Genomic DNA, 68,372 nt, shown 5'->3' on the forward strand with positions numbered 1-68,372 from the left:
GACAAAAATGGAATTTCCACATTTATATTTTTTGCACTTAAGTTTGCAAACGGTTTAGTGATTTTTTTTTTTCCTTCCAGTTTTTTCCAGAGCGGGCCTGTTGAGTGTCTCTCTTTTAATGAGGACAGCATCAGGAATGGGCTGTTCAGAAGTGCTTTTAAATAGCCCATCCCCAGCTTCTAGCCCAGTTACTGCAGAGCTGGTTGCACTTTGGTCCAGGTTGTAAAACATCCCCTGAGAACCCTTCACAGTGTGAGTCCTTCAGCTTCAGTAATGGTCAGGGGTCGAAGGGCAAGGCCCGACAGAAGGATCGGCGTGTCACGCCGGTCTGCAGACATTCTGCGAGCGTAAACCTGCCTGGCTCGGTGCTGTGTTTTATGGTGCAGTGACACTGTTTTGGGATCTTGTAACACAAATCAATCTGGCTTTTTGACCTCTCTTTAACTACACAGAAGGCCCATGGCTGTTAAAATTATAACGTTGTATTATGGTTGTCATCAAAGCCAATTATATCACGTTAATATCTGCAAAGGAATAAGAGTCTGCAACCAGCAACTGATTAGTTATTGTCACAAAGATTAGAAGAGGGGAAGGAGCCTAGAACTCATTCCAGGGGGAATAAGATGTTCTGTAAAAACCTTTAAAACACACACACACAATCCTCTGGTGACAGCACTTAGTGACGAGCTTTACAAAAGGTGTCTAGAGGAGGTGGAAGGAGGTCACAGCTTCAAAGCAAAAAGCTGCAGTTTGAGGCGATATTTGGAAGGCATTTCTTTGTTTTCACTTGTTACTGTGTGCTTTAAGGTTTATGCATTTTCGTGCCCACTGTTAGTTTAGGTTTAGGAACTGGTTTAAAATGCACAGAAAATTTGCACGTCAGATCATGAACCTTTGTATCTCATTAAATCAATCACATCATGTTAGGAAACATGTTGCTCCGGTGTTTGAATATATAGAATGCTGAAAAACACATTATTATAATTTTTGATTTGTATGACTGATAATTAGCCCTGAGGTCCTGAGTCCAACAATTTGCAAATCCTATTGAGCTAGATCCCGATTAAGTTGGATGTAACGTATCTTTCAGATCTGACTTCCAAGGTCAATGAAACAGCGTAGGAGCTAACAGAGTCAAATTGATTCTTTCCTTGTTTCTTGTTTTTTTATGCTAAGCTAAGATAACAAGCAGGAAGTAAAAGTAAGTACATTTAATTACCCTGACCCAACTATTATTTGGCCTACAGTCATTTCATTTCAAACTTCATATATATCCTCTTGTAGCTTTCAAGTCGCTGCCCTATTTTCTGCACACATTTCTTCTAGTACGAGTTCATAGTTATAACGAAGTCATGTCTGCAGCACACAGCTTCTCTGAGACCTCATGCTGCTTACATCAGGCCTAAACAAAAGGAGCATCAATTATGCCAAGCGAGCACAACCTATAGCTTCTGACTGCAGAACTAATGAGATTAATTCCTCTTGAATGGGATAAACTTCATGAAATGTCAGTGTCGAATGGTGGGATTGAGCTTAACAAGCTCATTAGTGCACTTCAGGAACAATGTTCAGAGCTGATTCCCAGCTGGGAGTCCAGGGGCTGAAAAAAATAAGAAAATGCTAGTGGATCTTTTTTTTTTCTTCATGATTATTGCTTTCCAGCATTCTCAGAACATTGAGCCCTCCACTCATTTTCTTGACTTGAAGAAATAAACTATGTAGAAAGCATAAGTGCACGGATCAGTACGGTATAATGTTAGGGTTAAACAACTGCAAGGAAAGTTTTATCACAATAAAATACATATTAACCAGTATGAGTGGCTCATTCAAGTGGTTTTAGTTGTAGGACAGACACCAAAGTGCATTTGGCTACAAAGACAATTATCAATTTGTTGGCTGATTTTTTTAAAATAAAAACATTGAAATTATTACTCAGTCTACAGACGAAGCCTCTTCACTGCAGCTTGAGCTTTTTCCTATTGGTGTACAATATTCTGGGATTTTATTTGACAAAGATAGCTGTGGGGCTTCCTATGAAAACGGAGAAGGAAATGGGTGGAGCGCCGCTCTGGGAAGAGCAACAGGAGCGAAGGGTTACCGGGCCACAGATGGACCGGCCGGGTCTCATTTTCACACAGATTTCTAATGAGAACCTGCTGAGGGGGGAGGGGGGGGGGATGTTAAGCGCAGACCTGAGATCAGTTTACTTCTTTCCCTAACCTCTGACCTTAACTGTCTGTGACACTGTATTGATTTCAGAGTTAGAGAAAGAAAAAAAAAGAGCCATGAAAACATATTGACTCAGCGTTGCTGTAATTGTCCCTCTTTGAAGTTGTTGCCTTTAAATACGGCCTTTAAAATCAACAAAACACAAAATAATGCACCTTTTACAGCTAACTGTATTACAGTTCTGATGTACCGTTGGGAACACCAGAATAACTTGCATGTAGACCAAATACAGCTTGACGTAAAGTGCAGTAGAAGACCAAATGGTCCCTTTTTGTCTTTAAATGTTTGTGAAAGAACAGAACGATAATGAAAAACTAGCATTTCCCGAAGGGATGAACATCGCCTCGCATGCCAAAGGTCTCGCGTGATCTGTTAGTGCTCAGAGCATGCCGTAGGGATGATTCTCAGCTACTACCACGCCATATTTTAGCTTGGTATCTGCAAAACTGGCTGAAGCTGGTTTGAAACTGCAACAGAATTAAACTATGTTTCTCCAAAGTGAGGAAATTCGGAGAACTATCAACAAGATCCAAGATATAAACTGTTCGTAGCTGTAAGGGTAGGGTAGGCAAAAGGGTCAGAAGGTGAACAGAAAATCGTCATCAGTCATCCATTTCAGTTCTTGTCATTCCTTTTATTTGTTCATCAGACAGACCTTCCTTCCCCAGCTTCCAAAACATACTGTTTTTATAGCTAATTGGCAACACACCTGTGCGTGAGTGGACTAAGCCACAATGAAACAGATCAGGCAACAAACATCTAAACAGAAAACAAGAATAAAATTATTAATCTAATTTACAAACTCCTCAACATAATAAAATGGTCTGCAAAATAAACTATATAATACAAGATAATCCAGAAAATTACTTTAAAGAAAAACAAAGCATTACTCAAAAGAAAACCCTCTAATTGGTAGAACCCAGCCAGGTAATCAATGACATCATCCAGCCATTAAAGCAGGAAATACTGGGCCGGCCCCTCCCATACTCCTGCCCTGCTGCAGATCTACAAAGACAAACAATGGTGAGTAAAATGGAAAACAAAAACCATAAATATACTTTGAAACAAATTTAACCAATGGTAAAGTAAGTGACGCCTAAATAAGAATAAGGGACAAGTGATAAACACAAAATGAACCACTTTGTCACAGTAGCTGTCCTGCAGAACCCCATTGCAAAAGAGTCGAACTGTCCATTTAATGATTGCTCATCTTGGCTTTTCTTCTGCTTTCTTGTGCCAGCATATAGTGGACTGGCTAAACACCACTCATCCAAAACAAGCTGCTAAAAACAAAGGTATCTGCTACTGCTGATGATGGGGTGGGGGTTAGGTGGGAAAATACCTGTGTGTAATTTGGGTGAACTGACCCTTTTAGCAAGAAATTCACCCTTTCAGGCCTGTGGCATCGGAGCCTGAGAAGAGCCAGCGTGGTGTTCTGCAGCTCGTGGGGGTCTGAGAGGCGGAGAGGAGCCAGAGCTGCTATACCCGGAGGTGGGAGGCAGATTTGGTTTCACCCCCACCCCCCTACACACACACACACCCCACGGGCGAGCTGAGTGGAGGTCTGCTTCTCACACCAGGCCGAAGCCATATTTCACCATGTGGTATGAACCTGCAGACCTGCCCAGAGGATTTCAGCACTCTTAATGATGGAAAATTAACGCTCCACTGAACGGAGCTAAATGCCCCTACTGACATCACCCCCCCCCCCACACACACACACACACACACACACACACCACACACACACACCAACCCACCCTCAGCTATTTACAGTGCGCCAAAAAGGATCCCTCAGGGTGCAGTTCTGCTGATTTGGGGCGTAATGAGGAAAACCTGTCAGACAGATTCTGTTATGATTCCATGCGGGGTTAGGGTTAGGAATAAATGGAGGAAAGCTGTCAAGAAACCGGCTGGTGATTTAAAAAAAAAAAAAAAAAAAAATTGAGCCACAATTAAACATCATTACATCTCCCGGGCGCAGAGGAGAAAGTCTGAGAGCCTGAGAAGACAAATTTGTCTCCCATGTCCACTTGACACCAGGAAACCAAGCTTGCTGGATGGGAAAAAAAAGAAAAAGCTCTTTACGCACCGAGCTGCAGACTCCTCCCATGATGTCTGCAAGAAAAGGTCTAGTTCCCAGCAGGACGCGGTCATCCTCACTGATGCCCAGCGGAGCCTGAAGATGTATTTCCAGGTTTCGCCGTTTTTACGCACGGACAAGATGAGAGCCTTCATTCCCGCTGTGGCCGTCTTGTGCGCGATGTCCATCCCCCGCCTGGAGGCCGTCCACGGACTGTACGGCTTCGACCAGCACGACCTGTTCTACAAAAAGAACAACTGCAAGCAGATCCCCACCAACCTGCTGCTCTGCCACGACATAGAGTACGCGCAGATGCGCCTGCCCAACCTGCTCGGCCACGAGACCATGGACGAGGTCCTGCAGCAGGCCTCCTCCTGGATCCCGCTGGTCCAGAAGCAGTGTCACCCGGACACGAGGAAGTTCCTCTGCTCGCTCTTCGCCCCCGTCTGCCTGCCCGACCTGGACGAGCCCATCCAGCCGTGCAGGTCGCTGTGCGAGAGCGTCAAGCGAGGCTGCGCGCCCGTCATGTACGCGTTCGGCTTTCCGTGGCCGGAGATGTTGGACTGCGAGCGTTTCCCGCTGGACAACGACCTGTGCATACCGCCCGCGAGCGCGGAGAACGTCGTGCCCGCCACCATAGAGGGTGAGGTTCTACTGAAACTCTCTGGAGCTCTGGTAGCGGCTCTGGTCCCCCCTTTAGGATCCCGCGCGTAAAAGGGACGGGCAGCGCGCCGAATCCGAGGGTCCGAGCGCGCCGCGCGGAAACGAAAGGCTGTCCGTGTTCGCGCGAAAGTCACCTGGTCCTGTTTTTTTGTCTTTCAGTGCCCAGCGTGTGCGACGCTTGCAAAGAGACGGAACAGAATGACAACGAAATCGTTGACAACCTGTGCAAGAATGATTTTGGTGAGTGGCTCTGTGTAGTCCTAAAGATTAAGGGTTCCAGAGGCCCCCAAGAGACATTATTACCTGTATTAGAATGTGTGTTTGACCACAACTGTCCCTGTAGTCTTTGTCTCTCTAAATACATGCATTAAAGTATCAAATCACATAAGTTTAGATTCAGATGGCACACAGGTGGGAGCATTTCATAAAAGGCCCCAGACACTGATGGTTGAAGACTTTCTTGGGTTCAGTTTAATGAGATTATACGCCCGCCCAAAAAACTGTAGTTATGCACCAAAACCCCTTTTAGGAATCGATTATCGTTAGGCTTAAACATACAAGCTCCCAGATTCCTGGCAAGATGTCAGTCAAGCCAGTTCAACAAGGCCAGGGTTCTCAAAGTCGGGGTCACGACCCCAGTGTGGGAACACTGAGTGTTCAAGGGGGGTGGGGTGGGGGTTTAAAATGATATTTACAGGCAAACTTAAATGTACAACTGGTTGCAGATAATGTATTTTTGACATTGTTGTTACAAAACTAAAAAAATACTCGTAATCAGTTATTCTTTTCAATGTGAAATGGTTGTTTGTAATATTATACTCGTGTTTATTTGGCTTCTCAGTAGCAGTTTTGTACTTAGTCAAGCAGTAGCTGGGGTCACAAGCTTCTGAAACTCCTATTTTTGTGGACAGGATGGGGGAACTATCTGCAGCAGGATGTTGGGGGTGAGGGAGAGTGGACTCTCAGGGAGTAAACATTTCCAAAAGTTTAAAATATCCATCTTTTGACACTGGTGACTGTGGAAACCGAGGGAGGACATGCTTTGAAATGTACTTTTAGGACATTAACTTGAGTTAACACGTATGCCATTGTCCCAAGCATAAACCAAACGCTGTGAAAGCTCTGAAGCTGCGGGCTCGAGTCCAGGATGCGTCAGGAAGGGCATCCGGCGTAAAACAGTTGCCAAATCTTTTGCGGCGACCCCTGCAGAAGGGAGCAGCCAAAAGAAGGAGAACGTCTCAAACATGAAACAACGAGAGGAACAAAGCTGAATCACTTTTTTTGCACCATAATCAAATTGTTTTCTCAAACTAAGAAGACAAAAGTAGTTGGTTAATTCAAGATAACTAATTAAAAAGTAACAACAGCAGTTATGGTAGTGGACTGTGCTGATTACTCACTCTTTATCTCTCTCGTTCACGTCAAGCTCTGAAAATCAAAGTGAAGGAGGTCTCGTACGTCAACGGCGACACCAGAATCGTGCCAGAGGCCAAAAGCAAGACCATCTACATGATGAACGGCGTGACGGAGCGCGACCTGAAGAAGACGGTGCTGTGGCTGAGGGACGGGCTGCGGTGCGTCTGCGAGGAGATGACCGACATCAACGCCGCCTACCTGGTCATGGGCCAGAAGCTGGACGGCCACCTGGTCATCACCTCTGTGAAGCGCTGGCAGAAGGGCCAGCGCGAGTTCAAGAGAATTTCACGCAGCATTCGGAAGATCCAGTGCTAGGACGGAGGGAGGAAGAGACCGCGCGAAGATCGGGTCCAGCTGAGCCCTTCCTCTGTGTCCTTCTCTCGTTGGCACACGTGGTGCAGCTTTGGGTCACACGTTCTGCTCTGGAGCGCAGCCGACACCCCAGGCCTCCAAAAAACCCATTTTCCTGTTTCCTCTGTTGATTTATTATTGACAAACATATATAATTATGAGGAAAGTGTGGGATTACATATATAAAGGACATAATCTAGACAAAAAACACATTTCACGTTGTAACCATAATCCATGTGCACTTGTAGATGTTAACAGTGCATCAAAAAGACTCGTTTTCTCATTTGACTCAGTCATTTTTGCATTGAACTACCGCCCCCTAGTGGACAGGTTGTGTCTCTCCATGCAGAGTGGTGATTTCTGTCTCCATGGTTGGTGTGAAACACACTCTGCTGGTGTTTAAAGTGGAGAACAATGACACCTTACATGAAGAGAAAACTGAAACAGTTCAGCATTAAAAGTAATTGACTCTAATAATTCTTGGCAAATGTCGCCACATCCTGAAAGATGGTAATCAGACGTCTCATTATCCTCCGAGGGGGTTAGATCCCTGTACGTACATTTTTAAATCACAATTAAAATGAAAAATTACAATAAATTAACCTCATTGAAAGCAATCAGAGCTTCATGTAGGTGCGCAGTGAACAAATGTGTGATTCTTGTGTGTAGGTTGAAGTTCATATAGTGTATTTTTTTGTATTATTCCCTCGGTTTATTCATGCAAAAACGAGAGATAGCTGGCTATATTCTCTTTCTGTTCATCGCTTTTTTATGTGAGGTATTGCATCCCTTTCTTTGATCTTAAAAACAAACATTTTCTTTCTACTTCTGTGTTCATATTTCATGTTTTAAACTTGTTTGCATCCACTTTATGTGCTTGACCAATACAAATTGTTTTTTTATATGTATATCTCCTTTTTTTAACATTTTGATGAACAGTAATTTGATAAGTATGAGTTTGTGTGTGTAATATAAAGGTATTTTTTTAGAAATATTACAGTGTAAATATGGAATACTGTCATTTAAACTGGTATAAAGTGTTCAGTAATTAAAAGCTGCCGACTATATGTCTGAGATGAGTCACTTTGTTGTGTGTTTTTTTGTGCATTTAAAATAAATGAGTCATTTTTATTCAGTTCTAATGTTTACTTTATTGTCAAACAGGAAGAAATTACAGATGTGGCGGAGAAATTTTTCAATGTTCATTTTATTTTAATTTTTTATACCAAAACACACTTTCTGTCACTGCATCTGATTTTGTTAGGTTCTAATCAACCGATATTTAAACATTATTTAGTTTTACTGTATTTATTTTAAACAAAAAGGCACCTTAAATATTTTGACAAATGTTTTGTCTTATTAAATATAAATTTATTTTTTTCATTGCTCATACTTTTTAGCTTTTAGATGCAAGTTTTTACCATTTTTTAAAAATTAAATCTGATAACTTGTTTTCTACAATGTAGACATTAAAGGTTTGCAAATGGCCGACTGTGGTCCGGATTTGGACCCAAATGAAGTCTTTTATGTCCCCAAGTTGGTTGTTAGATTTCAGCAGAATGAAACCGCGTCTTGCACAGAGACCGCTGAAGATTTGTACCAGGAAGGGGAAAGCAGGTAAAGAAAGTGGATGGATGACTGTATTTTCGGTAAATAAATTTAGGGAGCAAAGTTTTTCCCGTATTTGCGGTAATGTGTTTCAGGAGGCGCAGCTTTTCCAGCATTTACAGTAATTCCCACGTCTGGCTCGCGGGCTTATTTCTGCTTTTCTCTGCAGAGAGAAGCTGACGAGAGGCATGATGGTGAGTGAAGAAACTAACATGACGTCACAGAAAGAGATTTTAATATACTGGTCTTTTGCTAGAGACAAATTTCTTTAGTGACTTTAAATTGAAGACCGCTGCATTAACATCTTTAACTCTGACACAAAATAACAAAAGACAACCAGGTCAATAAGAGAAAATCCCAGAAGAAGTCAAGTAAAAGTATTTTAGGAAACATGTTTCTGCTTTTACCCATCCATTTTCTTTACCCGCTTCTCCTTTCCGGGTCACCGGGGGGAGCTGGTGTCTGTCTCCAGCAGTCACTGAGTGAGAGGCGGGGGACACCCTGGACAGGTCGCAAGTCCATCACAGGGACACATGGAGACAAACAAGACAAACAACCATTCATGCTCTCACGCACACCAAGGGACAATTTTACAGTTACCAATTAACCTAACATGCATGTTTTTGGTCAGTAAGAAGAACCCCGGAGTAAACCCACATGATCTCAGGGAGAAAATGTAAACTCCACCCAGAAAGGCCCCAGGTCAGGAGGTTATCTTGCTGGGGGTGGGGGGTGACAGTTCTAACCACTGTGCCACTGTGGAGATGTTTTGCCACGTATCCTCGAGGCTTCGGTCTCTGACCTTTGAAAAACCTGGCTTCATCGAACTGTCAGAGGAGCCTCTGAGGCGCGTGAACGTCAACACCTAAAAGGCGCCAGGAGGGGGTGACAGAAGGACTAAAATATTTATCCCACGTTGTTCCGACAGCCCAACATGAAAGTGCTCTCAGCGAAGCATGTCACCGTGTTCAGAATGATTCCGTTCATCAAATCAGATACTCCTTCCTTCCTGCGTGGTTTCTTCAAACTTGACACTTTTTTTTCTGCCCTGACAGCTGTCACATGAGCGCCATGAGACCGAGTGAGTCACCTCCGCAGCCTCTGGCAGGCTCCGTTTGACCTTGAAGTCAGTGGGACTCTCCATTGGCCAATAAAGGTCTGTTGAACCTGTTGGATGAATGTCAGAAAAGTATTCAGCACTCCTACAGTCTAGACACTGGTTTCATTCTGATCTGATACGTTCGCTGGTTTTGTAGTCCAGTAGCGACGCTGAAGGGAATGAAATTTTACAAATGCAGCTGTGGGGGACATTAAAAAACTTCTCCACGATGTCAGAACTTATGCTCATTTGTACAGTATGAACACCCAAAACAAGTAAATGATTGACAAAATATATACAGTTTTGATCATTTCGAAATGGAGCTCTGTGTAAAGGTTATAAATAATTCTCGTATTGCTTGTCGTTCTCTTTGAACGACCGTAGCAGTTCACGTAAACGCTATTTTACCAACTTTTTACAGCACTGTAAACTTTATATTACCTGGATATTCCAACAGAAATGCTATGAAGTGTCCCGGGATGAGCCAGGAGTGCTACAGCTAGCTGCTGCAGTTAATTGCACTTGCAAATAATCATAGAACTCGATGTAAATAACCATGTAACTCGGGTTTGTATTAACTGTGATAAGATTGGAGCCGTTTTTAATATGGGAGTAATAAACCTTGGTCTTACTGTAAGCTTGGAATTACAGCTTTAAATGAAAAAACTGCACAAATAAACAAAAAAAACAATATATATTATATTGTTCTTGCTTCTATTTTATTCTTCTACATATCTGCATGTCTAAACGGTGTTTTTACTCACAAAACATAAAAGTATTATCAAATTTAAAAAAAGAAACTTTTAAATGTAAATGTTTAAAATGACTCAAATTTACTGGTGTCACTGTCTTTATTGTTTACTGGCTGTACTTTTACATAAGTTCAAAATTAACCTTTTATTTTTTACTTTATTGTGGCGTCACAAAGTCTTAATTTACATTTTATGTTACTCACTGTTGCAAAGGGCGACAATTTTTAAATGTCTCATTTTAATTGTTTGTTTTTGTTTATATATATATATATATATATATATATATATATATATACTTAACCCAAACGTGGTACTTCTGCTTTTTTATTTCAACTTAACCAACGGCCAATAAAAAGGAAGTTAAAGAGTAAAAGCTTCAGCAAAAGTAGGGTCAAAAGAATGTCACTCTGGTTGTGGACTAATTCCAACTGCGTCACCTCCCGCCCGCTTATTGGCATTGATTTGATTGATTTTTCCCGGAAGGTAAAAGTGGAAAACATGAAGTTTCTGTGTTTTGTAGAATTACCATATTGCAAAATGTCGTGATGTCAGCATATTTAAAGGCTAACGTTAAAAAAGATCGCTTTTAAAACTTGAAATTATGTTTGTGTTCACAGATAATTTCTCTACATAATAAGCTTATATTATTATGGTATATGGGCTAAAGAAGAGAGAGTGTGTTGTTTTCTCTCTTTCAGTTGTGTTATTTCTGTTGGATCTAACTCTACATCGATCATGTCAGCGCACCACCAACATTACAGGGCACAGTGATAAGTGTCGGACTAAATTATCACACTGGCAATGCAGCGTGAAGGTACACGGTATCACAAGGTCACAATCAGTGCAGATAAGCTGGTTACTATGTCAGACTACGGCTTAATCTAGAGCAGAGGTGCCCAATCCTGCATGTTTTAGTTGTTTCAGGAGGTTTTCGAGTTCTGCAGAAAGTTGTGAATCCCTCATTTATTCAGCTCAGGCGTGTCGAAGCACGGCAACAACTAAAACATGCAGATTAGTGGCCCTTCAGGACCAGGACCGGGCACCACTGACCCGGAGGAACAAATGTGATGCCAAAGTTTTAGCGCTCGGAGCATGTGTTGGAGATGACGCTCAGCAACTACCACGCCAAATTTGAGCTTAGTATCTGTACAACTGACTGATTTATATCCATTTTTTTGTGGTTGCTATGGTTGATTAGCTGCGGTGGTCGTCTTGAATTCGACTGAAAAGTTATTGCCAAGATTTTAAACAGAAACTAGGCCATGGCTGCCAAACTCAGCTACATGAGACGGACAAAATTAAAACTTGGTTCTAGATATAAAAGATATAAATTACTCTTGGTTTTTAGTTAGAATATGTCCAATTATTCATATAGAAGTGACATTTGATATTTTCTTTCCACTTCAAAATTAAAAAATTTGTGAAAATTTGAACTTATTTTTCTTGGCTAAAATATTACCTTGGGGGCCAGATAAAACGAGAAAAAACGGCCAGATTTGGCCCGCGGGCCATTTTTCTGTTTGTTGATTAGCCGTGGCGGCCATCTTGAATTGGGTGACTCCAAAGGTTTTTGTCAACCTGTTAGCGCTTAGAGTATATGATGGAGATAACGCTAGTTACCACCTAAATTATAGCTCAACATCTGTAAAGTTGTGTAAAGTGACTGAGTTACGGTCCTTTGTGTTTGCTAAGGTTGCCTAGCTGTGGCGGCCATCTTGAATTGGGTTGGGGTCCATAATATAATCAGTCATAGCTGAATATCCAATGAGAACCTCCTGAGAGTTTCGCCAAAATCCGAAATGTTTTGCTAACAGACACGGGCACAGGCAACAACATGGCCGCCCGCCTCTTCGTGGCGGCGGATGATAATCATCCGGAAACCGAATGACCAAGACAAGCGTCGAGTGGGAAAGTCTGAACGGGACAAAAGTTTGGACCGAAGCGGGAATTTAACCTGAAGCTGTGATGCGTTGATGTGATGAGTAAGGATCGGGGTATTTGGAAACCCTGTAAATTACGCTGGGAAATTAGAGCGTTTGTAATTGCCCGGTACGACTCAAGTTACCGTATGCTTTCAGTTTAAAGCCAGGGCGTCAAAAAATTTTGGCACTGGCGAAAACAGGTTTAGCCGAAATTCATATTTTTATTACTTCACACAAAAAGAATTATTTGATAAAGTTGGACTAAGTACGGCAAAGATCGTAGAAGAAGAAGTGGAGCTCACATTTACGACAGCATTGAAGGCAGCAACCGTTGCTAGCCAAAACACAGTCGCGCGGATAAATGTTTGTTATCGTGTTAGCACTAATAGCAGGGTATGAATTTGTGCCAACAGCCTCACAAATGTTTACCAACGGGGCTCGACAGAGAATAGATTTGAAAGGTGGCAAGGCTCCGTTTAGACGACGCTCAAAAAAAAAAAAAAAAAAAAGAAGAAGAAGAAAAAAAAAAGTCCGCGGGGAAGTTCCCTAGGAAATCCCCGTTCGGGGATATTATTCTCGACACTGATGTGCCAAATCTCCGACAGAATTCACCTTTCTCAGATCGTTTCAAAAAGACACAGGGTAAGAAGCAGAGGCGTCAAATGCCGGATTATTAAAAGACCGAACAGTCCCGCCGCAGAAACCTGAACCATGGACGACTCGAGCAGCGTGAGCGCGGAGGGCGACGTGCCGAGGGAGAAGACGCGGAGCTTCGGCATGCTGAACACGCTGTACCACGAGACGCGGCAGGAAATCGAGCTGCTCGGCAAGCAGGTCTGCGTCAAGGACAACATCATCGCGGATCTGAAAGCCAGACTGGGCCGACACGAGAGGATCTACATGGCGGTGGGAGAGGACGAGCCCGTGGGGTTCGGGCCGTCCAACTCCCTGGTGGAAAGTTTACTCAAGGAGATGTGCAAGCTGAAGCAGAGGAGGAACGACGTGGAGTTCAAGGCTGCCCGACAAGCGGAGGTAAAATCATAATAAAATCTGACATGAAGGTTGTAGATGTGCCTAAGCAGCCTGATATCATAGTGTCAAAGCTTCGCCTCATGTCTGCTCTCTCTCTTGAAAATCCGAGCTCAGAAAGAACAATAAAATGCAGCTTTTATCAGGAGGTTTTGACACCCTTTTAGTGTATTATAATCAGCAGCACCTCAGTGGCACAGACATACAGATGTGTCAGAGCAACCGCTTGGTTGCAGAGTGATGTGGCTCGTTGTTGACAAGAAGATAAAAACCCCATGTGCTGCTTGTCTCCCCACCTCCAGGAGATCCAGAGGCTGAACTTGCAGCTCCGTGAGAAGGAGCTGGAGCTGGAGAGCATCAGGTGCCAGCCCGAGCACGAGAAGGACCAGGAGATCCACCAGCTGCGTCAGGCCCTGGAGGACAAGGAGCGGGCCGAGGCCACCAGGACCGTCCTCTGCACGTCCCTGGCCGAGGAGGCCAGTCAGCTGCGCGGCCAGCTCAGCGCCACGGTGAAGGTGTGCCAGGAGCTGCTGGCCAGGCTGGAGAAGGAGAAGAAGGGGGGACGAGGAGGAGGAGGAGGAGGAGAAGTGGAGGAAGAAGTGTGCCTGCAGCAAAAGACAAAGGAGGTGGGTAATAACACCGGCATCGGATTGGTGTCTTTATTGCACTTTGTTCAGAATGGTGCAGATTTTATCCTATTTTTTTCTTTTTAAACGACATTTGTTCAGCTTTCTTCCTTCTTTTGACTAGAACTGAGCACTAACCTGTTTGTTTTATTTTCGCCAACAATATTTCACAGACATCAGAGTTTTCTGACCCGAGCGCCACCAAATCACAAATTCACCAGCTCCAAGAGGAGAACCAGCAGCTGAAGCAGCGTGTGGCATACGTGAGTATTGTTAACCTTTTATTTAACCAGGCCAGTCCCACTGAGGTCACAGGTCTCTTTTTCAAGGGAGGCCCGGGCCTAAAGGCAGCCTGACATGCAGGTTTCCTCCGTTTAGAGTTGCATAAAAGGGTTTCCTGAAGAAAAAACAAAGTATGAGCTGAAACACACAAAACCAAATGAGTGTCCTAACGTTCATTTTGGTTGTTCAGGTGCAGGGCCTGAACTCTCAGTGGCAGAAGTACGACTCCAGCAGGGAGGACTACATCCGGGGTTTGTGTCACAGGCTGAAGGAGAGCGCCGGCCAGGGCTTGATGCCAACCATGGGCTCCGTCAGCGCGGGCCTGCTTCAGCAGGAGATCTCCAGGCTCAACGCCTTACTGGAGGAGAAAATCAGGGAGTGCGCGAGGCTGGACAGAGAAGTCGAAGAGATAAGGAGGCAAAGCCAGGAGCGGATCCAGACACTGGAGCAGCAGGTTGGTTTGGTTTACATTGTTTTGGCGCATTTTCTGCATGAGATTATCATCAGTTTTTTTTTTGTTTGTTTATTATTGTATTATTGTCCCACAACCATGTGAAAACTCAGAATAAAAGCTGTTTTGTGTTTTTTTTCCTCAGGCCTTGATTTACACAGATGACTTCAAGTCAGAGCGTGCCGACAGGGAAAACGCACAGAGTCAGATTGAAGACCTGAAAGAGCAGGTCTCTCAGCTGAAGCAGCAGCTACGCAAACAGGTGAGAGAGCGGCCCTTCAGCTGGGTGCGGTGGTCCGTCTGCGGAAGCATCCACCTCTTTTTGTCCGTGGTTATGTGCGTGGCCTGACGCGGTGTCTGTAAATCCCTGCAGGGAGCAAGCAGAGAGACCAGAGACGTGGGCTCCGTGTGTCGCGTCCACATAGGACACAGGATCTCCTCAAGGCGAACTAAGGACTCCCCGGAGCCTCTGTTAAGGACTGTTCCTGACAGGCAGCAGCAGCAGCAGCCGCCTGCAGTGGCAGCGGCGGCAGCGGCAGCGACAAACTGGAACGATTTCCCGGGCCTGTCCGAGATCCAGTGTCCACACTGCTCCGCCAGGTTCAACGACACCAATGCGGAGTGCATAAACCATTTGGAAGAGTGTGGCCGCCCCTAAACGGAGCAGCTCGCTCCTTAAGGTGGGGGGGGATCACACAGGGCTGTGACTGGGCGGTGAACTACGCTCACCAGGGAGTCTCCGGAACGTCCCCAGAATGTCTCGCAGGCCTCTCAGTTTCCTCGCATGAGTCAGCAGAGGCGCGCAGCCCCTGGTGCTCGAGCTCTGAACGCCTTCCAAAAACTCTGTGCGACAACTTTTCGCCTGAAAGGGGCACAGAGCCAACTTGAGCGTCCCTGACCCGTCTCGAACCCCCCCCACACACACACACACAATTTGCGTCAGCCCGTCTCAGGAGTGCTAGAGCTGCGTTGTGACACCTCTAACAGAAAGTAGTAGGTTTTCTTTTTAATTATTAAAACAACACTGGTCCACATCTGACTGGTGTCACTTCAAGCGCGTACTCGAGCAGATTCAATCAGAAGTGGGAGGGGGTGGGGGGGTGGGGGCTGCCATGGTGGGTCCAAAAGGAGCCGAGGTGTGTCTGATGTGGGCGGAGGTATCAACCGAAATAGGCTGTTTTACAAAAATATAACAAAAAAACAACCACTTGGTCACAAACAGGCAGAGCTAGTGAGACAGCAGGAGCAACTGCAGGTGTTTTTTTTCTCGCCACAGCCCCAGTAAGATGCCACCTTCCCTGAACACTGAAGACCCCAGCACTACAACGCAGAAAAGAACACCTGGGTGGAGATTCACATTTCTGACTGACTACAAACAGTTGACACGAGAGGCTTCTTTTCTTTGTTTTGTTTTCTTTTACAAAAAGCGACGCAAAATCCCCCAACTTTTTTTCCCCCCCGCTCTCGTTTGTGTATCCCTGTTGAGTCGTGAGCCCCCAGTCAGAGCGCCGGGGGGGGAGAGAGAAGATTCAAATGGAATATTTCAAGTTTTATATACCTCAATGTCAAATTCACAGACTTGTTGCACTTTCTTGTCATTTATATCCTAATATTGTACTATTAAGAGATTAACGATGGATAAGCTTCCTACTTTGGGTCTGTAGTCGTTCATGTGGTGCTATTCTTAGTGTTTTATTGACTAAAATATATATTTTCAGTAACAGATGTAAAAAAAAAATATATATTATTATACTGATATTTATTATCTTTGTATAGCTAACTGGAAATGGCTGACTGTTTCAGTGCAATGTCTTATTTTTTATTTTTTGTTTTAACCTAAGCCATAAAAAATATATATATATATTTGCGTTTAAACATCACCGGATCAAACAGGAGATAAATGTTTCTGAAAGAGTGTGTTGTGTGTACATACTGCATTCAAACTGACAGGAAGATTCGGGATGCTTTGTTTTTCTGTAGATGGCACATTATTTTTGTAATAAAAGACATTTTGTTCCCCCCTCCTCCCCCTTGAATGTGATTTATACGGCTTGAAATTCAGCTCCTAACCATGCCGCGCTTTTTCTTTTTTTTTTGTCAATCCGAGAGACAAAGTCTGCAGCCTCCAGCTTCAACCACAGATCATGACCTGACCACAAAAACGTTGGCGCTACTTAATCTAAGTTTGTTGTGTGTGGATGTGTTTTTAGCATGTCACGTGTGTGTGTTGGTGCAGGGTGGAAAACCCCTTCCCGGTGTTGCCTGATTGGGCACGCTGCAGTGTGACAGCCAGATTCCCAGCTGTTCTGCAGAGAGTAACGGCTAAAGTTACACCCAAACCTCAGCGCCGCAGCCTGCAGATGAGCTGAATTAAAACACAAAAAAAAAGGAAAGAAAACTCATCCAGTTAGTCGCCGCGAAGTATCGCTCTGACACACGAGTGCGGCTGGAGGGCCGCTCGATGAATCAGTTGTCATGGGTTTCTGTGTTGCAAGCACAGGAAGCTGGACATCCCCTGTTTTTTTTTGTTTGTTTTTTTTCTTAAAAAGGAAGTAAGCAGTTGCAGAGCACGCAGAGAGGCGAACGACTAACTGCTGTGTTTTTGTGAGAACCATCACGTATCTACTGATTCCTAACGAGATAATGACACTTAAAACAAAGGAAAACAGGCCGTGTCTTTATAGAGCTAAACGCTGAATTCGTAAGCGTTACTTGCTTCGTTTTGTCATTTTGTGCCAAGTCAAACCAGCCTGAGAGGTTTGTGATGAGTGGTAATTTGAGTAAACTCAAGTTATAATTGGGCCGTTACTGACTGCCACTTTAACGGCTGCTGACTGAGGCACTACCTTCTTACTGAACCAGTGGTGCTCCGGCATGAAATACAGTAAAGGCCTGGAATCTATATCAGGAACATCCCCCTTATTTCTGGGGTGATTGTGGCAAAAGGCGGAACGCCGGGCCTTTAATTTTAACTGTGCGTCGAGAAGTCTTTGCTGCAGTTTGCCTCCATTTATCGTCTGGTTTGGAGTTAAGCTCGGGTGTTTTATTTGCCCACAGCAAAACGGTCCATCTGCGCTGTGCGATACCATCGGCCTCGGTGAGAAAGGAATCGTCTGAGAAGGTGCCGCATTTCTGCTTTTGACGCTGTTTATAACGGTGAAGATCAACTGGTGGCCCCTGGGATATATTCGGCCCGAAAATCATTAGGTTAATTTTAAATCAAACGTAATTAAACCCAGCAAGTGATCGGAGCCATCGTGCCATCGTGGCATCGTGCCCCTCTGGCTGTTCAGTTAGGAAGAACATAAGGAGCACTAAAACGCAGGAGGCAGGGGGTCGGGGGTTTTAGTTCAGGATTGGGAAAACTTATTGTTCCTGGCGGTCTTGGCAGCAGTAAACAGTGTGTTTACTGCTGCAATAACTGCTCCACGCTTGTGTCTAATGTTGCTGCCCTCAAGTAAAAGTAAAGCAACTCCTGTCAATCATTAATCCACCGCTCATTATTCCCTTATGGTAGCTTCATTTTTTTAACATTTTCTGATTATTTACAGTGTACGTACAGTGATTCACAGGGAAAAAAAACCCCAAAAACCAAAACTTCTCATTCGAAAGAAAAAGTGGAACACTGTCCAACACATTTGACATACAAAACAGTGCGGCGAATGCGATCTATTTAGGGAAACAAGAATTTAAATAAACAAAACAGAGGGCGAACTGAAGGTCAGGCCTCACGCTGCCTCTGGCTTTTGACTAAAATGTGTTGACGACCCCAACTTCCTAACCTCGGTTACCCATAGATCCCCACTGCCACTGGAAACATGGGACCATGTGGCTTACAGATAATCTTATCAGCTCTGGGTGTTCATTCCCTCTTTAATCTGTTTAAAACACTCGTCAAGAGCCAGTCTAACTTTTGGGTAAAAATTAGATTTTTTTTCTCTTCTCAGGGCAGATGAATGGTTTGTACTGAGCGGAGCTGGTGGATCCTTCTTCTTCTTCTTTTTAGTGGTAAATTTGGATAATGATACGTCTACTTACCAAAGAGCATTCTTCACTTGATTGGATGCTGAGAAGGGGGTTTTCATGGAAAGTTTTTGTTTCCTTGTGATCAGAAGTCTATTTTCTGTCTTTCCAGCATTGGTTGATTTGGTCATTCTTAATTTTCCACAGTACCAAGTGTCCAGTTGTTGAATTTGTTTTTTCTTTTTTTTGTTTTTTTCCACGGTCTGTTTCTATGGTATTGAGAAATAGTTTAAATGCAAACTGTGGGCTAAAAGCAAAGGTTTTCTACATGCAATGCCATGCTTAAAATTTGCTTAATTTATGACAAAACATATATGAAATGATCCACTTTTGGCGTCTGAGTTAGATTAGATCATGAAGATGGGAGTTCTAAAGCTATTTCCTTCCATTCATTTGGACGCGAACATGCACTTTAAGGTCTAGATTCAATTTTTTTTTTATCATTATCTACATTTTTCCGCATCATGCTCTCCCAGGGTCATACAGAGGAAGTTATGGTTTATTCTGACCGGTTTTCATTGACAGGAGGCACTTCTAAGGCTTGCTTGTGGCTTAAACCTGACAAGCAGAAGTGGTCCACCTCTGCCCTCATTTCACTCAGTAAGTAGGTTAAATCTGTAGATATATATATAGCATGTGGGCTAACCTGGGGTCAGATATAAGGCCCCAGACAAAAACAGGCCAAAATCTAGACTTCAGAAATCAGAAATCAAAAAGCGAAACTAGAAAATAGGACACTGAGACAATGCATTCCCACAGCTACGGTACACGTAGTTTCACTCGTGTGTTGTTTGTGAATATAAAAGCAATTTTGATCAAATAAAGTCATTTGTTTTCTCATTATTTTTCTATTCTTGTAAGTACACACACACACAAAAAAAGTTTTGTGTATTTCTAACCAATTTGGTTATATGTAAAGTAGTCTAGATAAGAAAAACAAAAACAGGTTAGCATAGGCTAGCTTAGCTTAGCACAAAAACTTGAAACAAACCAAAACCCTGACAAACAAAAGCAAGTTTCTGTAAAACATACATGTGTCAGTTTCCGTTAATAAAAGAACATAAATTATAAAATTAGGATTAAATTTTGATGATATGATATTTAATGAATGATAAAAATGACATTTTTGTCAGTCTGACAGACCTAAGCTAGCGGTTTAGCTAGACTACGACATAGTGTGTTCAAGTTTCTGCCAGAGTACGATAACTAAGTTTATTTTCTATTATGTAAAACAGTTTTTTTGGTTGTTGTAACAATTTTAAAATAAAGAAGTTTAGTCAAAGTAGACAGAACTGCAACTTGGAAGACTGAGAGTAGGTTTAGCGAGACCAGGCAGCATTATCAACCCAATTATTGGCTCATACGAAAAAGTATTTGTGGCTAAAACGGTTTCCGATGCAAATATTTATTCTGCATAACGCATTGGTCCCACCTCGTGTGCTTTTCAAATAGCTGCTGCCAAATATGGCTTCTAAAGGGCAACTTTAGACTCTCGTCTACAATGGCAAACCGCACACGGAGGAGCTGAAATACACACACAGACCTTAAAAAGGCCACAACTGTCTGCTGGGGATTCTCCCCCCCCGCCGGCAGCTTCCACCCACGCATTACAACAGGGTCTAAAAGAGACCGAGCTTCCACACAAGCTCTCTGCCCACCCGTCTCAGAGTGGAAAAAAAAATTAGGTCACAAGTCCCCACCTGAGCGTCTGGGAACTTTTTCTAAGAAACGCAGCATTAATAAGAAAGGTTACGGCGGTAGACCAGTTCCTGTCAGAAACTGCCAGGATGTGCAGATGTTGCCGTCGTGCGCTGAGACAGACAGGGAAAAACTGCAGCCCGTCACTTATCCAGGCAAATGCAGAATGGATAGGTGCAACCTTTAATCTTCTGTGTATCCTAAAAGAATGGGAATTTCCCCCCAACTGGGGTGGGAACTCCCTCCAAACCAGACAGGTTTTATTTGAAATGGATTGTTGTAGACCTGAGCAGATCATTTTAATTCGCTGTTTATTGATGTAATCTGCTTTTCTTTTCTCTCTCTCTCCCTCTCTCCAGGCTCCTTGGTATGGAGGTGGATGCTTTCAACTCTCAAAAAACATCACTGAGGGCAGATTTTAGCCAGCAGGAAAGAAGGGGATTCCCTCTTTAAAAGTGTACCTGATCCTGAGGGTACTTCAGGCAGGTAACAATGGAAAAAAAAAAAAAAAAAATCCAAGGTACTGATTACAAGCTACAAGGCAGATCTGATCCCTTTGAATCTACAGAAACACAAACACTTACCCCCCCCATTCATTGTTCGACTCTGCTATGGGCACTAAGTTGTATTCCTTTGTCAACGAACTGAACCGTACGGTGACATTTTGCCAAAACACACGTTGGAAATTTACTTCACAATCATTTAAAAAAAAAAAAAAAACACCTTTTGTAATTGGAGCATTGACTAACAGGGGCTCTCTGCAGATGTCAAAACCAAATCTGTTCCATTTTCATGTTTCACTCCGATCACGTCCTACGTTTTGTGTCTCATGCGTTTTTTTTTTTTGTTCTGGGTGCTTTTGAATAGTCGACATTTGCGTACTTTTGTGGGGCATTTGCCTAAATGCGGTAGATCCGATATTACATCAGCGCTGACTGAGAGCGAGCTCACACTACGAGCAGCCAGACTGTCATTCATACCTGAAATCATTTCTGAGTCATACCTGCTCGCTCTCGCATCGTTTGAGGAACGTTTTACGCCAGCTCTTCCTCGTTACCCATTTGGCCGTCGAGAAAACCAACGGAACGACTGTGCTTTAGAGTCCGGAGTTTGAGCATTTTTAAAAAAACATCAAAAAGCCCCCTGAATGGTCATCCTGTGTCTCGGCTCCTTTCTCTTTCTTTTTTTTTTCCCTGAACGACAAATTTAAATCAATCACTTCTGAAATCCCTAAACCAACAGTTTCAGTCTGATGAAGCGGGGTTCTGTGGAAGTGTAGACGACTCTTTGAATGAGCTCGGTTTAATATTATTACGAGTTATTTGAGCAGGGCCAATCTTTAAAGTAAATTTCAGCCATCTTCATATAATACAACTCCAATCTCACAGGTCTCATAGCGGCTCGTGCACGCTCTCTTTTACAAGCCTTTAGATTGCCCTCAACGCCACACTACACGGTTATTTACGTAGAGGTTTTCGCATTTTGCAAACACAAATGGTGGCAGCGGTAGGTGGCTGTAGCACTTCCAGTTTGGACTAAGCATCTTCCGGCAGAGAAATAACATTTCCACCTGAATAACCACGTAATCTGATATTAAGCACTGTGTAGAGGCTTATAGAATAGCATTCACACAAAACACTAAGGAGTTTTAGAGGTTGGAGCTCCTTTAAGACTAGCCGTAAGCTCGTCATAACCCAAAGACTCAAAGACCCATCTACAAGTAAAGATATTACCAGAACCCCAGACTTTAAAAGATCTGAGCTTTCGCTTTAAGTCTGCATACAAGGGTGTAATAATAACCAGCCGACTGAAACTCAACATGGCTTCCTTAGTTTAGTCAAACCCGCTCTGTTTACAGAATTAGATGACCTCGTCGTAGTGAAACTGGGTGAAAAGAAGGGGGGCATGCGGTCTATTCTGGTTTACAAAACAAGAAGTGAGCATTTTTATGAATTTAAAATGCACCATTGAACGATTATATATATATACATATATTCTAACCAAACAGCACAGGGCCTTTAAACCTGCTAGCGCCGCTCATTGGGACCCCAGGATCTGTACGGAAACTTCCAGAAAAAAACAAAAACAAAAACATTACAAATACATTTAACAGGTGGCTCCACGAACGCAGACGAGGAAAAAAAAAAAGAGGATTACGTGAAGACTCTGAACGCAGTCCGACAAACAGCGGCCTTTTGTCTGACGTACTTCGCAACCGAAACTTAGCCCTGGGACTCATCTCCAGAGCCCCTTCTGATTGATTTGTAACAGTCGATCGAAGGATTTCCCAAAAGGAACTTCTTTATGACTGTGTGACTCTTGACACTGCAGCCACAGATGAGCAGAGGAGCAACAATAGGTAAAATTCCAGCCATTGTGCAAGCCCTGCTGATATTTACCCACTCCTGTTGAACGAAAGCAGTAAGGATTTTTGGTAGGAAAATATCCCTGCTGGCTAATGACCGACGACCCTGATAGAAACAATTACCCGCCTGGGCCTTGGATTACCTTGGAGTTAGCTTAGCACGTCACCGGCTGGAGCAGCTGTAGGAAAAATCTACATAAAGCCACCATTAGCTGCTAGCAAACCAGTGGAGGAGGCTACAGAAATCCTTCTAATGAGAAAAATAAAACTGCCTTATGTTTATATAATTTCGCCACTATTAAAGGAGTGTGCATAAGTACGAGTTTGACACAAAAAAACCAACTAACCTTTAATAGTTGGACGGCTAATTCTGTTAGCTTCGAACAAGGCCGGGCTAGCGGTCTCCATTTTTTTTCGTTGTGCTAAGCTAGCTCTAAAACTAACTGTTAAAGAACACGTTTCTTATAACTGTCTTTAGACGCATTTTTTTTTTAAATTGTGTGTAGAAAATAAGATTTGACACAAGACACATAAGCCTGCCATACTACTGTATTCCATCTTTCAAAAAAGAAAGACAAGATTTAATATTACTTAACAATATGTTAAAAGTAGCCAGTTTGGCTTCAGTGTTAATACAATATACACTCTATAACAGACCAATAGTGTAAGTACTCTTCTTTCTTTTTTTTTTTTCTTCTCTTTTTGTTTTTTTTTCCAATTCTGAAAGTATTCTGATACAAGCCGGCTACATGTCAAAATAAAGAAAACAAACAAACAAACAAAACAAAACTGTAACTGATACACTTTTACTCAACAGTTTGTTAAACAGAACTTAAAACAAAAACAAACAAACAAAAAAAAGAAGAGAAAATCGTCAAGTAGTACAGCTTCCTCCTTTCTGTGAAACAGGGTGGAGGTGGTGGGGGTGAGGGGGAAGTGGAAACCAGCAAACCGAGCCCATTCTCTTGTCAATCATTCGGATGAGACGCCGAGCTAGGAACAACAGGATCGTAGGCCACAGTATCTCAAATAGAGCTTTAATTCATGATATTTCTCATTGTATAATTTCCAATATTTCTTTTCTTTTTTTCTTTTAAGTAGGAATCCATCCAGACATAATAAACATCTTCTGACCACAGGTACAGCCAGTGTAAGAAAACAGTTTCAGACCAGGGCTAGTCCAGTCCAAGGAAACGTCCACCTTATGACGAGAAGCACACAAGCACGCGAGGGAAATTAATCAGATGTCAAGTAGCATTTTGTGATCCTATGTTTTTTTTTCCTTTCTCCATAATATTTAATTTAATTTCTGCAGGTGGATTGGTCCAGATGGATGTGTGTTGTTACCACACGGGGGGCGGGGGTGGGGGGGCGCGGACGAGAACGAAGCAAGGCAGCGTGGGTGTGATCCGGGCACAGGGGGAGAAACAGTCTGCGAGGTGCGGGGGGGGAGATGGGTTTGTATAGCTGTTAAGATACTGGTTCGTGTTCCGGCGGGCGGTCGCCGGCGCGCTCAGTGTGCAGCAAACGTGGCTTTCTTCAAGCTGAAGTTTGACCAGTTGATGGAAAGGCGCTGACGGGTCTGACGTGCAGAGTCCAAGCAAAATCTGAGAGAAAGACAAAAAAAATAAAAAATAAAAAAATATATATATAAATAACATACAATAACACTCCACTTCTATTCTTCTAAACATAGTCATAGAAAAACTGGCTGTGATCTAGTTAATAACTGTTCACTGATGTTTACATTCTCCACCTACACGTTCAGTAATTTGTTGGCGTGTTTATGTAATTATGTGCAACATAACAGTATAACAGTATGTACATAGCCAAATAAATTCTGATTAGTGTGAATTGCAGGCAACAAACTGATGAGAAGAAAAGCTACAGCGGCTGTTATCAAACCTCTACACTTCTGCTTTTTTAAGCTTGAGAAACAATCTAAAACTGACACTTGTTTGGCTACCCGTTAGCCTAGCCTGGATGGAGACTTCTGCCCTCTTCTCCATACTCTGTGACTGAGGTCACGGCTGATAAGGTTAGATAACTACTATTACCTATTTGACACTGGGTCGCTTAAAAAGTGCCGGACTATCTCTTAAATAACATTTAAGATCATAACTCGGTCAGGTTACCCTAACATACGTACCTTTTGAAATACTCCACCTCCCTCTCCGTCTCATCCATTTCAGTGCTGTCTAGGTCGATGTCTTTGGGCAAGAATACATCATCTAAAAGATGAATAATGAAACAAATCAAATATTTAGCTGGATAGTTACCATTTAGTTAGAGGTTTCTGCGCGTTTGTAATTTTTCTTTCTACTCCGGATGCCGAACGTATCTGCTGACAGTCAGTATAAATGAGAACATGAATAATCACTAACCACAGGAAAACAGCAGATTTAATGGTAGCCAGTTAGGCTTGAATTTAGTCAGCTGCTTTAGCCTTATAACCGGGTCCAACTAGGACTTATCAGTTTCATTGTTGACATGCTAGTTAGTTTTCTTCCTGAATCCTAATGACACCAACCTATAGATGTGTTCATCTTGTCCCCCTTCTTTTTCTTGCTCTTCTTAGTCCTGCCTTTGGGCTGTGGTGACTCTGCACTGGGGGGTTTGCCGTTCTGCTGGGTCTCAGTCTGAGGGGCTGGAGGGGGAGAGGGAGAGGGGTTTGACACAGAGGGGCTTGTCCTGTCTTCTTTTATTTGGGTAAGGGGCTGTTGCTGCTGTTGCTGCCTTCTCCCACTGCTACATCTGGTAGTACTCCTTTCCTCCCTGCGCGGGTCAGGGGTCGGGGGAGAAGCTGGCGGCTCAGCAGGCCTGATTCGCATTGCTTTGGTATCTGTTGTAGTGGTGGGGGTGATGCCGTTAGCAGTCTTTGTCGTCCCAGAGTTTTTAGCCAACTCTGGGATCGGTTTTACAGCAGACTCGAGGGCGGCCACCTTCCCCGGCTGCTTGGCTTTAACTTTACTGTTGACTTCAACGGGAGTGGTCCCGTTGTGGAGGGTGTCTGTGGTGCTGGGAATGTTGGTCTCGGTAGAAACGCCCTTAGCAGCAGGGCATCTTGAGCTGTGCTGTGCGTTGGGCTGGGGCAAGGGGTCCAGTTTGGGCTCCCTCTGGTCAGGGAGGCGGATAAGTGTTTGAAGCAGCTGCGACTTCCCGTTCTGAAGGTTATCTAAGACGTTCTGAGCTGTCTGTTTGAGAGGTTGTGGGTTGTTCTGAGGGGGTGCGGTGTTTTCCTTTGCTTTCTCTTTCTTTTTCTTCTTGGCGGCACGATGCTGCTGCAGCTCCTGCAGCCGTAGCAGTTCCTTTTGAAGTGCCGCCTCTTCCTCCATCTGCCGCTGGCGCCGTTGTTGCTCTTCTAACAACTGTTGCTCCTCCCTTTCCCGGGCCTCGGCCTCCAAACGGGCTTTCTCCTCCATCTGAAACCACACAGACCCATCCATAATCAGTAGTGATAGCATCTCTGACAAACAGAAAGGAAATGTAATGTACAAAAAGTCTTCCTGTACTTTTTCCTGGTCTATCTACGTGCACGTCTGATCAGAATGACCATTTCAAAAAGGTCTCCAAACTGATCGGTTACCTTCTTTTGTTTGTGCCTGGCTCGTTTGGCTGCCTTGGAACTGGTGGAAGGTTTATTGTCGGCGCTGTTGATGAACTGCAAAAGGTCCTCCACCCGCCTGTGGTCCTCCACCCCTACGTCTCTCTCGATCACCGGCTGCTGCTCCTCGCGCTTTGGCTGCTCCTCCTTGCGTTTTGTCAGACGCAAGCGTAGCTTCTCCCGCATCTCTGCATAATTACGACTGGTGGGAGCAGCTGGTGGCTGAAAACCAAGCACGGACTCTCAGTAAGTGAAATAAGCGCATTAGTTATCACTTACAAGGAAAATCCATGCTTACATCTGCGTTACTCACGAACAAAATTGGAAAAAAGCAGAAATAAACTGTACGATGGGAATTTAAGTAACTACTTGTTTTGTTCAAAACAATCAAACTTGGACATGATTACATCCTTAGTCTTACCCCTCCGTGTCCAAAGAACTCGCAGTAGCAGCAGTCACAGTATTTTCCTTCCTTCTGATTGGTTGAAGTAGAGGTGGAGGAGCTGTGCTCGGAGCAGCTGTCCTCATCTTGACTCTCCTCTCCATCGTAAGGCTGAGGCTCGTATGACCCGTTCCCTTCACAGCGATGGCCTTCACAGTCAGGGTCACTGCAAAAAAACAAAAAAAACAATCACCTTTCGAATCAACCCTCTTCAACACCGGCTTCAAATCCAGGAAAGTGCCTCCTAAATGCGTCCGAGCTGGCAAACCTACCTGCAGACGCTCGGCGGGGTGCTGGCAGGACCGTCCATCGAAGGGGCCGGGGGTTCTGCAGGCGGGAGGCACAGACCCTGGTGGGTCTCCACGAAGTCTGGGGCCTGAGTGGCCATCTTTGGAAAGGGCTGCGAACCCATTATGGGGAGGTGTGAAGCGGGCGCAGGGGGTAGAGCGGGGCCCGAGAGCGGAGGGAGAGAGGTCAGTCCCGAGGAACCGTTTCTAGGGGTGGCAGAGGTGGGTTGTCTGTGGTCCTCTTTACCTAAGCTGTGAAATACGTCATCTAGAAAAGACAAAAATGCACAGAATTACACTTCATCCATCGAAAGACTGTAGCGATGATCAATGAATATCTGACTGGGTTGTACATTTAAACCGAACCCCCTCTTCAGCCAACAAACGTATGATCAGCACTTATATTCAAGACTTCACTGGTTTACATTTACAAAATGTTGGCGTGACTAACATTAATTGGATTATGTTGACATTTGAGGAAAAAAAAAATATATAGAAAGAGTTGACGTGTATACTCTTTTAAATAAGCCTGATGGGGGCATGGGAAAAGGCTGCTTTCATTATCAGTGAATCTGATACAATTACCATTCTACCTTTTCATGTTACATCGGATTTCACTAAAAAAGCTACAGGAAATTGAATTCAATCAGCGACATGAACAAAATAAACTAATCACAGCTGTCACAGAGATTCAGACTGAGATATGTAGTTGGTAACAGTCCAACAGGAAGCCCGTCATCCCACAGGATGTAAAAGCATGTTTACAATTACTAATGTAACCTATTGTTTTTATTCATAAAGGAACAAAAAGATGGAACCAATCCCTGTACCTGACAGTGACAAGTTTCAGCTGTGGAAGTCTCCGTCTTAACCATTGGAAAAAGGGTGTGAAGATACCAACAGGTAATAATAATGTAACCGAAGCCATCTGTTTAAAGGTTGTAGGCTCGATCAGAGGAATTGGAAGTTTGGGATAAAACCCATCTGTGTGGCTCCCATGTTTAGGGGCCCGGGTGGAGGCGTGGATGTAATCATTCTTTCTTAATGACTTAATTTGTTTGGTTGGGGCTGGCTGACTTAAAGCAACCAGAACTGCTTTGTAGACAAGTAACGCTAAACAACTTAATGGCTTTTTTTTTTTTTTACTCAAAACTGAATGATTATTGTGCTGAGGACAAGCTATTACCTATTAGCACACAATATTCTGCTCTTTAAGTATACAACTTCCCCTTTTACAATGAGTTTAAAATAAATTTCACAAAAAAAGAGCAACTAAACATGAAACTGTACAAGTGGTCAAATACTTATAAATAAAAAGCTGCAGTTTCAGTACAAACCTAAGCTCTACTCCTACTTCCTATATTACCTATCGAGTTGGGTCTTTTAGATGCGAGGTGGATGGGTGGGTTATTACTTGACTGGACAGTGGTGGCAGTGCAGGACACGGACGACGTGGCAGCCGAGGTGGCCATCACTACGCGGTTGGTCTCTAAGAAGGCATCCTGAAAATTGTAGAGACACTTTTTCTTGGCGCCAGTCTTCTTCGGCTCTTTGGCTTCTGAAGAGGAGCACGATGACGACGACGAGGACAAAGAGGAGGACAGCGACGAGGAGGACGACGTGGACAGAGGCGCGGACAGCGAGGCGTGCTCCAACTGGGAGCCGGTGGAGGACGCTGGGGGCAGGGGCACGTCGGGGAGGGGCGGTCCGAGCATGTCACCTGCGGGTTATTGCATAGATAAAAAAGGGAGTTGGTTATTTTTTTTTTAAACTGGTGTTGACGTACTGAGTGAACTTGTGCCGTAGCCCGGCGGCTCACCTGGCAGGCATTCGGGCAACAACACAGAGGAGTTCCAGCTCTTCATCACAACGGCGTCCCACAGATTTTCAAACTTCAGGGAGAGGCACTGCAGCGAGCTGTTACAGTCACCCGCTCCACTTGTGCCGCCACAGCAGTTCTGGTACACGTGATCTGGTAACGATGAGCTGAGCGCCGGCTGCTTGGCCGCCGAGTGGTTCGATGTAGGGTTTGGGGACAGAGGCTAAAGGGATGAGGGGATTATAATAACAGGTTTGAGTAATTCAACTTTGAGTTGACTTTGGGTTTTCCAAAATGAGGCTCAGGCTGTCCCCTTGTGGCAGACAAAGAACTTACAGTGACAGCAAGTGAAACCAGAACACAACTAAGCTTAGCTTTGTTCCTGGAACATTTAAAAAAAATCCCCACTGATAAGGAAATGAATTAAACTCTCCATTAAGTAACTCTTCTAGCAAATGTTTTACATCACAAGTGCTACTCAGGAAGAAAACCGTGGCACGCACACACACACACACACACACGCAGGCTGAAGAATCCTCCTCACCTTGTTGTGTGTGAGAGGAGGGCTGTGGGGGTAGAGTGTCGGGTGGAGCAGGGGGCGGGAGAAGTTGTGCAGGGGCAGGTGGCCGTGAATGTGCGGGTACAGGTGAAAGGCGGGGTGCGCGGGGGGAGCCTTGGGGTCTGTGAAGAACTGGTGTCCGACAGCGGGAGGAGGCACAGCATGAAGCCCGCTGGGGGGCAGGCATATGGCGGGGCCCGGGGTGGAGGAGCTGGGGTCCTGGTTGCACACGTGACACTCGCAGGCATGCTGGACCTGTTCTACCTGGAGGCATATTCCAAAACAAAGGACTTCATTCTGGGCAACTTTGTTTCACTTTCACACAGAAAAAAAGATTCCGTCGCTTGGGTTGCTGGGATAGTTCCATCAGAAATTAGAAGCAGACATTTCAGATTTGGGTTTTAGTCTAAACTCAAATATGAATGCGTTCTCCACCACAATCAACAGGGACAGTGACAAACTTAAAGGGATCGATCAAAGTTTTGTTTATAAACAATTAGCATATCATTTTTAAAAAAACAAAACAGTTCTGGACAAAGGAGAGCTTAATTCTGACCTGACTGACAAACTAACAGCTAGTTTAAGCGGGACAAGACCTTAGTGGACTGCTGCTGTCTTAATATGACACCAATTTTAAAACATGGTTATTCCAGCAGATTTATAACAACACACCTGCTAAAAGCTACATCCCAAGCTGTACTGGAAGTGCCACAGCTAGCTGAAGCCACCACAGATTTCTATGTAATTAACAGTTTAATGGATCACTGACAGCAATGTAAATGTTAAAAAAAAAAAATCAGGTTTGTATGACTCACTAAAAAAAAAAAAAAAAAAATTAGATTAAAGTTGTTTTAACACAGTTGCGATCCACTTTGTTTTCCGTCCCTCTTGAACTAGCTGGAAACTCATTAATTTGGTCGGAATTAAATTACAAAATATCCGAACTGTCCCTCCCTGGTCCCACAGGAAGGCCAAAGCAACCCGGCTCAAAGTGTTGTCGTACCTGTTGGTGGTTATAAGAGGGCGGAGGACTGTTGGTCTTTCCCAGGGAAAGCGCTTCGTGCTTCCCAGGGGGCTCCCCGCCGGCCTCCCCGTTGGTTTCCTCGTCGTCACCCTCGGATGAACTACTGCTGCTGGTAATTTGAGGAGACTGAGCCAGAACAAAAAAAAAAGGAGAACAAAAACAAAGAAAAGGCTGAATTAGGAAATAGGTGGAGAGCGGTGTGTTTCCCTAACTACCAGTAACTTATTAACTCACGCGCGTGGCTTTCATCATCTAGAAAATTGGCGGAGATTCTTTGGGCAATTTTCTTTCAGCCGATAACTCACCCCTCCCTTCAGCGTCATGTTTCCAGCCTCCCCGTTGATGTTGTTGTGAAGTCCGTTCACAGCAGCTGTCACGACGCTGTTGTCCTCGTAGCTGTTCAGGGGGTAAATGTTCCCAAATTTACTGGACAACGGAGGCACTTCGTCATCGTCGCTGATACTATCAGGAGAGAAATGGGTCATCGGGATAAAGGAACCGTTTCATGGTTTTAGAACACGTACGCTCAGTATCGGCTGCCTAACGGCGCTGACTTACAACGTGTTAACTTCCCCTTCGGGCAGGATGAGCCTGGGATGCTGCTGGATTGTGATGGGAGAGCTGGAGTTCGAACCGGATGCCGAGCTGCCGGAGGACAGGCTGGGGGGGTGCACCTCGGGCAGGTAGTCCCGGGGCGGCTCCCCTTGCAAGGGCAGCTTGATGTGGAGGTCCTCAGCAATGGGAGAGTCCATGATCCCACACGTTAGGATGTGGGACAGACTGCAGTCGTCACATGTGCACCTGTTGGGGGAAACAAAGGTTTCCTCTTCACGTTTTAATACTGCAAAAGATCATAACTGTAGTTTTAAAACTAAATAAGATCCCAAAAATTCAAAACTTTTTAATTTTAAAGACAAGACGAACGTTGGCTGAGACTTTCCGTCATTTCTGAATTAATTATAAAACATTTCAATCTGCTGGAAAAAGGGCTGGAAATGTTCTGATCTGAATTCAGAGTTTCTTTAGACGCTAAAGGAGATTAACAACCTGTGGACAGATCAACAGGACTTTGTTTGTGTGGTCGTTGTTGCAGTGAAGATGACGGAACAACAGGCCAGCCGGTGACACCAGCGAATGCTGCAAACCTACCTTCTTCTGTAATTACAGTTTGGACAGTCTGGAATACTAAGACGAGACGAGAGCATCCTCATAGTGTCTGTGAAGTTGTTATCTCCGGTGGAGGTCTTTTTACTGTTGGGTATCTAAAAACAAATTTAAAAAAAAAGACGAGAAAAGATTAAAAGGCTTTGAAAGACAGAAGCTCAAATTTCAAATCCAAGGTGAGAGCCTTGTAGTCTGAAAGCAAACCTGCTCTTCTATAAATCGTCTCTGCTTAAAGAACTCCCAGTCCTCCTTCAGCATGCGCTGCTTTGTCTTCAAAGTCTTGAAAGGAGCAGATAATCAGGAAATATTTACAAACTCCAACTCCAGCAGCGAAATGAAAACAATTTTAAATCCTTACGTTTTTGCTGACCAAAGACTTGTGTGCCTCCGTTCTTTGGTTGTTAAGACTCTGACCCTCCACTTTGAACAGCAGCTGCAAGAAAACAACACCAACGTCGTAACGAAGTCCCTAAAGTATTCCTCGTGGCTCTACCTTTAAACAAATCAACGTCTGCCTCCATACCTGCTCGTCTACGTAGTCGTCGATCCTCTTCTCACACTCCTGCCACTCAGCAGCCACCGAAGCCATCTCCTGCTCCAGCTGCTGGTAGCTCTCCAACAGAGTCTGGTACATGTCTTCATTATATGAATCATGAGAGGCTGTACCGTGTCTGGAATAAAATCACAATAATAATAATAATAATAATACAAATGTTTAGACTTGATCCTTAAGGACGCTCGTTTGGATTACTTTCAGCTTTGAGGGAATATCAGATATTTTATGGCACCAGGAAACAAAAACAAGACAAAAATAAAACCTGGTTAGTTTACTTTGTGCCAATGAAAAACAAGTCACATCATTTACTCTTTGCCAGGTCAAACGCCACCTGCGGACGACGTTTCCACGCTCACAAGCAAAAATGTGTCTCTCTGCACGTCACTGAAACCTTTTTTTATATTTTCCCCACATCGTTTCCAGCATCTACAGTTATTTATTTTATCTAAATGAAAATCAAAACAGAGCAAAGGGAATTATTTGCCGGGGTTCCACGAAACCACAAAAGAATCCAAACGATTCTCTTCTGTTAAAGAAATTTGAAACTATAAAAATAACACTGCAATTGTAAGTTAAAAATAAATAAACAAATAAATCAAGGAATAGGATGTGATTTTTGAAAATTCAAAGTCTAGTTAAATTTGGGGAATTAATGCGACCATTACGACTTTTTTTTTTGTTGTTTCATTTATTTTAGCGACACTCCCTAGTTGTTTTCTAAAAACCTCGGAGCATTCCAGCATTTTTCTCCCCTGTAGTTTATTTTGAAAGGTTTATAAAGTGGAAGCTATCGCCGTGGGTGAGCTCAGCTTGCTCGTCCCCTTCAGGCCGGTAAAAATGAAGGAGTATAAAGACCCCCGAGCAGCAGAATTAGCAGCAGCACCCGTCTCTAACCCCAACTCTTCAACCGTGTTGTGCTGACGTTTGTTGGGTTATATTAATGAGCATGTGCTGTGAGAAGCATGGACTGCTACACGTGTTAGAATATTAAAAAAGGAAGTCACAAACAAATTTAAATAGTATTTTTGCTTAAAATGCTCATTTCTAATCAAAAATAAAACCCTACAGTGTTTGAGAAATATGATAAAATGTGAAGGTATAAGTGTATAAGACATTTCATCTCACCTCAGCTGTGCAATAAGCGCTGGTAAACTGTTGTGTAAGATCGGTTCAGAGAAAACCAGATTCTCAAAAAGGTGCTTGTTGTGCAGCTCCCACGTCACCTGAAACTTCTGAAGGTGCTCGTTCTCCTGGAACATATTGACAGCATGAATTAAAAGCGCATCAGAAAGGCGTGGATGATTGCCTAAACGAAAACGGGAAAAGCGTAAATGCGTCAAAAACGCGGATCGAGCGTTTTATTCCCCCCGAATTCGAGTTGGTCGGCGGACCGTTCGGGACACGAAAGTGGGGAAACTGACCAGGGTGAGCAGGAAGCTGCTGATGGTGCGAGCAGCTTGACAGAGGGCACTGTACTCCTCCAGCAGCAGCGACACGAACCGGTGGGCCTGAGGAGGACCCTGGGCCGCAGCCACAGCCCCCGGCGCTCCCGCGGACTTGGAGCCGGAGGAGAGGTGCTTCAACAAGCGCACCTTCATTTCCAGGACGTATTCTCGGGCCTGCTGCTCCAGCCGCTGGTAGAGCTGATACGGATCTTTCACGCAGAGTCTGCAGGGAAAAAAAAAAGTTGAACTGGACCAAAAAGTGTCAAATATATATAGGTCAACAATTTAATCTCCTCATCTCACGCCACTGATTCCTTTCTGAGATGCGTTTCTTGTATGAAGAGAGGCTTTTTTAACACAAGAGAGCCCTCTAGTGGACAAACGCACCTGTCCACCAGTTCCTTCATGCTCTCTTTGTCTTTCTCCAGGGGCTGGTCTTGGTCATCCGCGAGCGGCGTTCCTGACTGACGGTAAATGCAGCGCACCAGATAGCGAACCTCCGACCAGTGGTTCTGCAGCTGCTGAGACTCTCTCTCCGACTCGGCGGAGATCTCCCTGGCATTTTCCGAAATAAACATTTTTATTTTAAAAAATAAACAAACATTTTACTTTATTTAATATAAATGAGCTCCACCCTATTCCGTCTGTACTGACCGTCTCTCGTTGCAGGCGTCGCAGCTGCACACAGCGTCAGAAGGCAGAGGCGCGGCGAGGCCCGGGGCGGGGAGCATGGGTAACGTCGGCGCAGCCGTGGTCAGTCTGTCCGCCGTGGCTGCCTCCTGGGCCGGGTTTCCATTGGCGACAGGCATGTGCAACAGGAAGTCCTGACTCTAAGATTGAACAGACACACAGATTTTATTTATTTGTTTATTTATTTTTTCATTTTAATCCAGATAACAGCCCAGAAGGCTTTAAAGAAACTTAATCTCACTTTCTGTTGTCTGTTGAATATTAATCTGATCACGTTTATTATGACTGGAGGTCAAACTCATTAAATCACACCTCCGTATCTTTATACCCATCCACTGCTTCACCTCGACCTTCTGACTTTTATTTATCATGTTCATTATGCTGCATTCACCGTCGTCCAGTTTTTCTATTTACAGCCACTTCTCATTAAAACACTTTACATGTATGCTTCATAATTATTTTGCCTGCTGTTTTTTAACTTAATGTAATCTTTTTTTTTTCCGCCAATGGAGACTGCGAATTTAGATTTTCTATTGCCATGAACGCACCATTAACAGGAGCCAATAACTGGTTATCATCACCATTTAATTTGTCAAAATTTAACAGCAGATAAATGACAACAATACCGTAATGAGGCAGACAAAATAATACAGACGTAGCCGTTTCCTTCCAGAAACAAAGCCTTGGTTGTCACCGCATCACAGTTAGCCGTCGCAAAGAAAAGCGGACTCACCCCCAGCGACTGCTCCAGAGTAGTACGTCGGTCTTCCTTCTCCACTGTGAGCCTACAGTCGGAGCAGACCCACAGAGGCAGCTGGAGGGCGCCGGCTGAGTTGGCGGGCTGCGCCGCGCCGTTCTGGCCCAGGACGCCCGCCTCCGAAGGCGCCGCGCAGTCCTTGCGCTCGCATCTACACAGAAGGCAGCGGTCGCCGGCCGTGTAGGGCGCCCGCTGGTTCAGGCCGAACGTGAACGGTGTCTGTAGTTGGTGCGTGAGAGGAGGAAGATGGGGGGGGGGCAAAAAAAAACAATTGTGTTGAAAATCTGGTTTGAATTATTTCTCAATAAAGCAACGAGAAATAAAATATAAATGCTCATGAAGTGCACAGGATTGTTTCAGTTATTCAACCGGTATGAGCTGCAAATTCTGTTTATGCTTTCTAAGAAAGTTTTTGCTTATATGAATCAATTTTACATTTCTAATAATCCATTGAAGGTCTCAGTTTAACTTCTGTGTGACCCTCTGAGCACCAGCTCCAAGCAGCTGTGTAAACAGGCCAGTTCCACACGATTACAGATCCTGCACAATAAACAGCAGCGTCGCCTCGTTAGAAAATGATCCCTGCATTTATTAGGTTTTAATGAATGAAATCCACAACATGTGCATCAGAAATGGTTGGAGGTAGTTCCAAGGAAACTAAATGTTTTAGGGTGAGCCATGTTCATACACTCCTGCTGAAGCAGTACAGTCTGACCGAACCATCACCACACCGAAAACTAGATTAATAAATCAGGATTCTGATCAAACTTTCCTCCATTATATGCCTATAATATGTTTAACAAACTGGAAAAATTGACTGAATGAGTTCATGAACTGAATATGTCAGTAAAGTATATTTTGACACAACAACAACAAAAAAAGCAGTCCACATCTTTCTACCCTAACCCATTCAGTGTGGTGAGATCTGAGGGCATCACAGATCTTCAGGAGCCCATTACCTCAGCTTCAGGAGCTGAATGTGTTCTACTGCAGATCTGAGAAGTGGGCGTTTGCACCCACCACCCGCCCTGATATCGTTCATTGTTCTCCCTCACCGCCGCCCCTCCCAACCCTCCCCCCTCCAGCTTTGAGGATCTGCAAGGAGGAGGAGGAGGCATGTCAGCTCTTCAGGAGACAAAAAGCTAAGAAGGTTCCAGGTCCTGATGGCATGTCTCCTTCCAACCTGAAGGTCTGTGTTGAGCAGTTGGTCCTCAACTTCACAAAGATCTTTAACATGTCGCTAACCATCACCCCAGCCCCCAAAAGACCTTCTATCCACGGACTGAATGACTACAGGCCCATAGTCTTGATGTCTGTGGTCATGAAAACCTTTGAAAGGCTTGTACTGAACAACCTGAGTACCTTCACAGGACCTCTGCGGGACCCCCTGCAGTTTGCACACAGAGCAAACAGGTCAGTGGATGATGCCGTCAACAAAAGGCTGCATTAATCCTGCGACATCTTGATGCTGCAGGGACACAACCCAGGATCCTGTTTGTGGACTTCAGTTCCTCCATCCTACCAGAAGTCCTCCAGTTAAAGCTGTCCCAGCCTCCAGCTGTCATTGGATCACAAACTTTCTGTGAGCATGTGAGGCTGCGGAAAATACCATCAGCACCGGTGCCGCCCAGGGATGTGTGCTGTCCCCGCTGCTATTCTCCCTTTACACAAATGACTGCATCTTGAGTGACCCATCTGTTAAACTTCTCATATTTTGCAGACGACACAACAGTCATGCGTCTGGGTACAGGGTTACAGTCAAACCTCTAAACAGACGGGAGGTGGAACAGCTGGTCTGCTGGTGCAGTCAGACCGAACTTGAGCCCAACACCGTGGAAACAGCAGTGGACCTCACCCCCCGGCCCACAATAACACTGTGTCACTGCTGGATACATACAGGTTCCTGGGTACCACCATCACCCAGGACCTGAAGTGGTCAGCCAACCCAGACGCAGTCATCAAAAAGGAGCAGAAGAGAATGCACTTCCTGCAGCAGCTCAACAAGTTCAGCCTGTCCCCAGGAGCTCCTCTTAACTTCTACTCAGCCGTCATTCAATCTGTCTTCTGCAAGTCTGTCAAAGTCTGGTTTAACTCAGCAACCAAACTAGACTGCAGAGGACTATCAAGTCTGCAAAGCGGATCACTGGTGCCAACCTGCCCTCCATACAGGACCTGTACTCCTATAAAGTGAGGAAACGGACAGGTAGCATCACATCCAGGATTCATTCTCTTCTCACCTCTCCCCTCTGGACGGTGCTACAGATCGCCGTACGCAAAAAGGACAAGACTCAAACACAGCCCCGCACCCACTCGTGTAAATCTTCTCATGTCTATTTATACCTACTCATATTCACTTATGTCTATTTTTCTCCAGATATAACATTAGTAATCTAGTGTTGTTTTGTAATTGTGCAATATGTTCACGTGCAGTAAGTGCTTAGGAGAAACTAACATCGAGCACCCGGACCACCAGCACTGGTCCACCCCAGGGACGTGTGCTGTCCCCGCTGGTGGAGCGCACAGAGGCATTACTCAAAGCAGCACAAGAGCAACACAGGCTGGGGTCTAGCGTACGAGACAGGACCCAAGATGCAGGCTGTGCAAAGATATCCAGCACATAATAGCAGGATGTAATCTAAAATATTTATATTCAAAAAACACAATGCAGAATAAGAAGCTTGGGTTGATTTGATAATTATCTTACAGTGTAGTTTCTTCTCCATCTGCGTTATTTAAAAACAACAACAAAAAACCATCAGCCTCAAATATTAGTTATGGAGCTGATGTAAAATTACCTGAAGGACTCCGGAGAAGTCAACATTCACTGGTCCTTCCTTAAACTGCGGAGTAACACTGGTGTTCACTTTGACCTGAGGGACACAAACAAGTCGATGTGTACATTACAGCTCGCACCGAGGCACTTCTGTAGCCGTTTAATTGCAGCCAGTCAATTATTGGAAAACGTATGTCTGTTAGATTGATTCAGAAATCCAAACCAACTATTTGGTTTTGAATACAAGTTGGATTGTCTGCTGCCAGTGTGTGTGTGATGTCATCCCATTCACCCAGGCTCGAAAGTCAGTCTGAAACTGCCATATATAAGTGAAGTGTGTCAAGACGTTACGTTACAACATTTAAGTTTTAGCCTGAAACGTTAATAAAACGTGGAGTATCCTGTCATGCAGTTCACTTCACAGTTTCATCATTTGAAGGACGTTCTTAAAAGTCTATTTACAGCTGTAGGCAGGAAAAACAACAAGCCCAGTGAACACAACAGCACGATTGTTGGTGTGTGTATCATAACCATAAACACATTATCTATGTGACAGCATCACACTGAAAGGCGCAGTTCATAACCACGCAGAACAACTAGGTTAAAGTTGGTCACATTGCCGAAAACTGTTACGATCGAAGCTAAACAACTAATTACTGAACCGGTGTCAAAAGGTAGATGTTTTAAATGGAGCTCTGCCACACGTAAAGGCTCCGGTCCTAGTTTCAGTGTGAGTCACTGCTTTAATGTTTACTTAATACGACCTGTAAATGTTTTCTTAAATGACTAAAATAAGTCGACTGGTTAAATTGTGCCTATAGAGAACACAACGGTGTTGATTTTAAACATTTACACAGCGTCAAAAGTGGACGATCAGCGTGTAAAAACAGACCTAGATCCGAGAGAGCTAAAGTTGTTAGCATTAGCTAGCATCGATGTTTAGCCGAGAAACAGCAGCTTATTAGCCACCTGTGCTGCACTGAATGATACCCCCGAATAATATGTGTTTGTCCAATGTAATGTCCACCTACACGCTCTGTATTAGGTCAAAAATAATGTTTTCTGGCGTCCAAATTGTTGTTAATACAGCCAGGATATTTTAACTTTAGCTAACGAAGGCAGTCAGTGGATCCGCTCCTTATCAGTCCGTCGGCGCATGACCCGGCTAAGAGTGATGACAAGCGGCGAAAAAAAGTTTATTTTTTAAATAGAGGGAAAGCATTTAAATCGAGTAAATTGTTGATGTGATAGAAAGATAGTGTCTTTAACGACTGACAGCATAACTATATAGAACTGCAGAAAACAAAAGATGAAAATAGCCTGCTGGTTAATGAGCAGGTTGGAATTCCTTACATTAAACGTGATTTATAATATGTTGATATTAGCCATATGGTCAAAAAGGTCGTACGCCACTCTCACCGCTACATCCGAGGTAAACATCCGGCGTATGTCCCGGTTAACGAGCTGCACGATCGGAGGTGCAAACCCCGCCTACTCGGCTCCCCGCACGGCGGCATATAAATGGTGCAGACCCAGTGTTCGGCCAAGAAAGTTAGCTTCGTGTTTACGGCGATTTGTCAATACAATAAAACCAGTATAACTATTGCTGTACAACTTTTAGGATATTTTATTGTTTCCTAAACATAATGACCACAGTAAGGTGTAATTAGGGCATATAATTGTGCACTATTTTATATGTGTTACTTAGCTGGCTGCTTTTTCTCGCATAAGCTTTGGGCCCAAATCAGATGTAGCTGATAACGCTCCCGTTTCTGACATTCACCGGTTTACATTCTTACCTCTCCGTTTATTCCTGTGGCGGAGCCCATGTTCCCGTTGCCCGTATTCCCAGATGTTAAAAAACTGACCACAGATTCGGGTGTTGGTGTTCCTAAGGCCGGAGCTACCCCGGCCTTGCCACTGCTGGTGTTGCAGACAGCACTGCAGCTACTGCCACCGCCCCGCTTGTTCTTCCTGCGTTTAGCCCCCCGTTTAGCATCAGTTGGGCTCATTTTCTTCCGCTAGAGAGACGAGACAACCCGGCTTCCGGTGCTGGTAGAGTCCTAAGCGGAATGCCTGGTACAATCACGCGGGTATAAATGTGGGAGAGCGATTTAAAGACTCCCAAATCGACGGACGCTGAGTCCCATCAAAGTGTAAGCCGACTTCATAGATTTCAATATGGCCTCTGTAGCCGGAGTAGGCTCAGCTCTGCGTTGGAACGTAAACGTGCGTGCCCCACCCAAGCGCTCATGGGAAATGGAGTTTTGTTGCGTAAAGGTACATTTGACCATAGACATAAATACGCTCATCCCGAGACAAAATAAAACCACCAACATAAGGCTTAGCAAAAATATTAATGTCCAAGTTATCGGCATTATGGTTATTATTTTTTCAAGATTTGCACATTTTACAACATTACAAACTCAGGTTCAAACTACAAGCCTATGGTAAAGATGGAGGCTTATTTGATGGAAAGTGTCTTTCTTAGAAAATGTGTTGCCCCCAAGACTGTAATCTTTTTTTTTTTTTTGTTGCCCGAGATTTGATTGATGACCTTGTCCATCCCCCTTTTTGACTAGTTATTATTACTGGAACGGTGTTTGTGTTTAGGCCCCACATACGCTCAATTTTTGTTCCCAGGTCTTTATATTTAGCCAGTTTTTCAGTAATTTTAACAGAGAGGTGTTACTTTTTGATAGGATGGACATATCTATAAGAAGGCTTTTCTGTTTTTGATGACAGTGGCTGGCCTCTTGGCACCAATTTCTGTAGCCGTTCGTATTATAATTATTATTATTATTATTATTATTAGTAGTAGTAGTAGTAACAGTAGTACAACAAAAGCAGTACATTTATGTTCTTAAAAAGTAAAAGTTCTCATTATTTTTAAAAAGTTAGAGGTAGATTTTCCTCTTTATTGAGTGTATCTTTTACTAAAACAGAGGTATTTTGTTCTTCACACAATGTAAAACTCTCAAACAGTTTTTGAACTATTTTACGTTACCTTTACATATACACTGCGCCAATACTGACGAGCCAAAAGAGTTTACAGATAAATTTGATAGACTATTAATAGAGTCGACCTTTCATACTCCAGAACACCAGGTGGCAGTAATGAGCAATAAAGGCGTTTCTCAAAGCGGCGAAATAATAAACTGCGGACATCGCGTTTCAACAGCAGGGGGCGCTCGCCCGCAGCAAAAGATGAAGTTCGCCTTAAACGATTAGACGTGGGCACACACAGGCAGTTGGGTGTCTCTTTCCGGGGTCCAAACATCACTTCTGGTGCGGTCAGGGAGCGTTAAGGACCACCGACGATAAATCGGCAGCGAATCTATGCACCGGTTTTCGCATTGCCAGCACGCGCAGCACCTTTCCAGAAAACAAAACGTCCAGCGAGGGCGCAGCGCCACCGCTGAGGACTTTAGTTAACCCCGGCTAACAGTTAGCCACATCCGCAGTCAGGTAACGTCCACAACTTCCCAGCTCCGCCGTTTGTCTTGTAGCTCTGAATTACACGTTCATTTGGTTTAATCTTTAACTAGTTAAACTAGAAGTCTCCTGTTAGCTTGCTGTCGCAGAGCCGAGTTACTGGAAGCTAGCGACTCTGACTTGAGGCGTTCACGGCCAACCAAACAAGCTGGACATTCTCATTCCGACGAAAGGAGCGGCTTGTCGGTTGCTCATTCACGCATTTGAGGCGATTCCGTGACCAAAAGCGGCTTTAAAGGGTTTTATTTATCACTTTTAGACGCCTTTTTGTATAAGTCACGTGACTTAATTGCTGCAACAGGTGAGACGCCCAACCCTGTCAAACGCTGCAGAGGCTTTTCCGGGATGTCAGCTTGCATAGAGTTGCCACAGGTTACTGGTATCTGGTATAAAAATCCACACTGTAGAAAGAAACAGACAGCAGAGACCGTAAAAAAACAAACAATGTCATGTTTTCTTTCTGATGGTTAAAAAACCTAAATAAGTCATGCTGGAAACTTTAACCCCGAGATTTCTGTGTAAATATGCAAGAAATCTGCATTTTATTACATCTCCTAAAGGCGAAATCTCAATTAGAACAAATTAAACAAGAAATATACAACCTTTTATTAATAAGACAATGATCTGGTGTTATATTTCATTTTCAAGCTTTAGTATTTATTCATTATTTTGTCAGGAGCCAAAAAAAACAATACAGGTATGATTGGAGGTAACAGAGGAGGGCTTGGAGCCATATCAGAGGGAGTGAACCAAAGACCGGATAATGAGAGAAGTTACTTTTGTTGTAACAAAAAGTCAAGGAGTTGCACTTGAACACAACACCAGTATGCGTCCCACACTCGGAGCACATCTTTAACCTTGTTTAGGTTCTACAAAGTGCTTCGTGGCGCGTCTTATTTAACCCTAATGTTGTATGCATCGTAGTTGACCTGTGCAGAGCTTTTCCACACAGATGCAGGTGTGTCGTGCGCAGCCGGCGGTTTACGACGACGCGGTGGCTGGCTGATTGAAAACGCTGACTTTCTGACCCGAGGACGGTCACTTTACACACCGAGGGTGGAATAAAAACCGTGTTCCTCCTTTATGCAGTTAAGGAAGTGAATTCAGGAGGCCGCTCCCATCAACATAAAACTTATTCGAGTTATCTTTGAGAGCAGTTGTGTGTTGCTTTGCTGCAGGAACAAATTAACCCAAAGTGTATCATAACGGAGCAATCAGACCTCTCTACGTGGGTCCAAAGCTCCTTTCTACAAGGAAGTACTTGGGAGGTTTTGCGTAGATATCTCTAGATTTTTGTACTTTGTCTTCATCTATCATGTTCTGAATCGTCCTGTGTCAGTGTGACCTTAAAGTGATATATTTAGAAGTGGGGTTCTGTGTGACGGTTATGAATTTTGTTTGCTTACCTGTTGTAAATCGCTCTTTAAATGACCTCAGTTTGGAGAAATATTTTCGTTCTGCCCACACCGATGAGCTAATTGCTTGTCCAAGTGTGGGGCCAGGACTGCAGTGGACTTCTGCCAACTTAAAACGACCGCAGGCTCTAAAATATTGTATAATTCACGTAAATGCTATTTTTATAAACCTTATATGGCCATATGGCCAATTTCTGACAAAATTCAATAATTACCAACAAATTCAGAGTGTTCTTGCTTAAACTGCTCATCCGCACCATCTACAACAGGTTAGATATTGCTTATAATCATTCCACAGAACCCTACTTAGTACTAGCCAATAAAGGTAGTAGTCATTTTTTTTACGTCTTTAGTCCTGAAAGGGGAGAATAGGATGCTTCTTTTTGTAGATATTTCAATGTTTCAGCTTTTGTGAAATGCATCACAAACAAAGTTTACTTTAAATGAACTTCTTTGCCTTCAGCCTACAACATCTAAGATCTGTTTACATCCGAGCACAAACACAGGACAGTACAAAGCGAGGAGTCAGGCGGCCCCGTAGGACTTTTTCACACCACCCTGTCTGTCTTCTTTCAGGTATGTCTGATGTTAGTCTTGAGGCTGAGTCGGGGAAGGCCTCAGCCGAGGACCCTCAGCAGGATTGTGAGGAAGCTGAGAAAGCGAAGGAAAGTTTGAGTGAGGATCTGCCTCCCCAGGGCGTAGACAGTAGCGGGGGTGGAGAGGACAGAGAAGACGTAATGTACGACATTGATATTAACAGTGACGAAGACCAAGCAGGACCCCGCAAGAAGGACGTTCAGGAGCAGGGCGAGGGTAGTCGGAGCATCAGTGTAGGCGAGGATGCGAAACGCCACGTTGAGTCGACCGAAACGCCCGGGGGAAATGGAGATTCTTGCTCTGAAACAAAGGTGATATTTACCTTCGGGTTGGGAAAAATCAACCCCGTCTAAGCGCTTCCTCTCTGTGCTTTGCTTGTTTCGCTTTCTCCCCCCTCCTCTTGGTTTGCCGGGGTGGTGGTAGTTTCTTTCCTTTGTAATCATTGGGTTTAACCTGACGATCAGAAACGACACATGCAGCTGAGCTAGAATGGGACGTTTTGTTTCTTTTTGTTTACCTGTGTGTTGGTTGGGGTCCTTCAGATTCGGTTCGCTTTGCTGGAACTCAGAGGAAACAACCTGATCTTGGTGGGTGGCCTTCATGCTAATTAGCGTGTTGCTCTGCAATGTTCCTCGTCTAGTTTTTTTTGTTCTGTGCAAAGATTTTCTCTCTTCCTCCGGCTTCTTGCATAACGAGCTCTGATACGTTTGTCTCTGCTGTTTGACACTGTGTGACATTCATGCATTTTGTTGAAGCACAAAGCGTTTGCCATCATCTCTGTCAGAAGTAAGTATTCACTTCCTTACAAGGTTCATAATGTGAATTTGTGACTGTTTTCTCCTCCTGTATGCTGTGTGCATACAGTGCTTAACTTTTTTTTTTAATAAGTCACATGGCTGGGTAAGAGATTTGGACTCTGTCAGTCCCACACTTCTTGTGCTTCTGGAATGTGTAATTCTTCAAGATGTTGCTTCATATTCGTCAAATTTTTTAGATTAGAATCATAATAACTTCCTATTTTTAAGATTTATTTTGTTAAACATGATGTGGCGTGGGTGTGTGACATCAGCGTGTAGCTTAACAGGCCAAACGTGAGGATTTCCTTTTCTGCTGATGCACAGAGGTGAACAGGCAGCTCATTGTTGCCGTCCATCCCTCCCACATCACGCTGGCTCGTATCCAGGATACTGAACTGTGTGGAATCATAAACTCTACCTTGTCTCTTCACATGCCTGATTTATTCAGAGCCACTTAGCTATTGTGTGTGTGTGTGTGTGTGTGTGTGTGAGCTCCACAAGGTTAACACGCTTTAACAAGCCGTCCCGCTCGGCGTTTGCAGATGGCGAGGGTGAGCGGTTTGGCTCTGAGATCTGATTATCATCTGCTGATGTCTGTCGGTCTCATCCCTGTTAGGTTGTGGAATATAAAATGATTCAGACTCATAGTTTTCTCACGGCTTTAATTTAATTAGAACGTTTATTTATTTATTTTTTGGACAGTCTTTGCAGTTTTTAGTTTTTGCTTTTGTTGTAAACGCAGGTAAACGTAAAGTCAGCCATTAGGCCTGTTTGCCTTGCAGTGTGTTATCAGGCAGGCGGAGCTTTGTGTTTCTGTCTGCCTTCATGAGGGTGTCCTATGGCCTTTAAGTATTCATGTGGCTGTCACACGACACACTGAGCTGCAGGTGAAGTCTTTGTCACACATCCTCACAAAGACTCATTGCTCTTCATAGCTCATATTCTGCTTCTGTATTTAGAATATTGGCTATAAATTAGACTTTCAAGGCTTCACGTTTCTTCTGTTAGCATCGTTGGACAAGTGTCGATCGAGATATTTTGTAAAGTTCAGACCTGTTGGTGTTTTAGTGGAACTGCAGCTGAAGACGCTTTAAGTTTGGAGCAGGGGTGCAGAACAAGAAGAGGTGATTTAACCACTGAATCAGGTGTGTTAGAGCAGGGAAACAAGTAAAACATGCAGGATGTCCTCGAGGACCAGGGTCGTCCACCCCTGGTTTAGAGAATACAGCAGCAACAGAAGTTAGTGTTTAGTCCTTATTTCAAACTTCATATCCGAAGTTACAACACTTTTCCAAACATATTAATGTATTTTGTCCGCAGCTCTTCAGAAACGTTTAAAGAAGTGTTCTGTTTTTAGAGACGTTTTTTAAATTCTGCTTCTTTTTTTTTTTTTTTTTTGATGGTTTGTTCTGCTGACGTTGCTTTTTAAGTTCCCCAGAAATTTTCTATTGTATTCATATCAAGTGTCATGCTTCGTGTTCTTCCCTTCTTTAGAAACCTGTGTGTTTTTGGATAGTGACTGTATCTTGTTCCAAGTGAAATGTGAAATGTCTTCACTTTATTTGCACTAAATTCCTACTTTTGTTGTAGTCTTTCTGAGAGGTGACCAGTTTTGACTCGTTCAATATTGAAATTATATTTCCCTGAGTGTACTTATCACTGTTTTATGTGTTTAAAACAATTTAAATGGATGGATGGATGTATCTGCTTTAAAGCTGACGCCGCCCGTCATTTTCAGGTCACATCCTGCTTCTTTCTGACGGCAGACGTCACTATTTAGGTTGTGGGTTCAGGCCTCTTTGGTGTTTGTTGGTAATATTTTCTCGGTTCGTCTGTTAGTTTGAAGTTTCATACCCGGTGGGTAGTACACTAAATAGCAGAAGTGAGGATGCTTCCTGTAACACGGCACAGTGAACGTTTCTAAAAGAATCCCATGAATAAGCTTTCCATTTCTCTCTGAGTGAAACCACTCGGACCGTTTACAAGCCCAGGCTCCTGTTACGTGGTGATCTGGTAGCCATTTGCATTATTCAGACGATGTAGGTAAAGAATGTTGTTTCAGAGACGAACATTCAGATTTCCTAACTATCGCAAGGATCCACTCTTGCCTTTTGTTGCTCCGGCTTTCTGCAGTCGGGGATCCAGAAGTAGCGCGCAGATTAGGTCAGCGTTCCAGTTTCAAAGTCCTCAGTGATTAAGTCATAAACTGTGGAACCAGCACAGCCCTGTCCTCATCCTCCAGCTGCAGGCACGCCAGCTCCTCGCAGCATAATGTGAACCGTATGTAGCCACAGTCTGCCCCCCCCCACCCTGCGTCACGCCGCGAGCCAGCATGCAGATGTTCAGCAGTGAGCTCCTCACAATTTTCAGCCATTTTTCTTCACAGCTTCGCTTCGTGCCGCTTCGGCTGCCGGTGAAACGTGCAGTCGTAAAGCCGAGACTCCTGCAATCCAGGTTGATGTGAGGCGGTTTATGATTCGCTGACGAAGCGGGTGCAGTCAGTGGCAGCAAAACATCGGAAAAAAATCACAAAATGGAGGCAGCTCATGTCTGGACACACCTGGTCGTCTGCTTATCAATACTATTCCAACAAAAACAAAGTTTTCTTCCAGTTTGGTGAACTTTTTGGACCTATATTAATTAGCCTGGAGCTGTCTTCTCTTTCACACGTTCCATCTTGTTAGTCTGGTCTGCTGAAACAGATTCTTGTCTTTAGTGTTTGATGGACGCACCACTGGAGCCTGTAGGAGCGTATGTGACGTGTTGACGGGCTTTAATAGACTGTGTGAGGTATTTTGGTAGGGAAAACTTGTATGAAACAAAACAATCTGTGACTGGTTGTGCTTTAAAAAGCACGTTTTTTTAAAAAATCATAATAAATCGAGTAATTCAAATGTTTCTGCATTCGAAGAGTTGTCAAACGCAGCCATGAATTAGACCAGCGTTTAATACAGGACACACGTGGTCCAAATAGACTGGCGTCTCTGTAAACGGCAACAAAACGCCAAAGCATAATGGGCGCCACGTTTATTCAGGCGGTCGCCGTGGAGATGCAGAGTGTGTGCAACCCGTGCAGGATCACCTTCGCTCACAAACGTTGTGACATGCGCTGCACTCCGCTACGCAAAAATGAGCATTTGACATTCTCCTGTAACTCTGATTGTTACACGGAAATTGTGTCGTAAAAATAATGAGTTTTCTGATGAAAAATGTTGAACTCTTCAAGCCTAGAAAGTCATTTAAAGAAAATGTAGGCATGAGAGGGTGGACGGATAATTTACTGCGACTGTTTGGCAGCTTTTAGACGCTGTGATGATGTCAGATGTTTAACAGGATATTGAATTCAATCATGGTTTTTTTTTTTTTTGTATAAAACTGTCTTTTCTTTAGTAAATCAACCAGTCAGTTTTTGCAGCTCCATATTTCCCACTGCATCGGTGTCCACAAGATGGCACCTGACTACGCTCATATCCCAAGAGATCCATCCTGAATCTTCCTGTCTCCAGCTGCTTTATTTTGCCCTCCTCGTTGCAGGAGAGCACGATGGCTGAGGATTCCCACAGAAGCTCAGCCGCTGAGATCCCAGTCACCAGCAATGGAGACCTGGATCCGAGCCCGGAGAAGGTGCTCCAGAGGGTAAGGCCTTCAGAGGACACGTCGTCTTCAAACGCTCTTTTAAGTCGTGGAAAAAGTTAAACCTCCTTGCTTCGTGTGTTCTTCTCCCAAGTCTTCCTGTGGAGAGATGGTGGCTCTTCTTTGTTTGTTTGTTCCAATTACAGCAACATAAAATAGAAATCTGAACAACAATCGGTGCACAAAGTTGTTATTCTGACCTGAGTTCGCTGTAATAAAAGTCTTCAGTTCGGGTCCACCTAAAGAAGCAAAGGTCCAGAGGATGTGTACTGTAGTTAGAATATAAAATCTATTCATTATTATGAAATAAATATAGAATATATCCTGTTTACTACATTTTTAGTAAACTAAAATTAGTAGGAGTTTTTGAAATCAGCATATTACAAAACAGTTCTTGCGTTTAGAAAAAACTAAATATTTTGTTTCCTCTTTTTTTTTGGAACATTTTACATGTAAATAGCTGTAAGCGTCTTCAGTCAGAAACTTTTTGATATTCCCCGAGATGCTGAGGATTTTTATGTTGACTATCCAGGACGACTGATATTAAAAAACAGGGTTTGTTGTTGAACTGTTTTCTGTGGCCTGAGGTCAGATTTTAGTGGCAGCGATGGCTCAGATCCCAGATTTTAATTTTGGCCTAACGCGGATTTTAATCTTCAGCTGTCTCTGAACGAGGCAGAGGAGTTTCTCCAGAAGGAAGAACGAACACATAAGAGTTCCCTCAGTCTGAATAAAATCCTCTAGCGTCCCTCACAGCTTTTCTCTTTTCTCGTCGCTGGTTTCCTTCAGTCTCGGTCTTGTTTTATCGAGCTTATACCTCTGCAGCCATGAAGCCTACAGACAGGGACAGGGTGCCTGGAAATGCTCGAAAAGCTGCTCTGCTTAAAATAAATTACTGTAAATTCTATAAAAGGAGCACAAAAAAAAAGTTATTTTAAAATTCAACAACTGATCTGGTTCCGTACAAGAATTCACATTTATAGCTGTAATTATTTTCTAATTTTGTCCATTAAATGTCAGAAAAAGATGACAGATTGGGATTAATTCAGTCTGATTTCTTAAATTTTTGCCAGTTGTTTAAAAGAAAAAGGGGGCTAACATCTTACCCGGTAAAGCAATTCTGCACATTTAAGAAGCTGGAATCATTTCTCCAATGAAACGACCTCAAACTAAAGCAAACTGAGGCTCAATAAAAAATATTTCCTTCTATAATCAGAAAAATAATGTGACGTTGAAGAAGAGCAGCTTCTATGGTGGAGTTGTTGTCCATCGGAGCCGGATGTTTATTTATGATCATTTAATTTGCTCTCTGCCTGTGGCAGTGAAGGTGCTGCAGCTGCAAACATCTGTAACAATTTCAAAGGTTTATTACAGAAAATGAGCAAGTTACTGAAATCACTGGGAGGATTGAACATGAGAAGACTATTACTGTTCATAACTGAGGCAGTGCTTTTACACAGGCGGTGCGTTTAAGGAACAGTACTTGTGTTTTCCTCCACTAAGATCGTTTGTTTATCGACAGTATTTTTTTGTTTCTGTAGGAGTGCCAGGCCAGTAACCCCGGAGCCCTGACCCTCTCAGAGCCTGGCGTCACCTCCAGCAGCTTCGCTTCAACAGTAGAGGGCATCATTGAATCAGGACCGTACAAAGGTAACTCATTAACACCACCTTTTTGTTGCTTGTTGTTCCTCCGTTTGTGTGCTCATCGCTCCCTCGCTGAGAAGAGTTTTATAAAGCGACCGCTCATCAGTTAATTCAGTTTCATCACGTTGTTTTTATTTTACTCCAGTATTTTGTTTTACCAGCAGCTTCTCTCTGCTTGTGTTCCCAGTTCACTGCTTCTTTTTTTTTTCTTTTCTGTAAATCTTGATGAAAAATGAAAGGCAGAAATGTAAATTTGTAAATGTGGAAATTCATCAGGTTTTAATGAGCTTCCTCTGATCTCCCGTTCAGAACTCCTCCCTTTCCCTTTCATCATCCAAATGCAAATAAAACCCTCCCAACAGGGCCGAGCGCCGTCGCAGCCTGTTCACCTCGGCGTTGCCATGGCTATTTTCCGTGTTGTTCTCCCCCGGTCGAGGAAAGCCTTTTGTTCATCAGCATGTTCAGCCGGGAACATGAGGAGAGCTTCCCGTAACGGTGGCAGAGGACGCGCGTTTAGGTTTACGTTGATGGGACGTTTGCAGCGGGAGGGGGTAACGTGATAATAAATCCCAACTTTGAATATCTCCCAGGGTCGGCGAGCGTGCCCACGTCTCCTGTCACACCTGTAGCTCCCAGCTCAGCTGTTGCTACCCGCCTGGCGCGCTCCTGCAGCAATAGTCAGGCTGAGAAAGGTACCTGGGGCCGCGGTGGATGAATCCGACGCCACTGAGCCACAACCCTCTGCGCACAAAATTAACCACACTCTATTGATCTGCTGCTCCTCTTCTTTTTTTTTTGTCTTTCTCACCTGCTTCTCGCGCCCGCAGGCTGCGCCTCAATCCTAATAGAACGTCTCTTTTTGTTTGTGGGTTCTCCAAACATTTCTTTGACATCAGTGTGGGCTGACTGGTGGAGCTTGGTGCTTTGTTCTGGCTGCATTTTATTTTATTTGCTTCTTGGAGTCGTCATCCTGTTGTCTAAATATGAATGTTTTTGATGTAAATTCTTCCTATCTAAGTGTTTGTTTGGCTTGGGGGAGAAAACGGCCTTTACAGGTTCACCTCACTGGGTTTTTCAGCTTGAACTTTTTTTTTCTTTTTGCAAAAGTTGACAATCTTAATGGAGCCTTAATACTGACACAAATATATTCAACTAATTATACAGTTTATGCATATATTTCTTACCCGATCAGCTGTCGTGCCTAAACCTATGGTCTGTTTTTTAATAAAAATAACATTTATACTTAATGAAATTACTGTGCAGACCAGAGCAGAATTATTAGTCTGGGATTTGTTTTTGGCCTCTTGTAACATATAAGACCAGTATTCTCTATATCAGGCCAGTGTTTACTTTTCTAACCATCTTTTGTAGGGAAGAACCGGGCTGCTAAACCAGATCTTAATACACAACAGTTTATGAATTAATTTGAGATCCTCCTCGCTCACAGCTGTTCTCCGGGGACCAGCGTTTGTGACATTTACTGTTCGTTGTAACTCGACACCCCAAATACACACAAATCGTACAACCCCATTTTTTTTTTTTTCAAAACGGGTGGGGCGTTGTGTAAGAAACATAAATAACAGAATCCAATGATTTGCAAATTTCACGTGTTTGCTGCAGCAGAAGCTCACTGATTGTTTTCAGTGTTTGCTTGAGAATATACTGAGCCTTTTATGGCCCTTTTTGATTAATTGGTTGCTTGTGAACCTGCTTGCTTTAAAAACAACAAAAATGAACCATAAAACAGAAGAGTAAAGTTGTGTATATGCACAAATAAACTGTTATAAAGATTCTTTTTTTCCCCCCTCATAGATTTAATCATTTGCAACACATTTGTCTAAATGTTGTCTAATATTTAAATCTAAAAAAGTGAATATATCAGTTATTTCTGCTCCATTAAACAGTCGTGTTGACTAATCTTTTCCACTGAGTTAAAAACCACGTCTTTCTACATTCTCCTGCTCTGTAATAATGCACCTGTCATCACTTTGACTGTAAAAGTTTTACGTTTATTCCAGTTAAAAAATTCTCAATGAGACATTATTTTTAAATGTTAGGATTTTCTGCTGACAGGACAATGTTATGTCGCAGTTTAAAAATGATTACTGATTTGTGCTTTGAGACTTTTCTTTTGTTAGAAAGTCATTTCTTTTCTTTTTTTTTTTCTCCACTGCTGTTTGGTAGTCTTTCATAATTGACATTTATTTGTCCAGGAACGATAAAAGCTGAGCAGACGAGTGGAGCAGTGGTCCTTTCAGACGACCTAAAGAACCCAGCCATGGAGAAACTGGACCTTGTGAGGAAGTGGAGCATCAACACGTATAAAGTAAACCTCTCTGTCGTTGATTCATTTTTATGATTGTCCTCTACCTTTCTTCTTCTTCTTCTTCTTCCCGCAGCTTTAGTCCCACTTCTCTTAGGTAATTACAGAGTTGGCAGAGAAGTGACATGACAACAAATGATTGATATGCTGTCTTTTGGTTTTACTTTGTTCCCTCAGATTGCTTCTTTTCCCTTTACTCACCACAGTAAAAAAGTCCCTGCAGTCGGTGTTAATATTCTTAAAAGGACTTAAATTGTTGCCAGCGTGTGTCTGTAAGCCTGCTGTCCTCTGCAGTGTACCAGACAGATCCTGTCAGAGAAGCTGGGTCGGGGCTCCAAGACCGTCGACCTGGAGCTGGAGGCACAGATCGAACTGCTCCGTGAGAACAAGAGGAGGTACCAGAATGTGATCAAGCTGGCTCAGACGCTGGCCAATCAGCTGTCTCTGATAATGCAGACGCAGAGGCAGCTGGGTGATGCCTTCGCCGACCTCAGTCTGAAGTCGCCAGAGCTCCACGTGAGTCCAGAATTATGGTACTGTGGTATTATGGTATGGTTACTGTGTTCTTTAGTCTTCCCTCTGACTCGGTAAGAGAAGCAGAATTTCAGTGAACCTTTAAGGTGAACTCTGCTGTGACTGTTGGAGAGAAATCAGCAAATTTTCCATTTCAGGCCCACCGAATTGAGTGTGTGGCCGTGTTTTGAGCTGCAGGCATTTAAAACTCCTGGGTTACTTTCATGTGCACAACTGTATTCTAATCTGTGCACATTTCATTGCTCACTTTGTGCCCACCTCGACTTTCATGTCTGAATCTACTGGAGTACACGTTTAAAATAAAGATGGAGCAGACTTGGATCAGTTCTAAAATTATTAATCATCCGTGTGGTTTTCAGACACAGACGTTTCTTTTGTTTCTTTTGATGTTTTCTATCAGAAGAGAACTCCTGCAGATGGTAAAATCCCCCTTTAGCCGTCTTAAGACAAGTTGGAGACGCCTGCAACAAAATCGAGAAGGGTTTGAGACTCGTTAAAAATTCTAGCGACAAAACTGCGAGCCTCCCCGACGCTTGCAGTGATTTTTGGGAACCTCATTTTGGAGCCTCTCTGGTGAATACAGTGAGATCCTGGCTTTAAAAGTTGCAACATCAGCAAATGAAAGCAATATGAGGTTTGGAGCAAATCAAAATCACTTTGCACTACAACTGAAATGATGATAGCCTTCATTAGTCTTGATGGAGAACTCCAACTATTAATGGTCTTGTTGTCTTAAAAGGCTGCAAACCCTGAAGCACAGCTAATATTTCAGAGCCTCCCGTTCCTCTGTGTCCTCCTGCTGAGTTAGTTTTAACGTTAATTGGTTTGAATACCAAACGCATAAAGATTCAATTTATTTACGGTCAGCTTTTTTTCACAAGACAATGTTCACAAATTTCATTATTTCCTCGAACAATTTGAAAAGAAAACGACAAACAAAAACAAAACCTGTCGTGAATTTTGTTCTTTAGGAGGAGTTCGGTTACAACGCCGAGACCCAAAAGCTTTTGTCCAAAAATGGAGACACGCTGCTGGCTGCCATCAACTTCTTCATCTCGAGCGTCAACACACTCGTGGACAAAACCATCGAAGACACCATGCTGAACATCAAACAGTACGAAGCTGCCAGGTAGAGTTTGCTCCCAGTTTGGCGCCAAAATAATTTACTGAAAAACTCAAAACATCTTGTATGTCATTGTTTTTTGTTTTTTTACAATGTATATATTTATTTAATAAGTCTTGATTGTTAAATCTGTTTTTCATGTTTCACATATTTAGTCTTAATAAAGTTCTTTTCCATTTGAGTCGTCACCGTGTCTGTTTCCACACACCACGCTTAACGGTTATGTATCAAAACGATTCCAGGGTCGAGTACGACGCCTACCGCACCGACTTGGAGGAGCTGAACCTGGGTCCGCGTGACGGAAACACCATGCCGAAGATCGAGCAATCGCAGCAGCAGTTCCAGGTCCACCGCGAGAAGTACGAAAGGATGAGGAACGACGTGTCTGTGAAGCTGAAGTTCCTGGAGGAGAATAAGGTCGTCCGGACGCCAGCGTCTCCCTGCATATGATTGATTTTTAAAATAAGCGGCTCCTGTAAAGTGCGGTCATCTTTCTTATTTATTTCCTGCTCCTACAGGTGAAGGTGTTGCACAACCAGCTGATCCTGTTCCACAACGCCATCGCTGCGTATTACGCTGGAAACCAGCAGCAGCTGGAGCAGACGCTCAAGCAGTTCCACATCAAGTTGAAAATGCCAGGTGCGGACAGTCCCTCTTGGCTGGAAGAGCACTAAAACACTCCCCAATTTTTTTATTTTATTTTTTTTTTTGAGACACTGTTGGCTCAGTTTGACATGAAATGTTGGATGCTACAGAAACTACAGAAACCTCCTTTCCCTTTTTGCTGTACTGTCGCTGCTTTTCAAACTTTCAGAATTGTAAATTTTCTAACAAAATGCACAGAAAGGAAAAAAAAACTAACACCTTTTGGGTCGTTTTTTTTTTTGTTTGTTTGTTTTTCCTACTGTTGTTTCGAGTCATGAGAGACACTTTTATACCGTCTGTGGGATCTTTTGAACAGGAGTTGCTGCAGTAAAAACACACTTTGAAACTCTAAATGGCCTTTTGTATATTCCAGCATATGAATGTTGTATTTCTAGCACAGCAGACGTGTTGGTGGTGTTCCGGCAGCTACCGGATCAAAGGAACCGCCGGTTACCTTCACAATCTTCACTTCTGTCAGCTGACGGAGACGAGCGGTTTTTATTCTTTTCCTCACCTGTTGTGACACATTTGAATCACACACATTGGTCGCTCTTTATCTCCACGAGCAAACTGTGACAGAAATGGTAGTTTGATATTTTGAGGAGTGTTTTTCTTTTTCTTCTCGCCAAGATTTAAGTCGGGCAACGTTCTCTGCTCAGTTTAGGGCCTCGACCAACAGAATCGCTTTGCAAAAATGATTGGAAACGACAGGAAGGGGAAGTTTAAAAACGCATATATCTACATTTATTAGGGATGCACCAATTAACTGGTTAATGACCGGAATCCATCAGGTTTAAGTTTGAGTGACCAGCCATTCTGAAACTCCTTTTTCCTTGTGTCAGTGAACGCACCAATCACTAATCAGCTAACTCATGCTAACAGTAGCACATCTTTGAATGACCTCAGTTTGGAGAAATAGTTTAAATCTGAGCTAACGGCTCAGACTGGAGCTGATTGCTGCTGCCTTTAACGTGACTTGAAATAAGTGACGTGAACACTGTTTTATAAGCATTTTGCTTTGCTGACAGTTTCACGTTATGTTCTGTAGAAGCCCAAACTACAGCAGCAGTTAGGTGTAGCACTTTCATTAGGAGCATCCGAGCGATCTCTACCAGACCAACCGTGTAAAATGAAACTGACGGCAGGTAGCCATGAAGTGTTTAAGACTGTGGGCGTTTTAAGGCATGTCAAACAAGCCTTTAGCCCGTTAGCTCGTCAAAATTCAACCGTTTCTCCAAATCGAGGTGGTTCAGAGACATTGTTTATGACTTCTTATAGTCAAAGGAAGTTAAATGGGTTTAAGAAGCTGCTAAAGAAAAACGAGATTTCTCTGGAGGTCATTTCTGCTCAGGCTTTTGTTTTCCTTTATGGTGCCTTAGAGGTGTGCAAAGAAAGATGATAAGGAGCTAATATATGGTTTCCTGTGAGGTTTGTTTCAGCTGGCTTTTATTAGTATAAATATATCTTATTAGTATAAATATATCTGAAAACCTCGGAAACAGACTCATAAAGGTATATAACGGTTCAGTGTAGCCAGAAATAAATGTATATTTATTATAGTTCTCAAAGAGAAATTGGCTAAAATCAATATCTGCAGCTCTGACATACAAAAAATTAGATATATTGGACCTGTCCAAGGAAAGTAATTGATGCATCTCTAATAAGTAAACATCTGCACACCTCTCACCTCACCATGTTGAAAGCCAACGTGTACAAACTCCAGTTGTGGTTTTCCAGATGGTTCTGAGGTGATCCTCCTCCCCTCTGATCGCCGATGAGCTGTGGAGCTGCTCTTAACCTCTGCCTCCATCTTCACGTGACTCAAAATGGATTTAAAAAGGCTTGAGCGTTTTCTCCGCTTAATGCCAACAAAACCAAAGTGAACTCTTGGTCGATTTGAGCTAGTCTCCGTTCAGAGCACCGAATGGGAAATAGTGTTGATTCTCCTTTTAAAAGAAAACAAAAAAAAACAAACAGGAAATGACGGACCAGCCTTACGTGACTAAATGTGCCTTGAAATCTGTTCTGTGCACTCTTATCTTTTTATTTTTGTTGTTTTGTTTATCTTGATGAAACTGAACGGACCAAACAGTCCTACCTGCACACAGACCCTCGGAGGGAATACAGACAACTAAAAACATTGTTTAAAAAAGTAACTCCAAGAACTTTGCTAAAGGAAAAAAAAAACAACTCATTTTAAAGGCATGATGAGCTTAAAGTTTTTCTCATGTTGCACTTACGCACATTTATGCATTCGAGACTACAAAACTCCTGCAAGAACCTGTGTATGTACAGTGTAAACCAAAACATAAATAACTTGAATTATTTTTTTTTTCCTGTAAAGACCAGCATCCTTTTCTCGGCTGCTATCCGTTTACTGCATTTGGGCTTTGTGAAAGTGTATTTTACAAAGAGGACCCATCTGTTTCGGTCCTCTTTTTGTGTATTTGTACTCACTATAGCAGTTTGAGAGTGTGAATATTGTACAACATTCTATGACTTCCTCGAAATAGATGGATATAAATATATATATTTGTAATCTCTATTTTACTGTTAGATCAACCAATGCAGCCATTTGGCTTTCGTTTTCCTGAAAACCTCCAGAATTATATACTAGTACTGCTATGTACTAGTTAAAATAGATATTTTGTAATAATAAAACATGAACTAATGTTGGTTTAAAAGGATTCTGAATGTTGTGATTTAACTGTGGAAAATAAAAGTCTCTCTTTCTTTAACTTTGTGTAGGTTTTTGTTCTTTTTATCGCCTGCCGTCGAAAGTGATGATTTGGTCGTTTTATGTACGCCTGGAACTCACTTTTGGAGTCTACCCCATTCAAGATGGCCACCACAGCTAATCGGCCTTAGAAAACGCAAAAAGGGGGGCTAAACTCGATCGGTTTTACAGATATTCAGCTAAAATTTGTTGAGGTCGTAGCTGAGGGTGCTACGTGTTGCTTTTTAAATTTTAATTTTAAGTTTTTTGCACTAAGCCTGTGCTCGTTCTGCCAGCACGGGTCACATTTATGCTCATGAACTCTTTCTGTCAGAGACCCATCTGCAACGGGTAAGATATTATTTGCTCCTAACTTTTAGACAGCTCCCCACTTCAAAAGATCTGAACTGTCACTTTAGCTGGGTTAAACGGAACTATAAACGTGGGCACGTCTTGAAAACAGCAGCTCATCCTGACGCACCTGCCTCCACTGCTCCACCTGAGCCTGCGCTCCTGCGTTTGCGCCGCGAGCTGCCGCTGCTGTGCGCGCGGGGAGGGGCGGGCACGTGAACGCGCCTGTTCCACCTGGACCAATCAGCTGGCAGGAGGCAGAGCGCACGGCCCACCGTCTGCCGCCGCTGCGGGCGGCGCGCGCCTGTCTGCCGCTGACGCTCGGCCGGGACGCCAGCACGGCTTCACCTGGGCGGCTCGCAGCGCTCCGAACCGAACACGTCCCCTCCTGCGAGAAGTACCCGAACTCCGGAAGGTCGTTCGGAGCGGAACCCGCATCCCGACGAGCCCCCACCACCCCACCTCTCCTCCTTCCTCCTCCGTCCGGTAAGTGAGGCGGGACGGCTCCGCCGCATCGCGGATGCGCCGCGTGCGAAGTCTCCCCCGGACGGTCGGAACCACCGCGGGAGACACGTTCGGGTCCGGGAGACAGGTCGGAAAACCAGGACACTTTGGTGGTTCGTTCAGGCGAAGCGATGCGGTGACAACATGATGTGTCCTGCAATGCAGTCCGGGTCCAAAATGACATCAGTACCAGAGTCAGAGCAGAACCCTCGGTTTGTTTATGTTGTCCTGTTGGCAACATAACCAAACAAACAAGTATTTAAAGCACTTCTCTGGAGCGGTTTATCATGGACTTTAAGGAAAGCAATGCTGCTGCTAAAAGCATTTAGTCATAAATTACAAGTAAAATGTGGTTCTGATGTTTGTTTACCATCAGCTGTGGAGGACTTCCTGCTAACAATCCGACTTTAGAGCAGAGGGTCCCAAAGTTGGGGTCCAGACTCCACCTTGGGTCAGGAAGCAACAGGTGGGGGGTCCTGAGGGAGTCTACAGGAATGAAATAAAATGTGAAGCTTGTTGCCAAAGGGACATGTCACAAAATATAAACTGGGTTTATGCCGAAGAAGCCGAAGGAAGCGGAACGCTAGCTAAAAGCAGCAAAAGACGAGCTGAAAGCTAAAAGGAGCAGAACAGTCGCTGGCAGCTGAACTATAGCAAAAGGTCAGCTAAAAGGTGGAAAATGCTAGTTAAAGGAAGCAAAAGGTCAGCTAAAAGTGAAAAGTGTCACAAAAGCCTAGTTAAAAACTAAAAGTAGCAGAAGGTTAGGTAAATGTAGCAAAAGCCTGACTAGAAGCGAGAAACAGCCAAAAGCTAACTAAAAATCTCAATAGCTGAGCTAAAAAACTAAAAGTGTCACAATGTTGGTTAAAAGCTAAAAGTAGCAACAGGTTCAAACTAAAAGCCAAATGTTAAAAACTAAAATCAGCAAAAGAAGACAAAAAACAGTAGATGTTTTTTCTTTTTTTTTAGGAATTGGAGAGATCTTTATGTAATTTTATCGGCAAAAATATTTGTAAATAAAGTGAAATATTTAGAAAGTGACAAATATCTGAGCTGTAGCACCTGAACCTGAATGAGCTGAAGGTTTTGTTATCTAAGTGGCTAAAATAAGATGTTTCGTTGAGGAGATGGGCACCAGTTTCCTTCGACCCAGAAAGGAGAAGCCAAGAGAACCTAAAGCAGTGGTTCTCAGAGTGTTCAGCTCCTGATCCATGAGGTAACAGTGGTAAAGGCTTTAGACTCCAACTATTACCAGTTTAAAGATACAAACTTTGTTAATAAACCCATTAAATAAGGTTGTAATGATGATGCTACAGCACTGACAGCCATGATAACATTTCTTCTGCTTTCTGGAGATCATCCGAGGACCTCCGCCTGTCCCACATTGGGGTCCGGACCTCCAGCTTTGGGAACCACTTTCCAGAATCATAACGCAGAGAAATACTTGCTCGGGGTTTTTCCTGCTGTGCACCGAGTCACCGCTAAGAAAACCGGGGAGAGTTTTCAACTAAAGTGACTTTTCCAAAAGTCATAACTCTGAAACCAAAAGGTTGTTTGATATCACAGGATGTTCAGTCCCAGCTGCTGTGTTTTTACAGTCTCTGAAACTCCCTGTGTGTATAGCACATGTACATATGAAGGTTTTTCTTTTTCTTTTTTGGTACTAATTAAGTAAAAAGCCATGCTGCTACAGCATAAATCCCCTTTAATTCAGCATGTCCGACTTTATAAATCTGCTCCTGTTGCTTCTTTTGGCTCCTGTGCACCTTCATCCGAGATGATTTAGAGAGCAACACATTCAAGTGTTGGTGATGTCGCCCCCCCTCTCCTCACACACACACACACACCTCCCTCCACCTCTTTGGTTGCTGTGGAGGCCCAGAGTAACAGAGAAAATTCAATTCTCTGACGTCATCCCGACGAGGAAGATGCTGAGGGTGGGCTTGATTTATCTCCGTGGGAGCAGAGAGTTGCTGGCAGCGTGGGTCAACCCGAGCGCTGAACGGGTCACCTCTTCCTGCCAGGTGAACCTGAAGTGTTTGGTTGAAAAAAAAAAAGGTGAGATGTAGGAGAAGCTACGAAAGCAGGGACAGAGGAGAGTTTTCAAACCAGGAGCAACAAGGCTGACACGAACTCCCACCTTTTGTTTCTTCCACAGATAGGAGGTCTAAATAAACTCGTGCAACCACGAGACTCGAGGGCTACCTGTGTGCGCGGCCGAGTTTCGCAGGTGTTGGAGTGTGTTTTAATGACTCACGCCCGCGTCTCCGTGCACTTGGGTAAACACTCGTCCTCGGTGCCATATAAACATGTTTGCATTCTCGCCGCGTTACCCCGCAGTTGTCTCTATGGTGACCCCCCCCGAACAGCTGCTTTGTTTGGCACCTTTGTTCGGCTTTATCGCCGCGGCCCGCGTTGCTTCCAAACACTCGTTTCAATCTGTTTCTTTTTCTTATTTTATTTCAGTCCCCGTGCTGTTGGGCTCAAAGTTCTGCGATTAGGCTGTAAGCTCCCGCGCACGGCCACGCGGAGCCAGAAGACAGATTTGCCTAAAGCTGATCTTGACACAGGGGTCGGATTGCCGAAGCAACAATTGGAGAAAAAAAAAAAAAAAAAACCCTGAGCGCCGAGGTGTGCTGCAGGCCGGTCACCGATCACCTGCTCACAGAAGAACAAATAAGGGGAGGATTCAAAGCTCCTGCCGGCGGTTCTGAGTCGTCCTCCCTGTCGTTACCTCGCTCCCCGCGGGTTTTGTTTCATCTGGTTTACTTTTTCTCCTGTTGTATATTTCATTAGAAGCTTCTTTTGTGGTACCGTGTACACTTTGCTTCTGGAAAATACCCAGCCAGGGCCATTTGACACTCTTGTCTCGTTGATGAGGTTCAAAACGCAGCAGGAGGACCACATTTTATTATAATCCTAGGTGAGGGAGAATTGAATAAACGGATAACCAAGAGTTTAGTTTTGCATTATGTTACAATTCCAGCTTGCTAACTGATTAATAACTTGGTTGTTTTCTTTGTAAATTGTTCTAAAATAGCTGGGAATGTCCACCACAACTTTCACTTATGGTGGGATGTGAGAATAGATGTAAAAATCTGTCCTATAGATAATGAAAAGGAGTCACTGATGATGTAATCAGTTAGGAAAATAAATCATTTATGAGTGGCTTCAGATGCTGATAAGTGGTTTGAGCCAACATGGCTGAAGTAAGCTGCTAAATCAGTTTCTGGCTAATATTTATTTCCCAATTTTTTCCCAATTGTTTTCTGTAAATATCAAACTTTATCTAAACAAAAAAGAAAAAATCTCTACTTTTAAATTCAACAGCCGAAGGTGAAGAACGAGCTAAAGCTGTCAGGCCGCTCGTGTCTATGTTTCATCTCTCTGTTATGGAGGCGAAGAGGTGGGAAATTCAAACCCAGCATTCCCCGAAGGAATGCATATCACCCGCCGCCTTCAGTCCCGAAGCTTCAAACAAGGATTTCACACAACCTGTCGGCTTTCAGAGTCTGTGATGGGGTCGAGTCTAAGCTACTACCAGGATTTTAGCTCCTTTGCAAAGGTTGTTAATCAGTGAATACTTTCTACCTTTTGCCAAAAGTACACGTGCGTACAAACACAGGCACTTACTTTATCACCCGCTGCTCCGGGCGGCGGTCTACAACTGCGTGGAAACCCATGATGGAAAGAGTTGCTGTTACGTTAATCATGGTAGTGATGCACGAGTCATCCAGCCGGTGACAAGAACTGGACGATTCTCAGCTCAACCGCCTTGACCAACCTTTCTAAAAACTTACAATTCGAATCTTTTCCCCCTGTCTGTGAACGCACCACAGCTAAGTTGCAATCAAAACTCCAGTGGTTTTCCTGGTTTGTGAAGGCTCTAGCATTAACAGGCAAAAAGGGCAAACGTTTAAGAGAAGAGGACTTAAATGCAGCTGTTTGTAATATCTGTAAGGTGTTAAAAAAGCACAGCGGTTATAATAAACCACTAAAAGCAAACAGCGATTACAGGTGCAGCACGTCTGCTGCTTATTTTCCTGCTCATTAACGTCGGAGCTGTAGTTTTATTAAGCAGGAAAACATATTTAAGCTCAGCTTTCTGTGTGGCACCTATAATTTACGAGCAGGTTTTACAAACCTAAATAAAGACTTGTTTTTTTTAGTTGTTATGATAGTCAAGCTGCAATAAGGAGGACGTGTTGAACAATCCAACACGCCCGGCAGTAAATCAGCTTGTTTTGCTTTAATATGTTGGACACTACTGCAGTTTATGTTATTTATTGTCCGTGATGTTGTGCAATTTTACATTCGAGATGTTCCAAAAAAAGGAGTAGAAGAAAAAGAGCAAAAAAAAAAAGATTATTTAGTATGTTCACCTGTAACTGTAGGTTACACGGTTGTTCATCTCTTTGCCTCACCATGAACAGGACGGACAGAATGGTACGTAAAGAAAAAACACCTTCACAAGCTTCAGACTCTCTCACTCATTTGTTTTGTTAAAAAGGCACATTTTCCCTCTAATTCCTTCGCCTATATATGTTAGCAAAAATACTAACAATTGTGAGGAGGCAGGGCTGGAGAAAAATGAAACTCTGTTACATTTTGGTGTGGATCCGAATTGATTTCTTGAAAACTGCAAGGCAGCACATCAGCCTTTGGCAGAGTTCATGTATAGAATCCAGCACTAAATTATTAGCTGCTAACTTGCAACATTTTAACAGGAGAGGTGTTGAATGTTTTCTTTTTTTTTCCCTGCTGGGTCAGTTATTAAAAGGATTAGCATAGTTTCCTTGTTTGCTTGAGCTTTACACCGAGTTATACGATGAGTCCAATCCCGTCCCAGTCAGCTGCCGGGCTGCGGGTGGGGTGGTCATTCATGTAGGTCTTAGCTGAACCTGTGCGAAGCCTCTTCAAACAGTAATTGACAGAGCCGGCTCACGGCTGACAGCTTTTAAGCTTCGAAATTTGAAAACTTCATTTCAGACACAGGCTGTAATTACCAGATTTGTGCTAAGCTTTGTGGAGATGTGTCGAGGGCTCCTTTATAATATTTTTTAATCTCTTGCTGTGCTGGTGTTTGGATACGCTGGGAACACAATGGAGGGAGGGCAGGAACGAGTTTCAGGGTCCGGCTTAGGTGCATCTGAACATAAATCTAAGGTAGATCCTTCTTCAGCTTAAACCGATGGACTCAGGCTAGAGACATGAGGATTTTGTGCTCTGTCTGTGAGAGCTACAGTAATATTTATGTTACAGATCCAAGTGTTTTGTCCCCGTGCTAAGCTTAGGTCTTACTTGCTGTCATTTCCTCTACGCTAACATTGTTGGTGTTTATTTAAATTCTTATTGGATGTTGGACTGACTAGCAAAAGGCTGCTGTCCTAAAACTGCTTCAGTATTTTATAAGCCTTTATGTTGCCATCAGTTTTGCGTAGTGCGGTTATTTACAAATAATTTGATTGTAATTTTTAAGCACATATCAGCAGTAGCTAGCTGTAACACATCCAGTGCAGCCTGGGGCTCTTTCAGCATGAATATGATATTTTTTTCTGCCAGAATCATTGTGTCTGGTCAGATTTAAACTTTATTTCTCTAAACTGAGGCAGTTCAATGATACTAAATATTCAGAACTTTAAAAGAGCCTGAATTATCCCTTTTACCTTGAGGTCTATTGGAAATATACACTTTTTGTTTATTTGATTGGCTTGTGATCCTTCAAAGAGGACATTGTGATTCTTCTCAGGCCTTGTCCACACATTTATCCATCCATCCATTTCCTTTACTTGCTTCTCCCATGCAGGGTCGCCGGGGAGTTGGTGCCTATCAGGTCCATCACAGCTCGTCCACACAGAAATGCAAAATACCATTTAGGGCCTCCTAAAATGTTTCCATTTGGGCCCAATAAAAACAAAACAAAAAAACAATCGTGTATTCACAAAAATCGTTCCCGTGTGGACGGACCCTTAATTAGGAAAGTAGGACAGGGGCTTAAAGAGGGCCTGTTACCCCCCTACTTTTTATACCATTGGGTTTAGCAAATAAACCTGTAAAGACAATATTTGGCAGTAACGAAGTTTGAGCCTCGCACGGCATAAGATGCCCCGTTGTACCTTGGCCTCATTAGGAAATTATGCCCTATTCTCTAGACAAATAGCGCCTTTGATTAATCTCCTTAAAGGCGATTTTGCAGATTTGGGAGTGGGGAAAGTGTTGCGCTCTGTTCTCACCATGTTAATCCTTTGTGTTTAACTTACTGTATCACTCATTGTTGAGTGTTTGGTTATTTCTGCACATGTAACCAGTCTGTCAGCCTGAACTCTGGATGTTACCTAACAAATTCCCTACTTATTTTAAAGCTCACTTTTGTTTTTTTTTAATTTATTCTGCATTGTTTGGCTTTAAAATTTGGCTCTTTGCATAAGGTTAGCGCAAAGATCAAGCTTCCTTTAAACAAATGTAAGGAAGGTTGAAGATGTCTGTGTGAGCAGAGGAATAAAAGAAATCTTTGATGATCAAAAACCTTATGAGCACACTCATTAATATGTTTCATAAAATGAGGTCCTATCCTTACATGAATTAGCTTGAGTCAAATAGTTGAGGGTAAAAAAAACAAAACAATGCTTGGTTTATATTTTAGTTTAGACCAACAAGTTGCCTCCAGGTTATTGAAAGACTCTGCTCAGGACATTTGAGTGGAGAAAGCAGTTATTCGTGGTGAAATGAATAATTTACCCGGTCGGGATCAGACAGGTTTTGCTCAAAGAAAGCAGACAAAAAGGTGCAAGAGCTCAATCTTTGAAAATATTTAATAAATCCAGGATTTCCTGAATAAAAGCTTCCTTGTCCAGCGTGTTTGGCAGGGAGACAGCGCTTTTTTATGGAGGAGTGTTCTCGACTCTGTGTTGGTGTTATACAATCAGTGACCCAAGGAGACAAACAGCAAGTTACAGATATTTGATGATATTTTGATCATTTTTGCCTTCAAGTACTAAGTGAGAAAAAATGTTTTTATGTAAGAAGAGAATGCACCACTTACTGTATATGAATGCACTTTCAGGATGATACATGGGTTTTTACATCATAGATTTATATATCTTGAATAAATTAATGATCTTGCTGCAGACCGTCACCTTCTGCATGAAGAACTGCAGCCTCACTGCTGAACCTCTCCTGCACGCTCAGGATGTCATGTTTGACATTGCTCCTGTGTGTGTGTTTGGTTGGCTTTATGAGTGTGAGTATGTGTATGTGTGGTGGCAACAATAAGTCCAGCTATGATTCCGTTGTGTGTTCTCTTCGTTGCAAACAACACATGAAAATCAGAAAGATGATTCTTATAATTCAGCATGGCCACAGTGCCCTGTTCAGATAGTCCAAGGAGCTATACACCGTTTGTACATATTCACGGACTGCAGTTTTACTTTCATTCTACTTATTTGTTGTGCCAATGTACAAATCCCTTTAAAGGCTCACGATCTAGATGTCCTTCTTGAGAGCCTCAATGAAAAAGCTTGTCAGTGAGGACTGAAGATAGGTGTCAGTTGGCAACATTGGTTTGTAAGAAAGCATAAAAAGATTCAATTTCATGTCAGAGTTGGAAGGATTCTGGCTTAAATTTGTACATGTACCTCTACAAGTGACTAACATTCAGAATCAACCCAGCTCAAGATGGCCACCACAGCTAATTGACCTTCATTGGCCATAACTCAGCCAGTTTTACAGATCTTGAGCTGGAGACACTATGGTGTTTCAGTTTGGTCTTTCAGCTGCAAAGCTATAAATGAGGAAATTTTAGTTTCTTTTTCTTTTCCTCTCATGTAGAAAGTCTTGAAAATAGTCACAGTACAAAGGGGTTAATAAGAAGTGACATTAGCAGGACTTCTTGTTTGAAATGATAACTTTACAGAAGTTTCTTCATGTTTACCCTGTTCATCGTATTTGTTATTGTGCATTGAGGTTTTGAGATGGACATGCAGTGCTTGTTTCATATAATATAAATGTAGTAGTGTGTACTACTGACATGTTGTAACACTGGACTAAACTTTCCTGTCTTTTCAGAAACTTGAACAAAGGTTGCAGCACTGTGTTGTTTTTGTGTTGCAGACATTCCCTCCCCCCCCCCNAAAAAAAAAAAAAAAAAAAAAAATCTCCATTCTAATCCCAGCACTGTTTTGAAAAGTTCGGATCAAGGTGGCGGGATGTGAAGTGGCCCGACGTCGACGTCCCACTGAGCTTTATGCAATCTGCTTCCTGCTAACAAGCATTCCCATGGGAATGATGATGGAGTGGCGATGGCTAAATCCCATGTGAACACACCTCTTTGCCCCTACGGTGTGTGTGAAAGACCTGTGCTCCGCAGGGATTCACTGACCCCCAGGAAACTGAACTCGAAGTTGGCGGCAGATTATTAAAGCAGCCAGAGCTTAACCGCTTTCACATTTAAAGAGGACGTTAGATGATTATGTCAAATTCTTGTAAACTTGCTGACAGCTGTCTTGGGTTGAAATCATGTGAAGCTTGAGGGAATAGTTTAGTCACTAAACTAAAAAATTCAACTGGTAGAAAACTTGTGAATGTTTTCTGGCAACAGCTAGCTTCTTTGGTGAAAATGCATGTTTTAATTTACTGACAGAATCGGTTTCAGTTAATTTTTTTTGTGCAGCTAAAAAATATCCAGGCTCCATTTTTGTACATCAAAGTAAATATAACAAGTAATGGTTTATGTGACATAATTTGGGTTTTGTGAGGTATAGTGACCCAGGCAGGACGGAGTGGATGGAGAAAAGTTTCAGGAGTGATTTGTGACAAAAGGGTTGCAGCAAAGGTCAAAGGAAAGGTTTACAAGACAGTGGAGAGCAGATATGTTGTATGATTTGGAGACAGCAGGACGGACAAAAAGACAGGAGCCAGAACAGGAAGTGGCAAAGCTGAAGATGTCGAGGTTCTCCTTGGGAGAGATGAGGATGGACAAGATTAGGAATGAGGTCATCAGAGGTACAGAACAGGTTGAAGGACTGGGAGATAAAGTTAGAGAGGCCAGACTGAGATGGTTTGGACATGTGCAGAGGAGGGACAGGGGGTATATTGGTAGAAAGATGTTACAGACAAAGAGGAGACATATGGATGCAGTTAGAGAGGACATGGAGGTAGTTGGAGTGAGGACAGAGGACACAGAGGACAGAGGTAGATGGAGGAGGATGACTCTCTGCGGCGACCCCTTAAAGGGAAACAGCCGAAGAAAAAGGAGAAGAAAGAAGATAATGACCTTTTGTAAAAGTTTAACTATTTATCATTTTGTGGTAAAGCTGCCCCGTGACTCGGGCTGTGTTACTTTACAGAGGATGATAATAAAGGGTGGGGTGGTGTTTCCTGTCCTTAATGAAGACTGATGAGTGCAAACACCTCAGGGTCAACAACAGGTGTAGCTCTGGGTTCGTTTATGGCAGCTGGTGGGTGTGTGGGACCACCATCTCTCTGCTTTCTTTACCTCAAGGCTTCTCCGTCTTGTGTTGCTGACAGATGAGGTTGCTCTTCTCAAATAATAAATCATGTGAGGCTGGTGAAGATGATTATTGTGTCTCTTTGTGCAGTGTGACATGGAATTTAAATAATGCTAAGCTCATTTGTAGAGGCAGGAATGCAGTAAAAGTTGCAACTTTGACATCGCTCGCTCGATGATCCTCTATCAGCAGTGGCAGCTAGTAACTACCACCATTTAATTTTTTTCCTTCTCTGGATGAAAACATGTACAAAACTTACATATAGTGCGGCTCTTTTCGACATCCATTTTCCCTTTAAGTTCATAGAAACCGAAACACTTCCAGACACAGGGTTTCAAATCAGAAGGTGTTGTTTGGAGGTCTCAGTTCTCCCTCTGTTAGGTGCACACACAGAATGATCCACGAGCTGCATTTTTTTACCTCCACGAAGGAGGTATGTGCTTTTATTAGCTTTTGTTTGTTTGTTTGTTTGTCTGTGCACAAGATTACTGAAAAAGTCATAAACGTATGTTGATGACATTTTCAGGAAATGTTGAGGCTGTCACAAAGAACAAAAGATGATAAATTTTGGTGATCGGGATCACGATTCAGATCCTACAGTTTTTTAATGACCATATAGGTGGAGGTTTGCATTCTTAGAGTTCCTTAACATGCAGTGATGACATCACATGACGATGATGTCATCAGTCCCAACAGGACATCACAATGATAATGGATCTTGGCGGAGGTTTGTGCTCTCCGAGTGCTTCTGGTTTATTTGTTTAATCTTTATTTAACCAGGCAAATCCCGATGAGATCACAGATCCTTTTTTTCCAAAGGAGGCCTGGGTCTGAAACTTCCACCGTTTACTTTCCTCAACAAAATGTTATTAACATTAAATAATAGTTGATTTTTTTTGCTTGCTTTAGATTGATTCAAAACTGTTCCTGTTCCTGTCTGCATCAAAAGTATATTATAATCCCCGGCCTTGATATTCTTACATAAAAATGTCCTCCAATGTAAAAACATCGTCATACACAGAACATTTATATTTTTCCTTTGTTTTAGGTTATTTCATCTTAGATTAGTCACAGCTTTTGCACTGATGTGTGATTCGTTAGATTAAAACTAAACTTAGCATGTACTTCATATTTACATACTTCATATTTACAGGCTAGGATAATTATTCTGCTTTTTTAAACTTTCTGAAAGAAACTATATTAGTGCTTCTTTACTGAGGTGTTTTTGACCGTGGTGAAGATAATTACTGCAGAAAGTGACGCATTATCGCTTTATTGCCCAAATCCCAGAGTATTTGTGCTGATGTCGCAGAGGCAGACGACTCTGTGTGTGTGGGGTGTGTGTGTGTGTGTGTGTGTGTGTGTGTGTGTG

At 43.3% G+C, this 68,372-nt stretch overlaps 4 protein-coding genes and 1 long non-coding RNA gene across 9 annotated transcripts; 4 read left to right on the forward strand and 1 right to left on the reverse strand.

Moving 5' to 3' along the window:
- Positions 1–2,885: 2,885 nt before the first annotated feature.
- On the forward strand, positions 2,886–3,878 carry LOC112450523. Its single transcript, XR_003039320.2, has 3 exons — positions 2,886–3,252; positions 3,470–3,524; positions 3,605–3,878. It is a non-coding gene; the product is annotated as an uncharacterized LOC112450523 (long non-coding RNA).
- A 479-nt stretch (positions 3,879–4,357) lies between these two features.
- On the forward strand, positions 4,358–7,821 carry sfrp2 (secreted frizzled-related protein 2). Its single transcript, XM_017408313.3, has 3 exons — positions 4,358–4,955; positions 5,135–5,215; positions 6,402–7,821. Exons 1-3 carry the CDS (start codon positions 4,415–4,417, stop codon positions 6,704–6,706), a joined length of 927 nt encoding a protein of 308 aa, XP_017263802.1. The 5' UTR covers positions 4,358–4,414; the 3' UTR covers positions 6,707–7,821.
- Positions 7,822–12,112: 4,291 nt separating this feature from the next.
- Positions 12,113–16,538, forward strand: tnip2 (TNFAIP3 interacting protein 2). Its single transcript, XM_017415361.2, has 6 exons — positions 12,113–13,155; positions 13,455–13,778; positions 13,952–14,041; positions 14,251–14,514; positions 14,657–14,773; positions 14,885–16,538. Exons 1-6 carry the CDS (start codon positions 12,835–12,837, stop codon positions 15,167–15,169), a joined length of 1,401 nt encoding a protein of 466 aa, XP_017270850.1. The 5' UTR covers positions 12,113–12,834; the 3' UTR covers positions 15,170–16,538.
- Positions 16,539–23,130: 6,592 nt separating this feature from the next.
- fam193a (family with sequence similarity 193 member A) lies at positions 23,131–39,916 on the reverse strand. Of its 3 annotated transcripts, none has more exons than XM_017408216.3 (23): positions 39,517–39,916; positions 37,740–37,814; positions 34,921–35,163; positions 34,152–34,327; positions 33,885–34,052; positions 33,474–33,720; positions 33,178–33,302; positions 32,020–32,167; positions 31,855–31,929; positions 31,701–31,775; positions 31,482–31,594; positions 30,891–31,133; positions 30,638–30,728; positions 30,312–30,458; positions 29,294–29,572; positions 28,750–28,972; positions 28,297–28,650; positions 26,916–27,198; positions 26,623–26,809; positions 26,184–26,423; positions 25,128–26,019; positions 24,747–24,828; positions 23,131–24,204 (listed from the first exon to the last, which is right to left on the reverse strand). In XM_017408216.3, exons 1-23 carry the CDS (start codon positions 39,727–39,729, stop codon positions 24,111–24,113), a joined length of 4,773 nt encoding a protein of 1,590 aa, XP_017263705.1. In that variant the 5' UTR covers positions 39,730–39,916; the 3' UTR covers positions 23,131–24,110. The 3 variants fall into 3 exon arrangements, with proteins under 3 accessions (XP_017263705.1, XP_017263697.1, XP_017263688.1); XM_017408208.3 differs by having other exon boundaries at positions 28,345–28,650; positions 30,638–30,794; XM_017408199.3 differs by having other exon boundaries at positions 30,638–30,794; positions 39,517–39,915.
- A 982-nt stretch (positions 39,917–40,898) lies between these two features.
- Positions 40,899–56,661, forward strand: arfip1 (ADP-ribosylation factor interacting protein 1 (arfaptin 1)). 3 transcript variants are annotated; one of them, XM_017407784.3, is made up of 10 exons: positions 40,899–41,185; positions 43,204–43,535; positions 47,556–47,657; positions 49,196–49,304; positions 49,889–49,990; positions 51,512–51,624; positions 51,916–52,137; positions 53,127–53,284; positions 53,521–53,695; positions 53,797–56,661. In XM_017407784.3, exons 2-10 carry the CDS (start codon positions 43,206–43,208, stop codon positions 53,950–53,952), a joined length of 1,467 nt encoding a protein of 488 aa, XP_017263273.1. In that variant the 5' UTR covers positions 40,899–41,185; positions 43,204–43,205; the 3' UTR covers positions 53,953–56,661. The 3 variants fall into 3 exon arrangements, with proteins under 3 accessions (XP_017263273.1, XP_017263282.1, XP_017263292.1); XM_017407793.3 differs by lacking the exon at positions 49,889–49,990 and having other exon boundaries at positions 40,901–41,185; XM_017407803.3 differs by lacking the exon at positions 43,204–43,535 and having other exon boundaries at positions 40,901–41,185.
- The last annotated feature ends 11,711 nt before the right edge of the window (positions 56,662–68,372 follow it).

This window comes from Kryptolebias marmoratus, linkage group LG3, assembly GCF_001649575.2.
Source record: "Kryptolebias marmoratus isolate JLee-2015 linkage group LG3, ASM164957v2, whole genome shotgun sequence".
Lineage (NCBI taxonomy): Eukaryota > Metazoa > Chordata > Actinopteri > Cyprinodontiformes > Rivulidae > Kryptolebias > Kryptolebias marmoratus.

Excerpts from the sequence above, each read along its gene's own strand:
- tnip2 (XM_017415361.2), top strand. The coding sequence starts at position 12,835 with ATGGACGACTCGAGCAGCGTGAGCGCGGAGGGCGACGTGCCGAGGGAG. Across the intron at positions 13,779-13,951 it reads TGCAGCAAAAGACAAAGGAG|ACATCAGAGTTTTCTGACCC; the intron begins GTGGGTAATAAC and ends AATATTTCACAG. Across the intron at positions 14,042-14,250 it reads TGAAGCAGCGTGTGGCATAC|GTGCAGGGCCTGAACTCTCA; the intron begins GTGAGTATTGTT and ends TTGGTTGTTCAG.
- fam193a (XM_017408199.3), bottom strand. The coding sequence starts at position 39,729 with ATGAGCCCAACTGATGCTAAACGGGGGGCTAAACGCAGGAAGAACAAG. Across the intron at positions 34,053-34,151 it reads GACGCCTGCAACGAGAGACG|GGAGATCTCCGCCGAGTCGG; the intron begins GTCAGTACAGAC and ends GGAAAATGCCAG. Across the intron at positions 28,651-28,749 it reads GTTGCCCGAATGCCTGCCAG|GTGACATGCTCGGACCGCCC; the intron begins GTGAGCCGCCGG and ends AATAACCCGCAG.
- sfrp2 (XM_017408313.3), top strand. The coding sequence starts at position 4,415 with ATGTATTTCCAGGTTTCGCCGTTTTTACGCACGGACAAGATGAGAGCC. Across the intron at positions 4,956-5,134 it reads CGTGCCCGCCACCATAGAGG|TGCCCAGCGTGTGCGACGCT; the intron begins GTGAGGTTCTAC and ends TTTGTCTTTCAG. Across the intron at positions 5,216-6,401 it reads CCTGTGCAAGAATGATTTTG|CTCTGAAAATCAAAGTGAAG; the intron begins GTGAGTGGCTCT and ends GTTCACGTCAAG.
- arfip1 (XM_017407784.3), top strand. The coding sequence starts at position 43,206 with ATGTCTGATGTTAGTCTTGAGGCTGAGTCGGGGAAGGCCTCAGCCGAG. Across the intron at positions 43,536-47,555 it reads ATTCTTGCTCTGAAACAAAG|GAGAGCACGATGGCTGAGGA; the intron begins GTGATATTTACC and ends TCCTCGTTGCAG. Across the intron at positions 52,138-53,126 it reads TGAAGTCGCCAGAGCTCCAC|GAGGAGTTCGGTTACAACGC; the intron begins GTGAGTCCAGAA and ends TTTGTTCTTTAG.